Source organism: Musca domestica, unplaced genomic scaffold, assembly GCF_030504385.1.
Source record: "Musca domestica strain aabys unplaced genomic scaffold, Musca_domestica.polishedcontigs.V.1.1 36, whole genome shotgun sequence".
NCBI lineage: Eukaryota > Metazoa > Arthropoda > Insecta > Diptera > Muscidae > Musca > Musca domestica.
This window is the reverse complement of record NW_026712318.1, coordinates 5167987-5240075: the sequence shown is the minus strand read 5'-3', so window position 1 is coordinate 5240075 and position 72089 is coordinate 5167987. Positions and strand designations below refer to the sequence as shown.

The 72089-nt window shown below is 35.1% G+C and overlaps 2 protein-coding genes across 4 annotated transcripts; both read right to left on the bottom strand.

The window, feature by feature from the left end:
* Positions 1 to 8270: 8270 nt before the first annotated feature.
* LOC101899222 (transmembrane protein 209) lies at positions 8271 to 14062 on the bottom strand. Its single transcript, XM_005178740.4, has 9 exons — positions 13967 to 14062; positions 13603 to 13907; positions 13435 to 13542; positions 12951 to 13191; positions 12731 to 12879; positions 9492 to 9619; positions 9121 to 9352; positions 8925 to 9022; positions 8271 to 8834 (listed from the first exon to the last, which is right to left on the bottom strand). The coding sequence occupies exons 1-9, from the start codon at positions 13987 to 13989 to the stop codon at positions 8475 to 8477; spliced, it is 1644 nt and encodes a 547-aa protein (XP_005178797.1). The 5' UTR covers positions 13990 to 14062; the 3' UTR covers positions 8271 to 8474.
* A 6857-nt stretch (positions 14063 to 20919) lies between these two features.
* LOC101898471 (allatostatins MIP) lies at positions 20920 to 53336 on the bottom strand. Of its 3 annotated transcripts, none has more exons than XM_005178735.4 (3): positions 53249 to 53336; positions 25003 to 25532; positions 20920 to 24933 (listed from the first exon to the last, which is right to left on the bottom strand). In XM_005178735.4, exons 2-3 carry the CDS (start codon positions 25505 to 25507, stop codon positions 24785 to 24787), a joined length of 654 nt encoding a protein of 217 aa, XP_005178792.1. In that variant the 5' UTR covers positions 25508 to 25532; positions 53249 to 53336; the 3' UTR covers positions 20920 to 24784. The 3 variants fall into 3 exon arrangements, with proteins under 3 accessions (XP_005178792.1, XP_005178793.1, XP_005178794.1); XM_005178736.4 differs by having other exon boundaries at positions 20920 to 24915; XM_005178737.4 differs by having other exon boundaries at positions 20920 to 24912.
* Positions 53337 to 72089: the final 18753 nt, after the last annotated feature.

Here is a 72089-nt window from a genome sequence, read left to right as displayed (position 1 = left end):
TCTAGCTCCAGTGGGGTAACATTATATGTATGGGTCCACGTTTTCATGTAGCCCCCATATAACGGTACCTCCCGATATTCGATAATTTGATGATTGTTGCCACATTTGTCCACGGATTTGTCTGAAAATTGGTATTTGTAGGTCATAACGGGTCCCTGTTCGTGTGGCAAATCATTGTATTTATAGGTCCACGTTTTGATATAGTCCCCATATAACGGTACCTCCCAATATTCGGTATTTTGATGATTTTTTGACACATTTTTTCAAGAATTTCTCTGAAAATTGGTAGTTGTTGATCATAATGGGTCCCAGTTCGTGTGGCGAGTCATTGAAATTATAGATCCACGTTTTGGTATAGCCCCCATATAACGGTACCTCCCGATATTCGGTAATTTGATGATTTTTGCCACATTTTTTCACGGATTTGTCTGAAAAATGGTATCTGTAGGTCATAATGGGTTCTAGCCCCTTTGACGAAACATTGCACGTGTAGATCCACGATATAGCCCCTATATAACGGTACCTCCCGATATTCGGCATTCTAATGGTTTTTGCCACATTTCTTCTAATTTTTCCTTTATCCTAAGGTGGAGGGTATTAAAAGTTTGGCCCGGCCGAACTTAATGTTTTTTTACTTGTTTTATCTCACCCTGTTCATATATTCCGCACTTGTAAACATATTGCCTATGGCAACTCTTAATTTCCTAGGGAATCTTCCTGTCCACGTCATTTCTGCGATATTAGAATATAAGCCAATGCATATTTTTTTCTTTTCCTGATAAAAAAATGAATCCTTTATCCCTTGCATCGAATACTTACAACTCATATCTTTCTAGATTGTTGCTCTCCCATTTCATTGTTGCAATCCCAGTTTTGTAAACAAAAGGCATTCTTATCCCACACACCTTTTTGTGAAAGACGTGTCCATTAAGCATTGTTGTTCCACAGCACTTACACGCTTCGTGTTATTGTTGCTGGTGTCAGCTGGTGACTGTGTAGTGGTGGCATGCTCTGTTCTGCCCACAAATCACCAGCACTGACGCTTGAATACCACCAACTCCCAGCTACCGGAGCATAGGTATGTGTTACTGTGCCTTGCGTCGAGTGCTGCCTCGGCTGTAAGTAGATGGTGGATGTGGTTATTGTGTGTTGCTGAATGGCCGTAAATGCGTTTCCTAGAATTAGGAACTTAACACACCATAGCCGCCACCGCCACCACCACCACCACTATAATGCCATTAATTCCGTCCACAGTAACCGCAACAGTCAACTACCAAAAGACTAGAATTACAACAACTACACAAACAACGTTGCACATAAAAACATCCTATAAAACATAAAACAATTAATGGACACAACATGCGTCTCGGATTTACCCAGATAAATCAGCAAAATCCGTTTAATTAAAAGTTTACGTACCAACCAACCAACCAACCCTAAGAAGAAGCAAGGAGCAGCCGCAAAAAGCCAAGGCATAGATAACACCGCCAACTATTACGTCCATGTTGCGCCGAGTTGAGTAGAGTCATAAATTACCCTAGGCAAAGTAGAACTAGGGAGCTAGGTCAAACATCCACACCAATGTGCGTTTGCAGATACATGGCTAATACTTTGTCTTATTGCTGCTAAGATGACACGATTTAGTAGCACATCCGGAATATGGCAAATCCATGGCATATTTATTGACTAACTCAAGGTAATCCGATTATGTACTCAATTGATTTAAGACCAACCATGACTACTTCTTATGCAGGGTAAAATTGAAAAAGCATTACTTGTTTGTTACATTCTGCAGCAAATGGATTACAAATTAATATGGTTATGGCAATTAGCCTATACATATTATTATATATTAGCATATTATATTCGGATATTACAAATGTGAATACAAATATGTTATTCTTGCACTCAAAAATGATAGATTATTTCAGGTACTGAAAAAGAGCATAAATGTATTGGCGAAAAAATCACTCGAATTCGAGCTAAAAAAAGGAAAAAGCAGCTAAGTTCAAAACTTGAAAATTTTCAAAAATCCGTAGAAAAATACATCATACAAAGACGTGTTCCTTCAGAAGGCTGTAGTACCCATTACGAACTTCAATTATGAAATTTGAAACAATTCCGGTTAATAATGCCATTTTAAACATTAAAATACCGAATATCGGAAGAAATCTTTATATATGGGCTATATGAAGACGTTGAAATACTTAGGCGATTTTTTGTCATAGGTTGTAGTACCTATTCTGAACTTCAAATACGAAATTTGTCGCAATTCCGGCGAATGACGTCGCTAATATCATCAAAATACCGAATAAAGGGAGGTACCGTTGTATGGGGGATATACTATGATGTAGACCTGCATAGACAATTTTCCGTCATTGGTTGTAGTACCCTTTACGAACTTCAAATATGAAATTTGACGCAATTGCGGTGAATAATGTCGCGAAAATACCGAATATCACGGGGTAGCGTTATATGGGTGCTATACTAAAACGTAGACCTATGTAGACAATCCTCTTCGAGGGGGTAAAGTACTCAGAGGGATCTCCTTGTATGGATTTTACGACAGTTCCATTGAAAACTTTGGCTGAAATAATAAAAATACCGAATATTTCGGGGTAGCGTTATATGGGTGCAATACTAAAACGTAGGCCTATATAGACAACTAGCTGAACCCGGTGCGCTTCGCTACCCCTTTTGATTTTATATGCATTCAAAATTTTATTTACGAATATATGCTGGTTAAAAAAAAAATTTAAAAATTAAAAAAAAATTATTGTACTACTTTAATGCGTAAATAACCAAAACCATTAGAAAAGCAGTAACATGACATACATACACGAAGGGTTTGTCCTTCGGATTTATTTATTTCATAGCAAATACCAAGCGTGCAGTAAACCGCAATCTTTTGGAGTTGAGTGGCATTTCTATTGCAATTAGTGAATTCGAGATAGCAACATACTTCGCCGTAATAAACGTATTTCAAATCAATTGTTCTGTTGTTTTTTAGTGTTAGCCTAAGGCGTTGTGGGTCAATGGTTCTTATTAAAATCATATCCCAATCTGATCCGATTTAAATATAATTAAAAAAAAAATACTTTTACACCAAATTCCGCCACACCTTTCATATTTCATTGAAATTGGTGCGTCAAATATGTGAAGTCGGCCGATAATATATATATGGGAGCTATAACCAAATCTTAACTAATTTCCAATTAATTTGTCACATTTATTATTGTAACCAAATTCCGCCACACATTCTGAATTTCATTGGTATCGGTCATATATATAGTGTTTGGTGCATAACATGTATGAAATCGGTCGAAATATATATGTTAGCTATACCCAAACCTCAACTGATTTCAATATAATTTGGCAATTTTTTCTGGTGCCAGATTTCGTCTCTCTCGCTTTGGGTGCATCAAATATGTGAAATCGGCTGAGTATATATATGGGAGCTATAATTAAATCTCAGCTTATTTAAATATAATTTGTCGAATTTATTTTTGTACCAAATTTAGCCACTCATGCCGAATTTCATTGGAATCGGAAATACGTATCGTGTTTTGTGCATCAAATACGTGAAATCGGCGGAAAATATATATATATGGGAACTATATCCAAATCTGAACCGATTTTAATATAATTTGACTTATTTATTTTCTAATCAAAATCCCGTTACATATTCCAAACATACATATCGTGTATGGTGCATAAAATACATGAAATCGGTCGAAAATATATATGGGAGCTATATCCAAATCTGAACCGATTTCAATTTAATTTGACAAATTCATTTTGGCTTCCAATTCCGTTACTTATTTTAAATTTCATTACAATTGGAAATACATATCGTGTTTGGTCCACCAAATACATAAAATTGGCCGAAAATGTATATGGGAGCTATATCGAAATCTGAACCGATTTCAATATAATTTGGGAAATCAATTTTTTAGATAAAATCTATCACGCGTTTCAAATTTTATTGAAATTGGGGATACATAGCGTGTTTGGTGCATCAAATGCTTGAAATCGGCCGAAAATATATATGGGAGCTATATCCAAATATGAACCGATTTCAATATAATTTGACAAATTTATTTTAGGATTAAATCCCGTCACACATTCCAAATTTCATTGGAATCGAACATTCATATTGTGTTTGAGGCATCAAATGAACGAAATCGGTCGAAAATATATATGGGAGCTATATCCAAATCTGAACCGATTACAATATAAATTGGCCAACTTATTTTTGTTCCGAATTCCGTTACGTATTCCAAATTTGGAGACTGTATCTTCAACCAATCAATAGATATGTGCATATAAAATCTAAATTTTTGGTAGGTACCTTCGATTCTGCTGCTATATTTCCAGTTCCAAGTGGAAAATCAAAAATGTATACAGCCTATGTTATTTTCAGGCGATGTTGCAGTATATATGGAAATTTTCAGGAAAATCTATTCAGCGGTTTTCGAGTCCATAAATTACAAACAAACAAACATACAAACATTTTCCTCTTTTATAGATATAGATTATCTTCCAGGGGGTAAAGTAATCAGAGGGATCTCCTTGTGTGGATTTTACGACAATTCCATTGAAAACTTTGGCTGAAATCATAAAAATACCGAATATCGGGGGATACCGTTATAAGGGGGCTATACGATATCGTGGGCCCATATGGATAATTTTCTTCCAGGGGAAAAGTACTCACAGGGAACTCCATGTGTGGATTTTCAGACAATTTCGTTGATAAATGTTTCTAAAATCGTCAAATACTGAATATCGGGAGGTATCTTTATATGGGGGCTATACGATATAGTGGGCCTATATGAATAAAATACTCAAAAGGAACTACTTTTGTGGATTTTCAGACAATTCTATTAAAAAATATGGCAAATACCGAATATTTAGAGGCAGCGTTACATGGGGGCTGTAGGAAAATGTGGGCCTGCATAGGTATTTTTTGTCATCGGTTGCAGTACCCGTTAAGATCTTCAAGTTTGAAACGATTCCGGTCTATAATGTCGCTAAAATAAAATACCGAATATTGGAAGGTACCGTTATATGGACCTTCCACGTGGACCGGACCTTCATACGACATGTTTTGCCATATGATTTAAGATTTCCCAATACATCGTAACATTATTGTCAAACATAGATCGAGTTCGGAGATGGGCAATTTCGGTTCTCCTTCTGCTACCTCCCCTACAAAAGGTCGACATTTTCAAAGAAAATATTATAATGCACAGAAAGAGAAAAGATAATCCAATTTGCTCCATCTTTGCAAATCATAATATTTGCACCAGTGCTAGGTCAGGTGCGAAAATGTGCAATATCGGTCCACTCCATCAAGTACCTCCCCCACAAAGGATCACAATTTTGAATAATTGTAACTCTTATAAAATGCAATGTAAGTGTCCGATTGTCTTCAAATTACACACATCACAATATTTTTATTAACCCAAGGTTTGGTTTGAAGATGAAATATATCGGTCCACTCCTTCTGGTACCTCCCCCACAAAGGGTAAAAATGTTGAGTATTTATGAAGATCATAAAACACGCTCATAAATTAAATTAACATTCGATTCCATTCAGATTTGGTACATCTCTATATTTCTATCAACACAAGATCTGTTATAAAGATGGTAGAGATCGGACCATTCCTTCTGCTACCTTTCCTACAAAAGGACAACGTTTTGAATAACCAAAACGATAACAAAATCCGAAATAAACATCCGGATCTCTTCAAATTTCACACATCACAATATTTTGTTCTGGTGTGAAATTGGGATATATTGGTCCACTCCTTCTGGTACCTCCCACACAAAAGGTCAAAATTTTAAATATCCATGAAGCTCATAAAACGCGAAATTAATATTCAATTTCATTCAAACTCGCCACATCTCAATATTTTTATCAACGAAAGACATGTTATAAGATTTTTGTAACACCAAACGCTCAAAAAGCGAGATAAGCATCCAACTCTCTTCAAATTTCACACATGCAAATATTTTTGCTAGCACGAGATTTGTTGTGAAGACAATATATACCCGCGTACCCCTTCGATACATTAACTTACAAGGAGTCACAATTTTCAATTCTTTTATCTGTCATAGCCTACGAAACAAGTCAGCGATTCTTTACAACCTGCTGTATCTAAATATTTCTCGCAACCAGAACCCCGAGATGAATATGGAATTTATGATTTCGCATAAATGTTCGAACATCTTGAAATTTCGCCAATATCAATAATTTATCTGTTATAAATGATGTGTGAAAATGGAATACTTCGATCGACTAAATCTGGTACCTCATGCACATTTTAACATTTTCTAAAAATTATCACATATCTCATATAAAGTGCAGAAAGTAGTCTTTGTAGTCCAAACCTGACACGTCGCAATATTTATATCATATTTATTTAGGTCCGACATTATTGGCCCATTCCTTCGGAATCTACACCATAGAGAATCAAGGAAGTAGTCCATATAGTCCAAACCTGGCACGTCGCAATATTTAAATCATATTTAGTTAGGTCTGATGCGAAATGGACATTATTGACCCATTCCTTCGGAATCTACTCCATAGAGAGTTTAAAGTTTGAATAATCGTAACAGAAGTCAAAATATTTTTAAATAATAGAACATTGACTGGGGGTATTCATCTGTCGGCAAAACCGACTGATACTTTATAACTTGTTTCAAACAATAACAGTTACCTTTCCCATAGGGCCATGGACGGACCATATATTTTAGACCAGTATACAATCTCATTTTACGCGGACGTCCGTAAGTTAAATGAATGGAAACTGGCATACATCCCCTGAAGGTCGTTCCGTTTTCGAACTCCATGTTGGAAGAAACAAGTAAAAAAACATTAAGTTCGGCCGGGCCAAACTTTTAATACCCTCCACCTTAGGGTAAAAGAAACATTAGAAGAAATGCGGCAAATACCATTAAAATGCCGAATATCGGGAGGTACCGTTATATGGGGGCTACACCAAAACGTGAACCTATAATTACAATGTTTCGCCACACGAACTAAGACCCATTATGACCCACAAATACTAATTTTTAGACAAATCAGTAAAAAATATGTGGCAAAAAACCTTAAAATACCGAATATCGGGAGGTACCGTTATATGGGGGCTATATCAAATCATGGACCCATGCATGCAATGTTTCGCCACCGGAGCTGGAACCCATTGTGACCAACAAATACCAATTTTCAGACAAATCCGTGAAAAAATGTGGCAAAAATCATCAAATTTCCGAATAACGGGAGGTACCTTTATATGGGGGCTATACCACAACATGGACCTATACATGCAATGTTTTGCCACACGCTCAGGGACCCGTTATGACCTACAAATACCAATTTTCAGACAAATCCGTGAAAAATGTGGCATAAATCATCAAAATACCGAATATCGAGAGGTACCTTTATATGGGGGCTATACCACAACGTGGACCTATACATGCAATGTTTTACCACACGCTCAGGGACCCGTTATGACCTACAAATACCAATTTCCAGACAAATCCGTGAAAAAATGTGGCATAAATCATCAAAATACCGAATATCGAGAGGTACCGTTATATGGGGACTATACCAGAACGTGGACCGATATATCTCATTTTCAATACCAACCATCCTAGACACAATGCAAATTGCTCTGCTAAATTTTGGCGCTCTACGTGAAATAATGTCGGCTGTATCGTGATTTCAACAGACAGATAGACAGACAGACGGACATCGTTAAATCGACTTAGAATTTTATGCTGATTATGAATATATATACTTTATGGGGTCTAAGACGAATATTTAAGGATGTTACAAACGGAATGACAAAGTTAATATACCCTCCTTTCCAAGGTGGAGGGTATAAAAATCAGGTTATTCGGGCAGAATAGGATATCCTACATAAACGACAACTTTTACAGTATGAGAATCAGCTACTCAAAAGATTAATGTAACTGTGCAATTGCCACAATTATATATCCTCCACATGTTTTATATCACTCACAAACGCCTACTCCAAATCATTATTGTTTATAACCATAGTGGATAATATAACCCATTGTCTCTTATTGCATTGCAAAAGATATAAAACTTTCACAAATCAATAAAAAAGGCCATTACACTCAAATTGTTTATGTGTGAATTCAACAGTAAACGGTGGCTTTCTCATAAACAACAATGATAGACCTAAAACTTATTTCTTAATAAAGTTGCATTTTTTTATTGAAATTGTAATATAATGGCGTTGTTTTTATTGTGTATCTTGTTGTTGTTGATGATTTAATGAAGTAAAACATAAATACATATACAAAATATAATGGATATTGTGATGATATGACTACTACTATAAAACAGTTGTACCAAAATAAAAACGAAAACTATAACCTAAAGATGTTAGGATGATGCGAACCACCCACCCACCATGAAGCACCACCTCTCCGTCATCAAATCAGTCTTCTATGACACACATTATGTTAATGCCGCTCTTGCCAAGATTAACGCCCTCCAAACAACTCTCCTGATGCGTTCGCATATAAATCAGAAATTGGATAATAACATAGAATAGATTATTGCGGTCATAGGCACAGTTGTGTATTTGGCCATCGCTTATGAAATTGAACTTGGGCTTTAAAGGATTCGAGCAGAGTATGGCACAGCGAGCCTTATTCTGCACCAAGGCCACAGTATCTTTGGCCGAACGTTTTTCTTCGCCCGTAATAACATAGCGGCTATAAAAAGGACGGCCACCGCCTTGAGGCAAGGGCATAAGTTGAGAGTCGAGATAGACGCAAAACAAATGGAAAAGTATCTGCAAAAGAGTAAAGGCAATCAGTAGCATTAACATAAATTGAAAAGTAACAAAAAATGGCCATGGTGCAATACAAGATCATTTACATACCGCTGAATCAGTTGGCAAATGTTCATCCCACTTGAGGCCATGATATTCCGAACCCGAATTCCAACGATAGTCAGCAATACAAGAACCTCTGGCTAAATCTGCATACATTCGACGAAAACCCAAAATAAAGAGCAAGTCACAATGATACACATATTTATTTGCAAAAGTGTTCATATGCTGCCAACTCTTCACTCACCCTTAATGCGCTGCACAAGATATTCCTGATTGCTTGACATTTCCAAAAATGGCACCACCATCGGCAGGATGGGCATGTATTGTGTAACAAATTGTTGATTTTCGACTGTTTTCTTTAGCCGTTCCAAGCCAATGCTACCTATTTGCATATCATGAACGCCACGTTGTTTAAATGATGCGTCAATATGCTCCATCTCCTTCGTCAAGCGTTGCAATATGGTAAATGAAATCCACTGCACAAACAAATGTTCCAAGTTTCGGATGAAAGAATAACAAAAACAATACAGGTATTCGCATGAGAAATAATTTTATACACAGTATGACGGAAAGCCAGAAGAGAGTGACACACACACAGACACCAACAACACATACCGTTCGCATATTTCCCACATATTGAGCAAGTTTCTCCGATGAAATTCGCTTGATGACTTCAGAGTTGCTATCAATGATATTAAGGCCACCTTCCTCCTTTGATGTTTGTTTACTTTGTGTGGCAGGAGCTGAAGAGAAAATAAGAAAAACGCCAAAAAAGATGGGAATCACTATTTGTATTATCGTTGTGAATACCAAAAATACATTGGCAAAACTGTTCTGATTATATTGTCGTATTTTAATCAATACCCAACCGATATTTCCCCACAGCCCTAAAAATAAGGTAACGTAAAACTACAAAGAATGCACATTGCTATGGAATGCTTGAGAAATCTTAAATATAAAACCGCATGATACATCTGAATCGATTTGGTTCCAATATGGAAACTTTATTGTAGTCGGGTCATGATCGTATGATCTAAAATTTAACCTTATTCTACAAACAGCGTCATTTACATCAAATTTGAGGGAAATATATGGGAGTAAGATTCAATCATGAATCCATCTGGACAATGTTTGAAAATGTGTTTTTGGCTGTAGAGGGCTAAATTTCAAATCGGATGAACCACATATGAAAGCTATAGTTATATCTGAACTGATCTTCACTAATTAGACTGAATGTGGTCGGATGTGACCAAACTGATAAACCTTAAATCGAGCGATGATATATATGAGAGCTTTATCCTATTCGAACCAAATTCAACCAATTTGAATGGAGTTCATCTTAAAGCCAAAACATTTTGTTTCAAACTGTATTAAACTATTACTCCACCATAATATGGAAGGTATGTAAAATTTGTCATTCCGTTTGTAACACCTCAAAGTGTATATATTCTTGATCTGCCTAAAATGTTTAGTCCGTCTGTGGAAATCACTCTAGCTTCCGAACGAACTGAAGTAGATTGATAAAATTTTACTGAAATGTATATTTGGTCTGCAGCACTTTGGGTATTGAAAATGGAAAACTGATGTTCGTAATGGATGCTACAGCCTAAGACAGAAAATTGTCTGTGCAGGTCCACGTCTTCGTATAACCCCCATATAACGGTACCTCCCGATATTCGGTATTTTGATGATTTTAGCGACATTATTCACCGGAATTGCTTCGAATTTGGTATTTGAAGTTCGAAATGAATACTACAGCCTATGACAGAAAATTGTCTCTGCAGGTCCGCGTCTTCGTATAGCCCCCTTATAACGGTACCTCCCGATAATCGGTATTTTAATGATTTTAGCGACACTATTCACCGGATTTGTTTCAAAATTGATATTTGAAGTTCGTAATGGATACTGCAGACTAAGATAGAAAATTGTCTGTGCAGGTCCACGCCTTCGTATATCCCATATATAATGGCACCCCCAGATATTCGGCATTTTGATGATTTTAGCTACATTATTCACCTGAATTGTTTCAAATTTGGTATTTGAAGTTCGTACTACCGCCTAAGACAGAAAATGGTCTGTCTAGGTCCACGGCTTCCTATAGCCCCTATATAACGGTACCTCCAGATATTCGGTATTTTGATGATTTTAGCTCATTATCACCGATTTTTTTATGTTTCGCATTTGAATATTGCAATGGCCTGTGACAAAAGTTACCGTTGCAGGTCCATGTCGTCGTATAGACCCTAATATAACAGCTACATTCGGTATTTTTAAGATTTTAACAGAATTTTTAACGGATTTCATTGTTTTTGTGAATTGCGAACAGTCATTTTTACGCACATTGCCACGGACTCTTTCCCGCACCCCAAGTTCTGCCGACTAGCACCTTGAAGATCTTGTTCCATCTTTTCAATATATCGCAGACAGCTGTGGCTTGCGCGAACTACTTGAAAATGCTTGGAGTTTGGACTATTTTGGAGTCGGAATTAAATTTTCCTCAACCTACACATTCAACAGTGTTCTCATGTCCGCAGCCCATGTGGTGAAGAGAGTGACCGTTGACTTAGGGACGTTAGTTCGTTGTCCTCGGGTGTATGAGGAGGCAAGCTCTGCAAGACAGGTTTTCAGCCTTACATAAATGTCACCGACGCCACGATCGTGCAATCATCCGTATAAATTACGATCTCAATGCCGTCTGGAAAAAGTTTTGGAGATATCACTACCTTAGGGAAATCCCTGTTTTGTTCTTCGGGGACATCTTGTTCTGGAATTCCACGTACGTATTGATCTCCAATTTATAGAACAATATAGACCAGATTACTGGGATATGCCATGGCACGCCGCACTTTAAATACCCCCACAGTTGCATTATCGCCTTCATAGTCCATTGAAAATAATATCGTTGATTTGATAGTCTATTTTAAATGAGATAGTTAGGCCTAACACGTGTAGTGTGATTTAAAGTGTCAAATGACTTTAACGGGTCCTTCCTACTTCGTTCAATGATAGGCCCTGATCTGGTTAAGCCCCGACAAATATGTGTGGATATAACGTGCAATGCTGCTGTGGTTATATGTTGGTGATAGGTTTTCTAATGATAAGTAGAAAACCCATCAAAAGTATTTGCTACTGGCGACAAATGAAATATCGGTTTGTATGACTCAGTAACGGGGTAACCTGGACCATTTCCAACTGTTCTAAAATTACCATTAATATTCCATGCGGTCCCATAGTTTGGGTGGCGTAGCGCCTCAGTTGGCATGTGTAACATCGTCACAAATTGCTGTGGTATCTCCTAGCCATTGGTCTTATCAGCCGTTTCACATGGGTTTAAAACGAAAATAGACTGTTTAATATTCTTTTAACCACCTATTTCAGAACCCTTGACTTGGAGTATATATTAGCTGGGATCTTCTATAATTATTTCGTTCATTGAGTAGTCCTGTCTTCCAATAATATACGTATGACAGAACAGGGTACCCCGCCTCCGACTCAAAATCCACTATCTAAAATGATGCATACTTAAGAACAAATTGAGTTCTGGTGGAAAATGCTGATTTTTGTTACCGAAAGTTGGTCACAACGATATAATTTGTTTGGGGGTATAAGAACTTTAAAATTAAGACATTTTAGAATTTTCCGGCAACTGGGCCTAAACTCAATTTAAGCCCTATCTTATTCTCTCATCAATCTTAAAAAAATTATCCATTTGGCTAGAATGTATGACTTAATATCAAATCTATGCCAGACACATGTCTAGGGAAAAAGAAGCTGCGAAGTCCCTAATTTACATACAATGACATATATAAATAAAGTTATAAAATAATGACTTTGAAAATGTTGTCTTGCATTACCTGGCGAGGGCGCTAGTTGGTACAATGATGTCCTCAAAAGATTTGCAGCCGAGTTACAATAATTCCAAAAAGAATTAATGGAACCAGCATTAAATGCTGGATTTATGTCTGTGATTTCAGTTGTACTGTACTCCTTGCGAGAAACATCTCTGAAAAAGTAATAAAAAATTTTAAATTTATTAGAAATCATGCAACATATTAACCTAATGAAATAACATACTTAAGATAACGTTGTAAACTAATTTCATCGGTAATTAATTCATCGCGTTCATATTTTTGGTAGGGTGAAGAAAATGAAAGATTACTGCTGAGAGTGCTAGCATTCATAGTTGAATTGTTGTACATTGATGAATTCCATGAGGCATTGTGCATTTGCTGCTGTTGTTGTTGTTGGGGACTTAAACTCTGTCGTGGTGGCGTTGTACGGCTATAGCTCCAATTTGGTGAAGTGGGACCACGAGCTGTGAAACCAAAAGTATTACAATTATTATATTGATTGGGAAAGTCCAGTTTAAGAACAACACTCGATTGGACATAGAAGCAATAAGGTGATAAAACATAAGAAGTATATATGTTGCATATATAAATATTGGTCATTGCAATCTGTACTAAGGTTTCATGTTTAAAAAAAAAAAAAACCTTCCCATGGTTAAACTTGCCTCATACTGATTACCAAACACAAAATGTTATATCGCTGAACTTACATTCATTAAACGATGAGTGCCAGCTAAGTATTGTATTATTGGGTGCCTCAATGCGTTCCTGGTCGACTTGTTTCTTTTTGTTGGGATTGTTTGTAACAAATGAATTATCTAAAAGAGTTTTAAGTAATATAAGCCAAAAATTACACATGAATATACAAATTCTCTTACCATTATCGTCAAATTTTAGAAGATTCTTTTGTTGTTGCGTTCCTTGGACTGGTTGTGTGTGAAATACATAAAGAAAATATTTGCAAAAACATGCCAAAACACTTAGGCCCACTACTCCGGCAGCGGCATACTCAACATAATACCAATTGGATTCAGCATATGGACACTTATTTGATATGTCAAACATTAGAATGGCCAAAAGAATGACATTAATGGAGCCCCATTTCAAATAGTATTTGGCTTTTGCTGCCCGTAGCCTCAAATCCAAACCACGTTCCACTAACGAGTTCTGCTTCTGTGGCGTACTGAAATAAGTTTGCTTTTAGCGAAAATCGTTCAAGCGCAAGATGCTTATTTGACTTACCAGTAAGTTTTCATACAATTCATTGTGCTTTATTTATACGATATAAATTGAGATGCTATGCGACACCACCGGCGCCTTTTTTGCAATGTTTTGCAACAGCTGTTTTTAGGTTACTTATAGGGAACTATAATCAAAACGTTGGAATTGCCAACATTTAAAATCGTTGTGCATACCAAAGGAGTTGCCAACCTCAGAAATAACAGTTGCGGGTAATAAAAACCGTTCCACATAAATTTGTAAAGGCATGCTTCAAATATAGAAAGATATTTAAATTAAATTGACTATTCAAAAAGTAATGGTGTGGTTATATAAGCATATTAATGTTAAATTATAAGGAAAAACGACTGTCTTTATGATATGTCAGAAAATATGTCATGGAAAGACTTCAAGCTGATTATGTACCCACATCCATAACACAAATACAGAATGTTGAACAAAGCTACCTTCTAAATACAATTTATTTCTTTTGGTGTCCATATTCTGTCAAAACATATACACATTTTTTGTATGTGTGTGTATTGTTTTGAATAAAAAAATACAATAATTTAAAATTATTTAAAATTTTGGTTGCAAACTACAACTTTAGTATAAAACTGTATTGTCCTACTATTTTAGATTCATAACCCCAAAATTCAATTCTTGTTTCGCAGGTTTTCGCCAATATAAGAATTTTATTAAAAAAAAAAATGAAAATGAAAACCAACTGTTGCATATTTCAGAGTCTATTTGACACCATAAGACTCCAGCACAGAGTTGCATTTTTCTAGTTTATTTGAAGTTGAACACCTTTCTTATTGAGCCATGTCCACATCTTAAAGGGGAAAATACATAAAACGATTTTTTGACTGACTTTAGTTATAGGCTGTGTTCTCTGTAAAAGAACAAAGGGACATGGGGGAATAAGTATAACTATGGGCCGTAATTGGACTCAATCAACCTAAAACTCCTTTGTTCTCTAGCAAAGAAGCCAGCCTATGACTTAAGTCAGTCGAAAGAACGTTTTATTTATTCTCACCTTAACTCATTTTTTATGTTACCAACAAAATTCGGTAACTTTGCAACTCAAAATTTTTATATAAAAAAGAAGAAAAAATCATTGATGCTGCATTCACTTTTCGCGATTCTCTAAGTAAAATTGTTGTGCCAAAAGGGTCAAATAAAGAAATTGAATTTTTTATAAGGATGGTACAATAAGGATGTAGAACAGCATCGAAAAACTATAGAAATACAGGCCTGAGGCCATGCCCACATCTTGTAAATTTGCATGCAACAAGTTGTTTTCATTTAGTCAATATTTTTCCACAATTAAAACATACACAAAATGGGCATCAGCTGGTAGCCCTTCCTTATCTTTTTACTGTACCGTGGTTATAAGTATTTCTTTTGATTGTAATTGCAACAAACATCTTTGTCGTTGTTGACTTCTTCAGCTTTGAAATTAATACGTTGACATAATCACGTAACAATTATATAAATTTATGTATTCAATTTTGGTAGTGAAGAACGCATTAATTTTAGTACTAAAAAGTGTTGCCGCCGATGTTGCAGAGCTGTATTTTTATAATTCGCCGTTACATTTAACATCAATTTGAACATTTTAGCCCTTGTATAATAACAGAAGATTAAGTAAAGCTTCCTCCCAAATACAAGTTCTTTTGGAGCTCCTATTCTGTCAAAACTTATACACAATTTATATATATATATATATATATATATATATATATATTTATATATATATATATATATATATATATATATATATATATATATATATATATATATATATATATATATATATATATATATATAATGATTTCAACATTCATTGTCAAAACGTTAATTTATAAATCCATTATACATATATCAGAGATGGGAACCCGTTAAGTTAAATTTGACAGAAAAATTAAAGATAGGTTTTCTAATGATAAGTAGAAAACCCATCAAGAGTATTTGCTACTGGCGACAAATGGAATATGTGTTTGTATGACTCAGTAACGGGGTAACCTGGACCATTTCCAAATGTTTTAAAATTACCATTAATATTTTTTATTTTTTATTTATTTTCAATAAGTACAGAAACCTAGCCAACAGGGCCATGGACGGTTCAAAAAACTTCTATACATGACTACTCTAAAATTATTATAATATCCTTAATCCTAAAAGAATTACTTAAAATTAAACACTAAAACAAATTAACAAAAAATGAATAAAATTAACAATTGATTGATGGTTCCAAGAACTCCTATACATGACTACTCAAAACTATTCATAACATCCTTAATCTTAAAAATAACATTAAAAAAATAACAAAAAAAAAAAAAAATTAGCAGAAATCACAATTCATTGAAGATTTAGATAAATCAACTATGCAAGGAAAAAAACAAATTAACACAAGAAAACTATATATTTTAAACAATATTGAAATGAGCATATAATTTACGCCTATAACATTTTAGGGAAGAATTGAATGTCTTAAGATTAGGTGGCAGATTGTTGAAAATGCGAGCAATTCTTACATAGAAGGATTTTTCCAACAGAGGAGTCAAGCGTGGTATAACAATTTGCAGGTTCCTTACAGATCTCGAAAACTTAAAAAGGTCCAAAAGAGTAGAAGATGTCCTCAATTTAAAATGTTTGTAGAAGAACAACATTGACCTTAAATTCACAAAACACTCAAACGAACAACCAAGAAACTCTTTCACAGAAGGAGATATATGATCACGACGTTTGACACAAAAAACATATCGCATTACTCTATGAAACAATAGTTTTAACTTACGAAAAACAAAACCGTAGCTACCCCCATGCGGTCCCATAGTTTGGGTGGCGTAGCGCCTCAGTTGACATGTGTAACATCGTCACAAATTGCTGTGGTATCTCCTAGCCATTGGTCTTATCAGCCGTTTCACATGGGTTTAAAACGAAAATAGACTGTTTAATATTCTTTTAACCACCTATTTCAGAACCCTTGACTTGGAGTATATATTAGCTGGGATCTTCTATAATTATTTCGTTCATTGAGTAGTCCTGTCTTCCAATAATATACGTATGACAGAACAGGGTACCCCGCCTCCGACTACTATCTACAATGATGTATACTTAAGAACAAATTGAGTTCTGGTGGAAAATGCTGAAATTTTTACGGAAAGTTGGTTTTGTTATTCTAATCACAACGATATAATTTTTTAGGGGGTATAAGAACTTTAAAGATAAGACATTTTAGAATTTTCCCTCAACTGGGCTTAAACTCAATTTAAGCCCTATCTTATTCTCTCATTTAATCTTAAAAAAATTATCCATTTGGCTAGAATGTATGACTTAATTTCAAATCTATATCTATATATATATATATATATATATATATATATATATAATGATTTCAACATTCATTGTCAAAACGTTAATTTATAAATCCATTATACATATATCAGAGATGGGAACCCGTTAAGTTAAATTTGACAGAAAAATTAAAGATCTTATATTGGGTGTAACCAGACACAGGAAAAAATTTTCAGGAATTGTCTGGCAACTTTTTTTCTGAGAGAGTAAGGTAGTCTTTTTTATTTATTTTGCAAGAGAATTACAAATTTCAAAATAGACAATTTTTTGCCCTAGCAGCTATGTCGATGCGACTACCTGTAATCTTCTACCATGGTAGGGCAGAATGATTAAATTTGAAAAACACAACCCTGAAGATAGAGTCTGGAATCAAAAATGCAACAAGTTGTTTTTTATTTTACATTGTTCTCACAATATATTAATTTAAAAGAAAATCTCGAAAACTGAATGGAACGACGAGAATTGTTCACAATATGGTGTTCCTACTACGATTACAATTATTTTTCATCCCAAACACTAAAGGTAAGGTCACATTGAGCAAATATTTGACCCAAACATGTTTTATCATATTTTCCCAAAAAAATGTTGTTTTCATACAGAGTTGATTTTGTGTTCACATTGCTCACATTTATTTGACAAATTTTGTTTGTTCAAACACCCATCAAATAATGGCAAATAAAGCAATGACAAAACAGGTTTGACGGTCACATTTGAAAAATATATTTGAATAAAAAGCAGTTTGATCAAACTGTCAAAAAACAAAAAATTGTTTGGTCGAAATATTTAAAAGAAGTTATGCAGCAGGAAGAGGAGCTTTTTATTTTATGTTGTAGTGCAGCATCATATATTGCCGTCAAAGAGGACGAATCCATGAAAAATAGAAAGAAAAGACCATGGGTTCGAGAATGGTTGCGTCAAAGAAAAGAGGAAGGATGTTGCGTAAAATTGCTGACTCAACTGCGGGCTGAAACACCATCGCTCTATAAAAGTTTCTAGAGGATGAACGCGGCAGATTTTGACAATTTGGTTCCTTCACTAGAGCAATGAGTTTAAAAATATCTTCCTCTGCCCACTCCTTTGCAACCTTTGGCTTTCCCCTAGATTTCTTCTGCGGCACTTCATATTCGATTTCCCTTTTATTTATTAGTTTTTTTGGAATTACTTCTCACTTCAACTTTCTATTATTCCTTTTTGTCTTTTTGTAGGTAAACGTTTATCTGCACAGCTGTTTTACATGTCAATGTTGTCAATGTCGTATATGAAATAAAAACGCTTTTAACTTTTCAGTTGTAAATCGAGTAATTTTGGTTTTAATTGGTAACATTTCATTTGTAGTTCGAGAAATACATTTGTAATACAAATTATTGCGTTTATAATTTGAATATGTCTAGTTGAATTAAATTTCAATCCAGTTGTAAATTGAGAATTCTATTTTTAATTCGAATAATTCCATTTGCAGTTCGAATAAAACTAAATAGAATTGCAATTGGAATTCTCAATTTAAAAAAGTAAATTATTTTAATTATAAACATATTTCTCAAATTACATATAAAATGTTACGAATTAAAACTAAAATAATTCCTTTACAACTGAAAAGGAACAAAAAGATATTTGTATGTTGTTGTTATCTGCAATGCATTTGCGGTATTAATATAATAATATAATGTGTAAATATCAAATTGCTTGAGAAAAGTGATTTTTAAATATAAAAAGCAGACAACAGTGATGCAACAGCTGTTATTTCTCACTGTTTTCTCATACAAAACCATTGTAAGGTCAAATAAATGTTTACTCTAAATAGAGGAAAATATTTGATTACATGTGTTCACATTGTGGCCACATTGATCAAAATTTTCTTTGCAGACAAATAACTTTGTTTTCTCGAAATCAGCTGTTTTTGTGTTTGCCCTACAAAAATATTTTGTGGTCAGATTGTGGCAAAGAAATATTTGAACTTTTCGTCAAATATTTGCTCAATGTGACCTTACCTTAAGGGTGAGAATACATAAGCTTAATTCATCGGCTTTTTCATAGAGGAACAAAGGAGTTTAGGTTGACTTAGTTCGATTTTGGCCCTACACCTCATTGTTCTTTTCCGAAGAAGCCAGCCGATGACTTAAGGTAAGGTCACATTGGGCAAATATTTTACGAAAAATGTGAAATATTTCTTTGTCACAATCTGACCACCAAATATTATTTGACGGTAAATACAAAAACAGCTGATTTTGGGAAAACAAAATTATTTGCTGGAAAACAAAAATTTGACCAATGTGTCCATAATGTGAACATATATGATCAATTATTTTCCTATTTTTTGGTCAAACATTTATTCGACGGTGCAAATGTTTTGTAAGGTCAAACAAGGGAAAATATCAGTTTAAAACATTGGGCAGCATTTTGCTTTAAGAACAGGAGCATTTGTAGCATGATGTTTAATGAATAGAAAAACAAACGAATACAATAAGTGGCTTTGTTTATTTGATATTTTTGAATTAACTGAATTTGATTGTTTAGTAAAAAATGTTTATATTTGGTCTGTTCCAGAACTGGGAGAATGTAAGTGTTTTTACTACGATAACCGATTTTCCCTCTATTATATCGAAGAAAATTGCGAAACTAGTAGATTCTTGCAGGTTCTGGAACAGGATATAGGTAGATGCATCAACGCTTGAAACAATTATATGTCAAAAATTTTGAAATGTTTTGACAAAAATAAGTAGATTTTTCTATGTTTTCCTATACGGCGAAAAATCGGAGGTTGCGAAGATATATATTTTTCAACAATTTTTACAAATTTCAATAATATTTCATTCATTATTTTCAATTCTTTGTTTTATTTTCAAAAATTGTTTTGACAGTTCATTGTCCCAGCAGCTATGTTGATGTGACTACCTGTATTCTTCTACCATGGTACAAACAAAAATGCAAAAAAATTGTTATGACAAGGAATTTATTTCACAACAGTTGGTCTTTTGCTTCCCTTCTCCAAATAAATTATACCCGAAACTACATTTTCTTCATGTCTCTCTTTCAATCTCTCTGTCTATTTCTCTCGGCCAAATAAACTTATGTTTCCTCACAGTTTGATCAAACAATTTAATGGGAAAATATATTTTACGAATGTGAACATGTGTCAAACATGTTTTCCCATAGCACTGTTTGACGCTGTTTGGTGACTGCTTGAACAAACAAAATCTGTCAAATATTTGACTGTAATGTGAACATCGAATCAACTCTGTATGAATTTCACATTTGTTCAGTCAAATATGGGAAAACAAATTTCGATCAAATATTTGTCCAGTGTGACCGTACCTTTAAACCAGTCAAAAAAGCGTTTTATGTATTCTCAATTTTAGAGTATAGTCTTTCCAAAAGCTGTAAATATGAATTTAAATTTCAACAGAATTTGAAAATTTTCAAAATTATTTTGTTTATTTTTCAAAAACATTTTCATTCATTCAAAAACGGTACACATGTTGCCACACCTTGTCGCCATTGTATCATGAATCAATTATCACGGAAAGGGCTCCAATGCAGTAAAAACAAAAACATATTTCTACAGAGAAAATAATAACGATAACTCTTAACCCGCAGAGTTCAAATAAAACCATCAATTTGCATGAAATTTATGAGCAAAAAAATCTGCAATATAATTTATTTGTAATAATCATCACGTACACATACATTATTATTTGTGTTGATGCTGTTTGTTCAAGTGGATGTGTAAACGAAATGCAATCATTCAAATACAATATTTAAGGACAAAGCATAATGTTACTTATGATGGGAATATTTATACAAGCTGTCTATTTTGAATGTTGTGTTTCTATAACAACGGAATGTGAGACAATTAATTATTATCATTTATTATTTCTTAACAACGAATAGTACAGACATGTATGACATCTATTATTACATACATATATTTTATGTGTGTGTGTATGTATATGATAAATATACATTTATATTCATATAATAGTGGGTGTTTTTTTATCATTGCCATGTAATATTTTACAATGTATGTGTATAAATAGTAACTGTGTGTAAATCATAAAAAACGTTCTCATCAGAAGTTTCCCCTATAATACATAAAATTACTTTAAAAAATTAGATTATTTAAAAAAAAAATTATGAGTCGGTGCTAAAATTATACTGTGCTTGGTTATATTTATATTGTATATTTAATACAAATACCTATACGACTTGTAACATAAAAAGTGCAGACACAGAATCGGCAAATGTGACACTGACGCCACATTATTTGTTACCATAAATAGTGTCAATCATGCCATGCTACTTAACTGTTTCCATCTCAAGGGCAGCCGTTTTTATTATTTTGAGTAAATTTGAATGTAATCTGATAGTCCAAGGAAAGCTTCAAGGTTTGCATAACGCATTTAAGGTTTGACTAAACTTCCGAATAAAATTTGGTGATATTTCGAATGTACATGCTATGGATTTTCACCTATATCTTCTGATATCAAATTTAGGTGCGAATACATAAAAGGATTTTTCTCTGTCATAAGTCATTAGTTCGCTTTTACGTAAAAGAATAAAAGATTTTATGGGCTGAAATTGAACCAAGTCAACATAACTCCGTTGTTCTTTTACGAAAAGCCGACCGGAAAATCCTCCTATATATTCTCACATTTAAGGCAGAAACAGATCAAAGCTTGAATCGCAGCGCAAGCAAACTCTGTTGCTATTTTTGGCTGCACAAAATGTAATGTGGCAACAGTGATGTATTTTAACACTGGCACATAAATAATGATTATTTGACGTGTACGCTATGGAATTGACATTTGAGTCCACTCGGTGATTTCGTAAATGTAAACCTACCGATATAACGATGTTTAAATTCAGTGTATTTCAGATTTGGCGTACACTGGATTTCATATATTTAAATAAGTTTTAAGATAGGTTAAAGTATTAAAGTACGTTTATACGTACTAAATCGAGTTGATTTCAATTATCAATTCCATTGCTATACATCAACTAAAATCGACCCTTAAAACCAGTTGATTTTATTGGCTTATACGCAATTACAATTGAAATTCACTGGGAATTGACAGTTAACACCAACGGATTTTTTTTGTGTACGGCTTTTAATCGTTATGCTTTAAAACAATTTACGGATCATTTGAAACGCAAAAAAATGTTAAGCATTTATGCAAAGCCCGGTTAACTGGGATCAATACAGAGAACTCTGTTTACACATCAGAGTTATATTTATCTACCATCCAACGTTTTATTACAATATATTTCATTTTTGAAGCATTACATGTCAAATAAAAAGAAATGCTTCATTAAGTTCTTACTTCAGATTTTCTTTCATACATTTTTGCTGAAATCCGTTCCAGAACTCTAAAATTTTGGCCGAATAAACCATTTTAGCACTTTGAAGGAGCTGAGATTTGTACTTGTTTTTCGTTCCAATACTTTCTGGGTAAAGTTTTTCACGTACAGATTTCGCTCTTTTGCTAGTTTTAATAATTATAGTTAGGTTACATTTACATTGAAGCCCTTTATCCGTATAAGTGAACAAAATCACAATAAATATGATGTATGTTTTCTATAGACAAATTGGTGAACGTGGTTAAATGTACGTATTGTCGTATAAGAAAACATATAAAAATCTAAAATTTTTGACATATCAGTGTTTCCAAGCGTTGATGCATCTACCCGTATTCTCTTACCACGGTTAAAAATTAAATGAATTAGGAGAATTAAAATATGACGACTTATATAAGTTTTGTCATTGTCGCTTTGAAATAGGGATACGTAAGTCGACTTTGAATTAACATTTTATTCGATTTTTGGTGATAGGTTAAACAAAAGTCGGCTTACGTGTCCCTATTATAAAGCGGCAATGACAGTATCGACATTATTTAACAAAAATTCAATTGTATATCTCAATAATTTGCATTGTAAATCCATTTCAAATAAGTATATCCATCCCTGCATTTTCCGTAATTTATGTTGTAGAATTTCGCTGCATATAAATTAGGTATCCATCTCTGGTTTGTGTATATGCAATTGTAAATATAAATCTTGACAATGAAATGTTGCCAATTGAAAATTTTTTAAAAATAAGTGGTAAACATATGACATATGACTTTACTTTCTTAATTCTACAAAGATATTTTTTTTTGAAATATCAAAAATCTTTAGTATTTTTAAATTCTATACAGTAAGGTGAACAATCGGACCAATATAAATGTCGGTAGAAAAATGCAACTCTGATTCTAGGCAATTTGTCTTGTGTAAACGGTTGGTTAGAATAGACTATGATCATGAACTGTCAAACCAATTTGATAATTGAAAATGTTGAATGAAAAATTATTTAAATTTGTAAAAATTGTTGAAAAGCACGAATTATAATTACCTCCGAATGACGTCATATAATAAAACATATAAAAATCTACTTATATTTGAAAAAATATTTAATTTTTTTTGACATATCAATGCTCCCAAGCGTTTATGCATCTATCTGTATTCTTCTGCCATGACTATGATCTTTTTTTATAATTTGATAGTTTATATCATTTGTGAAATTTTTGAAAGTGCTTATTTGGCTGGCTTTAGTCATCGGCTGGCTTCTTCGTAGAGGAACAAAGGAGTTTGAGGTTGACTTAATTCGATTTTGACCCTAGTCTCCTTGGTTAATTTTCGAAGAAGCCAGCCAAAGAAGCACTTTCAGTATTTCCACCTTATCGTTAATTCCAGTTTGCCCGTAAAAGGTGAACAATGATGCAAAATTTCGTTTTTTGGAAATGCAATACCACAACGACCAATTCGAAACGTTGATTCTGTTCTACCCATTAAGGGTAAACAATGATAAAATTTCTTCCTATTTCAAAGATAATATGGAGCAACTATATCACGATTCCAAAGAAATCCACAGGTTACATAGAAATGAAGCCAATTGCAGAGTGTGTTTTAGCCTTAAAAACTTTTTTACGTATGCCAGAGAATCTCGACTATGAAGCTTCCATTATGTTTCTGTCCTAAAAAGGTCACGTTGAGCAGATTGATTTTCATACGTATTTTATTGAGTGTGTAGCACTGTGTATTTTTTCTTGTTAAAAAATAAAATTTAGTTTTTTAATTTTTTAAGGCTTTCATGCAGTTTTTTTCTTTGTAATTTCAAAAACAATATTTTTTCTTTTTTTAAATATTTTTATATATGTATATATTATATATTTGTTGTTATGTGTTTGTTTTTTTTTAATTATATTACATTACTACATATATACTCGTACTTATTTCTTAACTTATTTAAAATACATATGTATGCCAATTGAAATAATACACTGCTCGTTTAGTTAGTTATTTAGTTTGTTTGTATGTTGTTATATAGAATTATTAATTGATCATTTCGAAATCGGTCGTCAACTTTTGTTTAGAGTAATTAATTGTGATGTGATCGGTTGGTTAGTTAGTTAGTTGTGTAGGTGTATGTGTAGCCATGCTATAGACTTAATTCACATCGGAGTATTGCTGAGATGAACGTTTGCCCCAACCGCCATGGAGTTTCTGCCAGGTGGCACGTTTACCCCACATACCCTTCAAGTTGTTCCAATTGGGTTCACGTTTGCCCCAAGCACCTGCTTGTGAAGAAAACATATCTACAGTAAAATAATTGTCTTAATCTTCTTCTCTCGTAACGCTTTTGCTTCTTTTGTTCTTGAACTTACCTCTGAATTTGTTCCAGGTAGGACCATTACGTCTCTTGCCCCAGGCAACATTCATGCTCTTCCAGGCACGCTTCTCATTCAGGATATTCTCGTCCATGTCATAAGCTTCGCCGGAGTTGCCAATTAGTTCTGGGGTATTTGCCAAATGTTCCAAGGTAGCGGCATTGGTGAGATATGCCAATTGTAGTTTGGATCTTGGTTCCATGCCGGCTATAAGTACGGGTAGTAAGTTTTCGTTATCGTTCATATCATTGTCGCTGGGTGAGGCTCGCTTTCCCCATGTCCCTTGCAGAGATCGCCAATTGCTACGTTTCTCATCATAGCCACCATCCATTGGCATCAGATCACCCAATTCGTTTTCATTATCACTAACTGTGGGTATTTCGGGGGTCACCGCATTGGCCAGGACAGTGGTGATTATTGCCAAGCCTATAAACATTTGTAGCGCCACAAATGGTTGGGCAATCACACTCGACACCGATGTATTCTTGGTACACCTAAACATATTGCTGATGTGTGCTTTTTTAAATCTGGAAATAAAAAAAGAAGATTAAAGTTGAGAAATGTTATTCACATGGGGCTATTGAGTAGATGAGAACATTCACAACAAACTTGTTGGTATGCACCGATATTGCTAATTAATTCGGCAAAAATTGCAAGAAATTTTCTCAAAAGTATAAACATGTGGTGTGTGCATTTTTAAGTTTAGCCGATATTCTAATTTTAATATTGTCCGTAAAAATGCCAGTCGTTTTCACACTTTGGTGTAAAAATCTTAGGGTCAAAAAAACACTTCATTCATGGACAATATCTGAAAACATCTTGCATATGAAAATAATAATATCAGTACGAAACAACTATCACAGTAAACAACTCCTATGTAAACGTAGCCTTGTTCAACACTATATTTACATATTTAGTGACGCCGTCGTATACGTTATGTGACGCCCTCGAAATTATAATTTATTTTAGGGGGTTTGTTTGTTATAGTATGTTTACATTAAGATAGAATTAAGAAGGTAACTTTATGTAATCGTATGTTGACAATTTTTTTAAATAAAAACTTTAACAACATGGCATTGTCAAAATGTACAATCATTAATTTTTTGCATATAAACAAGTCAGGGATGGGAATCTGAGTCCAATGAAGTTACATTTGGCAAATGCGGACTTTGCTATTATTATTTGAAATGAGTTTACAGTGATTTAATAGTTCCATGGTTTAAACTTGTCCGGATTTAATAAACATAGTGGATTTAAATACGTCAAGTAAATAAACATATTTGGAAAATAACTCTATAAAAGTTTCCGATTCTGATATCGAATTCGGAACGAACCAAATGGTATGAGATTGGCCATGATACTAAAATTTTATTCGAAAAAGAAAAAATCTGGATGAACATTAATTTCGTGGTGAATTCAATTATAATTCGCAAAAGAAAAAAGTAAACTTCGGAACATTTGTATATGTTTGATACGAAATTCGCCGTTCGTTTTATCGAAAATCAGAGAAATGTAGGATGTTTATCCAAAATTCGGAAAAAATTTTATTTTTTCGATGGCTTTATCCGAAAACAGGAAAAAAATGTGATATTGTTTTTCGAAATTCTAATATTTTTGGAAGATTTATACGAAAATAATAATCAATATCAAAAATTTTATACACACTTTTAAGGGGCATTATTTACACGTACTCTGTTGAGATGTTGAAGAAAAACTGTGCAGAGTACTTTAAAACTTTTCAGATTGAACTGTAAAAAAATCTTTTCAAAAAAGAGTTAACTCTTTGCGGACGTTTTTGTTTTGCAAACAAAAGAGACGAGTGTGTGCAAATTACTCGCAAACTGGATAAATGGTAGAAAATCTCGGCAAAAAAAAAGCGGACATCAGAGCCCTCGGAAAAAATTTTAGCTGGGTCACCAAAAATTCAGATATGGAGTCAATTGATGCTGAAAAAATAAGCGATTATTCAATACTTAAGTTAAATAAAACAGGTAGTCGCAACGATACAGATGTTTGAACAATGAGCTGTCAAACCAATATTGAAATTAAAAATTTTGAATGAAAAATTATTCAATTTGTAAAAACGCTTTTGATTAAATTATATTTTTCCGAAGAAAATAGGGTTCGCTGTGATCGAAAAAGTACATTGACACACTGAAAATTTGACACTACCTATGTAAAACCCATGGTAAAAATATGAGGGTACGTTAATTTCAAATACGCCTACCTCTGCATTTTTGTAATTTACCTTGTCAAATTTTACTGCATTTAAAACAAGTTCCCATCATGTAAGTACAATGGATTTATAAAAATATATTTTGACAATGAGATGTTGTAAAATGAATATTATTGAAAAAATTAACATATTATGACGTTGCCTTCTTAATTATACCTTGGTAAAAACCTTATTGTCTGATAACAGCTTAAGGAAAGGAAATACAATTGAATTTTTTTTGTTATTGCTCGAATGCAAAATGTAAACAACGCCTTTACGGAAACATTTGCAACTTTGAAGTGTGCCGCAATACCAATGTAAAATTCCATGATGCTTTCTGTAGGTATATAGATTCCGATTTAAAATAAATCCGATGGGAGAAGATCTATTTTTGTATGGTAAATCTGGTTGAATATACCCGGATTAAGCAATAAATCTTCATAACAAGCAATCAGAACATTTGTTTATTATTAACGACATGAGTACTAAATGCCCAATATTTTCTCTGTGTCTATCAACAAACCTCAGATATTAGTGTCAAAATACATATTTAAATTTTAATTTGAAGATGAGTGAGTAAATGTCATTTGACCTTTGGCTACATACTCATACGTATATATCCCCTCAGATTATGTCTAATTCAATAGGATATTTTACCATATCCTCCTTTTGAATCAATGTCACAAATATGAAATTGTGTCACAGGAATTTGTAGACAGCCCATAATCATTGTCAAGTTTAAAAAATTAACAATGTGTGTGGGACTAATTAATATTATTAGTTAAAGGATTGTCAGGAAGACAACATTTATTCATTCACTTAGTTTTGATTAGTAAATTGGACAATGTACAAGTTGTCGTAATATTTCAATATAGAATATCTATATTAGATTCATATTTTGGATGTTAGTACAAGAAATTAATGAAAATTGATTCATTATATCTTTTAATGATATTGATTAGTGCATAGGCTAGGCAAACTAATTTTATTATATTTGTTGTAGACAATGTGTAATTAGACTAGTTAAAACTAGAATTCGAGTGTCGTGCATGTAATATGGACAAATGGTTAAGGAAGTTCAAACAATTATGGCGTTCAGTTTTAATACTTCTACTAGACAAATTCGGCCAAGTTAAAGTAGTAGCATGATTTTTCAAATTCTGATTGGCAGACGTGTTGATTTTGAAAGAAGCAAATTCTGGAATTTTTAAATCCTCCACCTTAAACATAACATAACATTCCTAATATTCGTCATAGACCCAATAAAATATTTGTATTCATAATCGGCATAAAATTGTAAGTCGATTTAAAGATGTCCGTCTGTCTGTTGAAATCACGATACAGCCCACATTATTTGACGTGGAGCTTCAAAACTTGGCACAACAATTCGAGTTGTATCTAGGATGGTTGGAATTGAAAATGAGACATGTCGGCCCACGTTTTGGTATAGCCGCCATATATCGGTATCATATATTCGGCCGCCATATATTCGGTATTTTGATGATTTGTCTAAAAAATTGGTATTTGTTGGTCATAATGGGTGGCGAAACATTGTATGTATAAGTCCACGTTACGGTACCTCCCGATATTCGGTATTTTGATGATTTTTGTTACATTTTTCCACCGATTTTTCTAAAAAATGGTATTTGTCGTTCATAATGGATTCTTACTCCAGTGGCCAAACATTATATGTATAGGTCCACGTTTTTTGTATAGCCCCCAAATATCGGTACCTCCCGATATTCGGTATTTTGATGACTTTTGCCACATTTTTCCACGGATTTGTCTAAAAATTGGTATTTGTGGGTCATAATGGGTTTTGGCTCCGGTGGCGAAACATTGTGTGTATAGTTCCATGTGTTTGTACAGCTCCCATATAATGATAACTTCCGATATTCGGTATTTGTATGATTTTAGCGACATCATTCACCGGAATTGTTTCAAAATTGGTATTTGAAGTTTTTAATTGATACTATAGCCTATGACAGATCTCTGCAGGTCCAAGTCTTCGTATGGCCCCCATATAACGGAACCTCCCGTTATTTGGTATTTTAATGATTTCAGCTACATTATACACCGATTTGTTTTTTCAAGATTCGCATTTGAATATTGTAATGGCTTATGACAAAAGTTGCCTATGCAGGTCCACGTCATCGTATAGACCCTAATATAACGGCTACATTCGGTATTTTTAAGTTTTTTTTTTTTAACGGATTTTATTTTTTTGAAAATTGCCAAATTCGTGGAGGGTATTTAAATTATGGAGGGAATTTAACAGGCTTCTTCCTTGTTAAAATTAAATCTCTAAAGCCTTATTCTTTTAAGTGATGTTGATAATTCATTAATTTATTAAAATCTCATTCATAACTTTTGCCCATGGCACTTAAAAATTTGAAAGACTTAATGGCCGAACACGCCACAGGCATAGACTTTCCGCTAACCACTACATGCGTGCAAAGTATGTTGGCTGTTGATTAAATCTTTTATTTTCTCACCTTTCTCGGATGGATGTTGTGGCTCTAGGGCGGCAGACCCCACAACCTAATGAATGCACTGACAGGCTGACAAGTCAAATGTTTCGCAGTGCGGTGAAAGATGTTTGAGCAGTCAATTAAAACTTTTAAAAGGTTACTCTCGTGGGACATATTTAAAATATGTAATAATACTCAACACTTGACACACACATGTATACAACACATTCTATCCAACGGGATACCTAGTCTGAGCGCACATGACATCCGTTATAATAATAGACAATATAACGGTTCGACAAGCCACAACAAAGATGACTAACGGAACTCGAAGAAAATTGAAACATGTAATTGAATGCCAAGGAAGGAAATAACAACACACATGTTGAGCCAGATTCGTAGGTGGAAATTTATGCACACATACTTACATTCATACACATTTGTGTGGTAAATAAGACTCGGTCGTACACAGGTGACAATTGAATTAAATGATTTTATTAGTGTATGTATGTATGCATGCATGTATGTATGAATGAGATCTACCATTCAACCACACTTCCTATTGCCTTCATTCTGACTTGTAGTTTTTGTCACTTATACATACATACATATTTTTGTAGTTATTTTCCTGATTTTCGACATGTTTGGGCATGATGATAAGAGACCTTGAACTATGTATGTATGACTGTGCAGTGCATGCTTGTGTGTCTGTCTCTCATCCTCCGGTTTGATATATTTTTTCTCTTTTAGCCCACTTGTTGCGATGAAAACTCGACCACAATCAGTTACATAAATTCGATAATAAAGAAAACGATTATTGCGGTCTGCCAATATTTTGTTGATGTTTGTGTGTACGTTTTTTTTGTAACTTGGCTTTTTCCCCGTTTAATATTCTTGAAATATATGTTGTTGTTTGCCTCACAGATAAAATCTTTTTGGTAAAGGACAGTGTGACGCAAAGACAGCCGATTCTATTAAAAACAAGTAAAAAACATTAAGTTCGGCAGGGCAGAATTTTTTAGACCTTCCCCCGTGGATAAAAAAATTTAAAGGTTTCTGAATTCAAAGGTGTTCCACTTTAAACTACAAATAAAACTTTTCAAAAAAAAAAAAAAAAAACATAAAGTGGGTGGGCCCATTATATGGGGGCCATGCCAAAGCGGGAACCTCTATAGATAATTTAATACTTTAAGGATGGTCATCTTGTAAATCTTCTTAAATACCAAATTCGGACTAGTTTCGTTGGTAAATGTAACTAGAATTGTCAAAATACCGAATATCGGTGGGCATCGTTATATGAGCGCTATAGGAAAACGTGGAACTAAATATTCCATGTTCAGTCACCGGAGCTATTACCCATTATGACCTACAAATACCAATTTTTAGACTAATCCATGGAAAAATCATCAAAATATCGAATATCGGCAGGTACCGTTATATAGGGGATATACGAAAACGCGAACATAGATATACAATGTTTCGTCACCGGAGCTAAAATCCATTGCGAAATAAAAAAATACCAATTTTGTGAAAAAAAAAATATGGCAAAAATTATCAAAATACCGAATTTTGGGGGGTACCGTTAGATGAGAGCTATGCAAAAACCTGGACCTATATATAAAATGTTTCGCTGGAACCCATTATGACCTACAAATACTAATTTTTAGACAAGTTCGTGGAAAAATGTGCCAAAAATCCTCAAAACACCGAATATCGGGAGATACCAATACCAAAACGTGGACCCATATTACTATGGTGCTCCACATGAGCTAAAGACCAATACGAACTACAAATACCAATTTAAAAAAAAAAAACCGTGGAAAATGTGGCAAAAATCATCAAAATACCGAATATTGTTAGGTACCGTTATATGGGGGCTATACAAAAACGTGGACTTATACACACAATGTTTCGCCACCGTAGCTATAGTCTATTATTACCAACAAATACCAATTTTTGGACAAATACGTGGAAAATGTGGTAAAATCTTCAAAATACTGAATATTGGGAGGCACCTTTGTATGGCGGCTGTACCAAAACGAGAACCGATATATCTCATTTTCAATACCAATCATCGTAGACACAATGAAAATTGTTCTGCCAAATTTTGGAGCTCTACGCCAAATAATGAGGGCTGTTTCGTAATTTCAACAGACAGGCAGACATCGTTAAATCGACCTAGAATTTTATGCTGATTATAAATACATACACAGGGTGAGATAAAAAACTGCAACAAGATCAAAGGTCATAATATTTACATTTTATTTTTTAATTTAATTGAATGAATGCCAAAAATGTCGGAGATAGCACCAAATTTTAGATTTGTTCGATTTGGTCACCTTTTGCACGAATTATGTCCTTCAAACGTTCAATGAAACCGTCCCACGCTGCCCGAATGTTGCTCTGCGGTATTTAGGCCCATTCCCGACGAAGCGCTTGCTTGAGCCGATCGACACTTTGGTATTTTTTAGTGCCAACCATGCTTTCCAAAATACTCCAGACACAATAGTACAACGGATTGGTATTCGAAGACTTTGGTGGCCACTGTGCGCTGGAAATGAAGCGAGGAACCTCATTTTGTTATGATTCTTGGGTGGCGCGTGCTGAGTGTGATGGTGCTGAGTCCTGTTAGAATGTCCAAGGACTGCTGCCAAAATGTTTGCGTGCCCAAGGCTCTAATACACCCTCCAGAATATTTTCGCGATAATATGCGGCATTTATTCTGATGCCACGGTCGAAGAATCTCTTTAGCTCTTTTGAGTCTATTTTCTTTCTATTGCGGTGTCAGTTCTTGCACTTTTGGTATTTCAATGGCTTTACACCGAGCTCATTTTTCAATATTTGCCGAATGGAATATTGCGATATGTTCAATATTCCACGAGCCATTTTTCTGCAACTGCGACGCGGGTCAAGTCGATCAAGTCGCTTCTTTACTTTTCGAACCATTTCTGCTGATGTTGCTATTTTCTTCCGTCCAATTCCTTGGCGCCGGGCTACGCTACCTGTGTCACGGTAACGAGCGATGGTACGAGACACAAAAGATTTATTCACATTTAAATGCTGGTGTTCTCTAACGATAGCCACTTGTGGGTTTCCAGCCAAATATAAAACCAAATCACACTATCAAGCTTGAATTCTATCACGAATAATTTTTTTCTGGATAATTCTCACCAAAATGCTGTTGTACGCTTGTAAGCAATATAATGAGCTGTCACTGAAACAATTTTAACAGCTGTCGGACGAGTGACTTTGAAATTACAGCAGTCTGAAGTTGGTTGCAGTTTTTTCATCTCGCCCTGTATATACTTTATAGGGTCTACGACGAACATTTAGAGGTGTTACAAACGGAATGACAAATTTAATATACCCTCCTTAGCAAGATGGAGGGTATACAAATCAGAGATGGAAACCTGTTTTCTAGGCCGTGAAATTTGACAAGGTAAATAACAGAAAATCCAGAGATGGAAACGCTTATTTCAAATGACTTAACCTTCTTAATTTTACAATGGTCTTAACCCAAACTTTTCCTTCCCCCACTTCATACATCCTCACGTTTTTTCGCCACACTGTGCCGCCTCATTATGTAAGTGTTAATGATGGTGCCGAAATTGAGCATTTTGTATTTGGCCCCCCAACTGGGTTTTCTATTAAAGAGCCAAGGCTGGAAATGATTTAATGATTTCACATCCCATTGAAGTACTTCATTACTGGAGGGCTGGCTGGAATGTTTTTGTTTCAATGCTGCCATCGACCACTTTAATGTTTGACGTTGTAACAGACATTTGCATAAAACATTTCCCTTCGATGAATAGCGTATCACCCACCCACCCATCCCCCCAATCCGCATTTAACCTCACTTTAAGAAGACTATCTAGGACAATTGATGATTCCATTGATCAATGATTTGAATATCGTTGCGGTTGATTGTTGAATTGTTGTCAATTATGTTTATAAGGATAATAGATTATCATCGTTGTGAAAAGAGAAGCGTTTGGCAACAAAGAAAAAAGGAAGAACAAACAAAAGATGGAGAAAAAAAGGAGGAAATAAAAGCAATAATGTGAATGTCTTTTGTGGGGGACTTGTGGAGCGTCAGTTCCCATTCAACAAATGACTTTATAGCTTGCCACAATTTTGAATTACTTCATTGAGCTGACATTGAATGGAATATTAAGAGGATTGCTTTTTTGATGAGGATGAGTGCCTTTTTCCATTTTAGAATGAAGATATTGGAAATAAACGTTTTCATTTTTTTGTTTTGTCGCTAAAGTGTATTAAGAAGGAATTTATCTTTGGCCAGTGATCGACCCCTATTGAAATGAATAGTAATCGGTTCCATCGATTCGATAATAAGTCAAACAAGTTAAAAAGCAGTAAGTGCGGCTGGGCCGAACTTTGAATACCCTCCACCGTTTGGAACGAATTTGAGAATAAAATCCTTAAAAAATTCTGTTAAAATTTTAAAAATACCGGATATAGCCGTTATATTGGTGCCTATACGACGAGGACCAACACAGGCATTGTTTGTCATAAGTCATTACCAAATTCAAATTCGGAACTTGAAATAAACGGTGAATGATGTAGCTAAAATTTTCAAAATATCGTATATAGGGAGGTACCGTTATATCGGAGCTGTACGAAGACCTGGACCAGCATAGACAATTTTCTGTCACAGGCTTTAGCATCCATTACGAACTTCAAATACGACATTTCAAACAATTTCGGTGAGTATTGTACCCAAAACTCGTCGAAATACCGAATATAGGGCGGTACTGGTATATGGGGCCTATACGAAGACGTGGACCTGCATAGACAATTTTCTGTCACAGACTGTAGTTTCCATTGCGAACCCTAAATGCGTAATTTGAAAAGATTCTGGTGAATAAAGACGCTAAAATCACCAAAGTACCGAATATCGGGTGGTACCGTAATATGGGGCCTATACGAAGACGTGGACCTGCACAGACAATTTTCTGTCTAAGGCTGTAGTATCCATTGTGAACTTTAAATACCAAATTTTAAGCAATTCCGGTTAATAATGTCGCTGAAATCATCAAAATACCGAAAATCGGGAGGTACCGTTATATGGGGGCTATATGTAAACGCGGACCTACATGGCCCATTTACGAACTTAACCTGCCTAATGAAAAAATAAACATGTTTGCAAAATCTCAATTCGTTCGAAAGATAGTGTGATTACAACAGACAGACAGACGGACATCGCTAAATCGACTTAGAATTTTACGCTGATCAAGAATATATATACTTTGTTGGGTCTGACATGAGTATTTCGAGGAGTTACAAACGGAATGACAAAGTTAATATACCATCCATAGTTCGGCCGGCGCGGAATTTTTAATATCCTCCACATTTGGGTAAAGAAAACATTTTTATATAAAAAAGATCTGAACTTTTGAAGTTAAACTTTTCAAAAAACCATAGAGTGAGTGAGGCTATTATATGGGGGCCATACTAAAACGGGAACCTCCATAGACAATTTTATACTTCACGGATTGTCATCTACCAAATTTTCTAAAATACCAAAATTGAAACAATTCCGAGGGTAAATGTGACTAGGATTATCAAAATACCGAGTATTGGTTGGTATAATGTGGACCTAAATTGTCAATGTTTTACCACCGGAGCTAGAAGCCATTCGGACCAAAAAATACCATTTTTTAGACAAATACCAAAAATTATTCCAAAAATATGGCAAAAATCATCAAAATACCGAATATTGGGAGGTACCGTTATATGGCGACTATACCAAAAGTGGACCGATGTATCTCATTTTCAATACCCACCATCCTAGACACAATACAAATTGTGCTGCCAAATTTTGAAGTTCTACGTCAAATAATGTGGGCTGTATCTTGATTTCAACGGACAGACAGACAGAGGGACATCCTTCGACATCGACTTTGAATTTTATGCTGATTATGAATATATATATAACCGCTGACAACAACGGAGACCCAATAACAAAATTCGGGATTTCAGCCTTATTCCTTGACCAAACACCAAATTTAGTGTAATTTACTAGTTTTTATACAAAAATAGGACGCATTTACAAAACAAGGTCTATATTCAACCACAGACATCAATAGAGACCTAAATTACAAATTTCGGGATTCGGTATTCCAGCCTTATTCCTTCACCAAACACTAAATTTAGTATAAATGAATAGTTTTTATACAAATATAGGACGCATTTCCAAAACAAGGACTATATCCTAACCGCCGACACCAATAGAGACTTAGATAAAAAATTTCGGGGTTCCAGCCTTATTCCTTCATCCAATATGGGGTCTACGACGAATATTTAGGGATGCTACAAACTGAATGACAGAGTTAACATACCCTCTTTTTTCAAGGCGGAGGATATAAAAATCACGTACCGCTCGGGTGCCCCAACAGTGGTGCTCAATTTAAGGTATTCAGAAATTTCAACAAATAAAAAAGTAGTAAGTTCGGCCTGGCCGAACTTTGAACACCCTTCACCATTTGGAAAGAATTTGAAAATTTTCAAAAACAATAAAATCCGTTAAAAATTCTGTTAAAATCGTAAAAAGTACCGAATGTAGCTGTTATATTAGGGTCTATATGACGACACGGACCTGCCTAGGTAACATTTGTCATAAGCCATTACAATATTCAAATGCGAATCTTAAAAAAATCGGTAATAGTGTAGCTAAAATCATCAAAATACCGGGAGGTACCCTTATATGGTAGCTATATGAAGACGTGAACCTGCACAGACAATTTTCTGTCTTAGGCTGTAGTATCCATTACTAACTTCAAAGACCAAATTTGAAACAATTCCGGTGATTAATGTCCCTAAAATCGTCAAAATATTGAATATCGGGGAGTAACGTTGTATGTGGGCTATGCGATATCGTGGACCTATATAGACATTTCTCTTCCAAGGAGTAAAGAGCTTGGACATAAGTTCTAGTATGGATTTTTAGACAATTTCATTGAAAATTATAGCTAAAATCATCAAAGTACCGAATATAGGGAGGTACCATTATATGGGGGATATACGATATACGTGGACCTATATAGCCAATACTCTTCCAGGGGGTAAAGTACTCAGAAGTAAATCTTTTTCTGGATTTTTAGATAATTTCATTGCAAAATTTGGCTACAATCATCAAAATGCCGAATATATGGGGGCTTAACGATATCGTGGATCCATATAAACAATTCTCCTCCAGGGGGTGAAGTACTCAGATAAAACTCCTTGCGTGGATTTTCAGACAATTCCATTGGAAAATCTGGGTAAAATCATCAAAATACCGAATATCGGGTGGTACCAGTGTATGGGGACTATACGATATCGTGGACCGATATAGCCTATCTTCGAAATTGACCTGTCTGCAGACAAAAGACAGACCTGTGCAAAATTTTAGCTTCGTATCTTAATTCGTTTTGACTGTAGGGTGATTACAACAGACAAGCGGACGGACAGGGCTAAATCGGCTTTGTTATGTCTAAAATGATTATTTCGATGAGTTACAAACGGAATGACGAACTTAATATACCCGCCATACTATGTATGGTGGAGGGTGAAAAAACTCGCTGCCTTGTTAAGTTTATAAACGTTTTGATTCACCCAAATTTATGTCCCATTTTATTGCCGACTGTGATGCTTTCAAATTTTATTTTTATGCCAAAAATTGTCCACCACCGCCCACACTTTTTTTTGCCAAATTTCTGCACACAATCTCTTCTCAATCTCAAAAATGCTAAAAATGTCTCCTGGGCGGGTGTTAGAAATTCCGTGAGGATTTTATTAAAATAAATAACAGCCGGCATTCGGTGACTGCATAAATCCGAAGAATTCTTTAAAAATCATGCTACGTGATGGATCTGTTTACATTTGTATTTATTTTTATTGGTGGCCTATCTAAATAGTATTGGAAATAAACATATTAAAATATGGACATGCATACATATACAAACAAATATATACAATGTCTTGCGGGGGGAAATTGCTGGGATATGGAAAGAAGAAGAAAACGAAAACGATGTGGCATTACAGTGGTAAATTTAAAAAAGTTACAAATTCCCTTTTAAAATCGTATTCTTCTTTTGGAATGAAATGCTGGAATAAAATATGGGTCACGGCAGAGGCGGGGTATGGAATGCACTTTTCAATTGAAAATCAAAGGGCACAAAAATTATCAAAACTGCCCCATGATATTTAGACAACGGGCAATGGGAAAAACTTTTCAAATAAGCTTTTCCAACTCTGCATTTTTGACCCTCCACCATACAAAGTATGGAAGGTATATTATATTCGCTATTCCGTTTGTAATTCATCGAAATTTTAGACCTAACGAAGTATACAGGGTGAGATGGAAAAACTACAACCAATTTCAGACTGCTGTCATTTCTAAGCCACCCATCCGACAGCTGTTAAAATTATTCTAGCGACAGCTCATTATATCGTTTCGAAGCGTACAAAAGCATTTTGGTGAGAATTTTCCAGAAAAAAGTTATTCGTGGTGGAATTCAAGCGTGACAGTGTGATTTCTTTATATTTGGCTGGAAAACCACAAGTGGCAACCGTTGGAGCACTCCATCATTTAAATGTGAACAAATCTTTTGTGTCTCGTACCATCGCTCGTTACCGTGATACTGGTAGCGTAGCCCGACGTCAAGGAAATGGACGGTAGAAAACAGCAACATCAGCAGAAATGGTTCGAAAATAAAGAAGCTACTCCCCATTGAAGCCCGCGTCGTGGTGGCCGAAAAATGGCTCGAGAGCTGCACATATCGCAATATTCCATTCGGCAAATATTGAAAAATGAGCCATTGAAATTCCAAAAGTGCAAGAACTTACACCGCAGCAGAAAGAAAATAGACTCAAAGGAGCTAAAGATTTGCTTCGCTTGGCCGAAAGTGGTGAACTGCCGAATTTGGTTTTCTCCGTCTCGGATGAGAAAACATTCGTTGTCCAGCAGTTTGTAAACAAACAAAATGATCGTGTTTACTTGCCAAAGAGGTCAGCTGAAAATGTGGCCGCCAGAACAGCCGATTGTCGCTCTCCGCTCGTATTAATCGACCGTGGCATCAGAATAAATGCAGAAAATATTCTGGAGGGTGTATTAAAGCCTTGGGCACGCAAACATTTTGGTCGCAGACCTTGGACATTCCAACAGGACTCAGCACCATCGCACTCAGAACGCGCCACCCAAGAATGGTTACAAAATGAGGCTCTCGCTTCATTTTCAGCGTACAATGGCCACCAAAATCTCCGGATACCAATCCGTTGGACTATTGTGTCTGGAGTATTTTGGAAAGCAAGGTTGGCACTAAAAATACCAAACTGTCGATAGCCTCAAGCAGCGCTTCGGCGGGAATGGGCCAAAATACCGTAGAGCAACAATCGGACAGTTTGTGACGGTAATTCGTGCCAAAGGTGACCAATTCGAACAAATCTAAATTTATTCTAAAATTTGATGCTATTTCCGACAATTTTTGCTTTCATTCAATAAAATTTAAAAAAATGAAAAAAATATGGCGTTTGACTTTGTTGCAGTTTTTTTATCTCACCCTGTTAGGTCCACGATATCGTATAGCTCACATACAACAGTGCCTCCCGATATTTGATATTTTGAAGATTTTAGGGACATTATTCACCGGAGTGGTTTCAATTTTAAATTTTGAATTTCTTAAAAGATACTACAGCGTATGACTGGAAATACTACAGCGTATGACTGGAAAAAATATTTCCTTTATAAAATTTTTCATTTGACTTTTTTTCACATTTTCACAGAACAAGAATTGAGGCCCAGGTCTTTGTATAGCCCCTTAAAATCGGTACCTACCGATATTCGGTATTTTGATGATTTTAGCGACTTTGGTCACGAGAATTGTTTCAAATTTCGTATTTAAAGTTCGTAATTAGAGCTACAGCCTTTGACAGAAAATTGTCCAACCGGACCTTCATATAGCCCCTTAAAATCGGTACCTCCCTATATTCGATATTTTGATGATTTTAGCTACATTATTCACCGGAATTGCTAAAATTCCGTATCTACACTTCGTATTTCTTGTCCCATTCCACTGTAAGGCAAAGAACAAATGCCTCCAATCACTTAAGTTCTAGACGGAATTAAAAATCTGATGGGGCACAAATAGCATTCTGAGCACGATTCTAAAAATGTTGGGTTTATTTGTCTATTCAAATTTAGAATTTATCAACGGCATTTCATATTTTACAAAACGGAACTATGATGGAGACATAATAATGATGGCTTGACGCCAAGAGCAAGAAAAGGTTATGTGGGAATCACGACACGCACACACACACAAAACACTCACTCGCCAGCATAACAAGTGTAAAATAAAATTGGATGTAATGGAGGGAGTGGGGGAATAAAAAGAAACAATCTGTTTCCTTGTCGTTGAGGTTAAGTGTCGGCGGGGCAAGGAGGTAATGACACATTGGGTAAATATTGATACATCTGTTGGTTAACCACTCTTCACGCAATCTATGTGTGTGTGTACGTGAGTGCGGACGGGCGTGCGTGTGAGTATTGTAATGTTAAAAAAAAAAAAACAGACCACTCAACAATGAATAGCAAACTTATGCAGCCACCATTCCCGCTTTGTTGCCACCCACCACCTATCTATGCAAAAAACGAACGAATTTCAATTTTCCAGTTTTTTCATTCACTCATCTATTTTCGGAAGGCTCCAAATTGAATTCAAACTCACACGTTATTTCAACGTAAACTTTTAAAGCTTCCAAATTCCATCGTACAACCCAAAGCAGATCAACAGCTTCCATTTGTGGCAATTCAAGTGTTTGCGTTCACACTTCAGTTCGTATCAGAAGGACACACATAATTTCCTTGGCAAATTTATTTGGTTTAGTTTAATTTAAATTCCTTTTGTCGAAAGTATTTGCCAGTGTTGATTTATGGCCCTGCCACCACCAGCCACCAGTTTTGGCTGGGAGTGGGAAATGTCTTGGCCAAGGCTAATGAAATCATTTACATTCACAGAATGTGAATGTCTAAATTTAAAGGAGACATTTCGAAGGCAAATGAACTTGAATGGTTAGTTTTGGGGGTTTTCGGACATGTTTGTGTCTCTGAGTGTGTTTGTGTGTGTGAGAGAGGGAGAGAGTGACTGACAAGGAATGTTAATTAATTTAGTAAAGATTGCGTCACTTTGCTTAAAATTTTGCAGGATGGCCTTGTTACTTGGAATGTGGGAACATGGTTTTAGACAGCATCACTTCTTTAAAATTGAATTGGTAATGTTAATAATAATATGTCATAGAGAAGATTTTTAACCAGTTATGCTACGAATCGGTTCGAAAAATGGAGGAGAAAGAGTCTTTCCTATGCCAGGCGTTGTTTATCAGATTTTAAATCGGAATTTACGGCGCGTTTATACTACTGCAGATAAACCCACTGGGTTTTATCTCCAATGGTTTAATCTTCTTTGGTTAGATACGCTCCGACAGGGTTGCAGAATACGGGTCAAATTTTTATACCCTCAGAGAGAGAGAGAGAGAGGGTATATATCATTTGATACGCCCAAAACGTGCCTCTTCAAATTAACGGTTATAGATCACAGGTCTTTTTGGGCCAAATCCGATTCAGGACATTTAGAGTCGATTTAGCGATGTCCTTCCGTCAGTTCGTGTGTCTGTCTGATTGGCTGCTGCGCATGATAATTCTCGATTTGGTCCAAACTTGGTACATCGTAGTATTTTTGTCAAACTTAGATCGAGTTCGGAGATGGGCAATATCGGTCCACTCCTTCAGGTACCTCCCCCACAAAAGGTCGACATTTACAAAAAATATATTTTTTCTGCACAGAATGAGAAGCGATAATCCGAATTTGCTCCAACTTTGCAAATCCTAATATTTGCGTCAGTGCTAGGTCTGGTGCGGAAATGGACAATATCGGTCCACTCTATCAAGTACCTCCCCCACAATGGCTCAACATTTTGAATAATTACGGCTCTCATAAAATTTGATGTAAGAGTCCGATTGTCTTCAAATTTCACACATCTCAATAATTTAATAGCCCAAGGTCTGGGGTTGAGATGGATGACGAGGCGAAGTTACTGGCGCCCCCAAACTATCCAGTCAACAAACTTGGCCACAACGCAACGGACTGCCTAACATTGGGCTGTTAATTAAAACGTGCCCAACAGTGTTCCAAGGTTTGCAGTCAGGGTACCGACTGTATTCTAACGGTTGCCTCGTCGATACCTGGGCGCCTCGACGAGTAATAGGCTTAGGTGTCAAGTCCTCACCATGATATGGAGGCTATGTCATGGCGGACCTCGTCACCTCCAATGTCCAAATTAGTATGGAGAAAAATGTAACAAACAAACACCGACAACACCTCAAGCGCCTCTTCGGAGGCACAGACACAAAACACCGCCACGGACAAAATTTTAATTGCGGGTGGGGAGGAGACTCTACAGACATACCGACACGAAGTATGTGAAAGCGTACAAAGACAGAGTGAACAGCTGTCCGCCCTTCTCGAGAAGACCAAAACCCTAAGGATTTTCAAGGAGAGTGTACCATCTGGTTTTGAGAATGATTCACCTCTCTCTCTGATGAGGAGTTCGACGTCACCATATCATACCCTCATCTATGTGAGATGAATCAGTCCAGAAAGCTGAAGAGGATGCTCAAACTGGCGCTCAGATGAGGCCAAACCTCGATTAAGGAGTTTCATCGGAGCATACCAATGCTACCAACCTTCGGGTCAAGGAAGGCGTCATGGACGGTGACACTAATTACCCCTTCAACCGCGACGACTCCGGATCGAAGAGGGGCTACAAATGATCGGTGAGGTACTGCAAAAGCTTCATCGGCCGGCATCCCCTACAGATTACGGAGAGTGAAAAGACCCTAATCAAGACGAGCCTAAAGGCAGTGCGGAAATTCGAAAAGAATCATCCGCAACTGCCAAAATGCTCTCTTGAGAAGGAACTTGTTTCTCTTCTTACATACCTCGTAAAGAAGTTGAGCCTACCAACGAGGCTGAGGTGGAATGCAGCAACATTTCTGATGATGAAGGAACTTTTTGGGCTGTTGCACCATCGACGGAAGTATGCACAGTTCCCACCGTATCAGACGCAGGAAAGCGGAAGAAAAGGAAGAAGAAGAACCCGGACGGAAACAATGCCGCGGTGGTCCTAAAGGAGACCAAACCCTCCTCTCGTTTAACAATGAAGAGAGGACGGTCAACTGAGGAACCGCATCCCGAGGCAAAGAAACCGTCAACGGGTAAACTTTCTCCTCCGCCACCGGCGTCATCTACACCCGTAGTTTGCAAGAAGATAGTTGCTAGACCGGTTCAGGCAGCCTCTGTAGACCCTAGGTCTGCTAAGGACAAATCTGCTACCACCAACCCTCAACCTTCGAGCCAATGAAATAGGAAAAGGCAACATTCCCAAAACACCTACCCGGACAATCTCTGTGTAACGGCCATCGACCGAGCTGAGTCGGAAGGCAAAATCTCATTGAGGACTGTCTGAGGGAGTTGGTTTTTATTAGTGGGAAAATCCAATAAGGCTCTATAAAGGAGTGAAAGTCATCTGCTGCGAAAACTAGGAGTCCAAAAACGTCCTTGTAACCGCAGTAGCTGGCTTTCAAGGGCTCTGGGATGGAAGTACACTTGCCTCTGTTCGATTTCCTTAAAATTTTTACATACCAATATTTTTATATGTATTAGATGTATATGAAAATGGAATACTTCGTTCCGCTATATCTGTTTCCTCCCGCATAATTCCACATTTTCCAAAAAATTGCATATATATCATATAAGGTATAGGGAGGATATAGCTCAAATATGGCACGTTGTAATATTTATATCAGACTTAGAACAGATACGAATTGGTCAATATTGGCCAACTGCTTCGGAACCTCCCAACAACACTTTGAAAAATCATAACTCAAGCATGGGGGATAACATCTGTCGGCAAAACCGACTGATACTATTTTACTTGTTATTTAAATCAATTAGATTAATAATCATCGTTTCAAATAAGTTATCGATCTGTCCTTCGCAATTTTGACATCGTTTACAACGAAAAATAAAAGGTTCCCCAGAAAATTCCGATTGAAATCTCAATACACCCAGTTGTAAGAAACGAAATAAATGTTTCCGTTATTGCAGCCATTTTTGTTCGATCCAAATCAAGCAACAGTTAATTGTGGTATTTCTCTTGACTCTCAACAACAACAAACAACAATTCAGTGGAAGATTTCTCCCACGAATCCATTATAAATGACACTCAGAGTGAGAGGGGAAATTTCCACGCCATACTATCACACACACACTCGTACGCACACAAAAATGCAACAAACGCCTACAGCAGTTATGCAGCCCCCGCCAGGAAGAATGTTACAAATGCCACCACAATTATTTTCAGTTACGTCCCGTTGCGATCTGTCAGGACATATTCGCTCTGCACGCCTTTCATGCATCTGGCGTTGAAGGTTATCAGAGGCTTTTAATCAAATTGATTTTAACTGTGGTCATATATCATTTCTGCTTCGTCTTCTTCTTAACAGCTATTTTGTTTTGCTTTGTTTTTGTACAATTTCTTGAGCTGGGCAGAGAGAACAATCAACGCCATCAACCACACCATCAAAAGGCATTTGCATGCCAAATGGATATGAATAATGGCATAACCACCATCTATGGGTGCACATGTGTGTGTGTGTGTGTATGGTGAGACATGAATGGTCTATGTGGTCTATCTTATCGGTAATTGTGGCCATTCCTTAATTGTAAAGGCCAACGTTTAAGAGGTGTAAGGGTAAAAGGGGGCCCATTGGCGTATTTTTCTCTGAACTTGCTTTTTTTATGACTTGACGACACTGCAACACATCATCCGATGATTGTTATGACAGGCCATCAAGTAGATTATTTTCATATTGGTAGTGACAGCGGCGTATTTATGGTTTCGTTTTTATTGACATGTCAAAATGTCCTCTTCTAATTGATACGAAATCAAGAAGGTAAGTGCACATTAGGGTGGTTCGACACTTTCAGATAGTTGTGGACCATAGGAAAAAAAATAATTTTCTTGCAAAAAAAAAAAAAAAACTTAGAATAATTAAAGTCAATCTTGGAATAAGCTTGACTTTAGAGGAATTTTAAAATGAAGCTCAAGATAGACATTTCGAGACATGTACTAGAAATATAAGACGAGTAGCGGGAGTATAATTTCCATCAAAATATCTTGCAAATGTTAACTTGAGTTTTGTATAAAATACTTTGTACATACTTTTGAGTGCGGTTGAGGAGCTGGGAAAATCTAGCAATTAAAGATAAATAATCTAAAAATAAAAAAAAATCCCAGCTGCCATAAAATATCAGAGGTGTAAAATTCGGTGATCTTGCGCGCTAACGCGTACGATAATGTGTGAGATAATAACGGTTGTGACCCACTTGAATAAAATGACAAGCAGCCATGCAATGTTCTCCATTCAATATTAGAATAGATAAGAATAATTGTGTGGCTGCGATTATGATTGGTTTTAGTAGTACTTAAGGAACACATTCATAAAATTCAAGGTACGAATATAAACACTTTGTCTATTATAATAATTCTAGTGTCTAATCGAAGTAGCTGCAATGCTACTTGACCTTCTCATTTAATTACAATTACTCTCTATTCACTCTAAATCCACGATTTTTAAATGAAAGTCCTTAAAATTTTGTCTTACAAAATCCACCATTTTTTTGGGTATAAAAATCATTCACAAAAATTGAAACAAAGTCCATCATTTATTTTCCACAAAGTTTTTGAAAGCCATTTTTTTATAAAGTCGAAAATTTCTTAAAAAATTTTTGAAATTTCAGAGAAGCCTTGAAAATTATTTATAGAAAGTTTAACAAAACAAATTGAAATTCGGAAAAATAGGGCCACGTTCGCAGAAAATAACCAAAATTAAATAAAAACCAGTAAGGAAAGGTCAAAAGTCGGGCGGTGCCGACTATATGATACCCTACACCACTATGCGGATTTAGTAGAGCTTCCGTAACAAAAATGTTTATGTGAAGTAGATCATACCACCTATGAACCTTATTTGAATGGGTATCATGGCTTTAGAGTAGTCAAGTCAAGATGGGGATTTTATCCAACTCTGAATCGATTTTCAACAAATTTGACGGAGGCTTTTGTACCTCTAGCACCATATAACATTGCTGTATAGTGCATGGTATGACTTCGATAAGAATTATATTAAATATCTCAGGTGTCTGGTTGAGAAATATTTAGATATAGCAAGTTGTAAAGAATCGCCGACTTGTTTTGCGAGTTATGACAAATATAACTGTTGGAAATTGTTGATATCATCTTCACAACATATCTTGCGTTAGGAAAAATATTTGGATGTGTGAAATATGAAGAGAGTTGGATGCTTATTTCGCTTTCTTTGAGCTGTTCGGTTATTCAAAACATCGACCCTTTGTGGGGGAGATACCAGAAGGATTTTGTGTCTATGGAAATATTGAGATGTGCCAAGTCTGAACAAAATCGGATTATCCTTTCTCTTTCTGTGCGGTTAATTATTTTCTTTGAAAATATTGTCATTTTGTGGGTGTGGTACAAGAATAAGTTGACCGATATAATCCATCTCCGAACTCGATCTAAGTTTGACCAAGTTTAGACTAAATTGGATACTCCCTTCGAGAGTTATCGTGCGCTCCAGCCAGACAGACAGACGGACGTACGGACATCGCTGGATCGACTCCAAATGTCCTAAAATGGATTTGGTAGACACCCACGGTCTAAAATTGTTATTTCGATGAGGCACGTTTTGGCCGTATCAAATGATATATACCCTCTATAGCCACAACCAAAGTACATGCTTGTTCTTCCCCTCTCGTTTTCACAACTTTTGTTAGTATAAAGGGAACGACGTTTAGACCTATTGAACTGGTATAACCCCTTTGTCTTTTGTAATTATTCTAGTGTCTAGTAGAAGTAGCTGCAATGCTCCATTTAGGGTTCATGGTAGGGAAAGCTTCTTTCTGACAAAGTCTCCATTTAATTACAGTCACTTCCTATTCCCTTTATATCTACCAAGTTTTGGAATGTAATCATTGACAAAATAGTCACAATTTTCATAAATCCGGAATTTTCTCAAAAACTTTAGCTTGAATCAAAGAAAACATTAATGAATAAAAGCGACTAGATTTAATATTCGAATAAATTCCATTTTAAATTCAAATACCAGTGAAAACGTTATATGGGCGCAATACCAAAACTAGAATTAAATAGACAATTTCCAACTACAGGTAAAGATTTATAATACTAGCCATAAATTCAAAATATCGGATATCGGGAAGCACCGTTTTATAGGGGCTATAGGAAAACGTGTCCCTATATAGGCTATGTTCGGCAATCGAAGCTTGAACACATTACGAACTACAAATGGCGAATTTTCGACATATCTGTTAGTGTAGGCGACTCAAATCGGCAAAATGCCGAATATCGGGAAGTTCCGTCATATGGGACCCATAGGATAGAGACAATGAAAACTTTTTACCAAATTTCAAGGTACTAAGTCAAATAATGTGGGCGGACGATCAGAGAGACGGACATGGATAAATCGACTTAGAATCCGAATTCCAAATCCTGTACGGGTTTTTACGTTTATTTTTGTTTTGATGTTGCTGATGCTCTAACTGATATATGAATTACCACTTCTAAATATTTTCCGAGTTATGGCTATTTACAATGCATTTTTCTATTTAAATATTAAAATATTTTTATTATTATTATTGGTTTGTTTGCTGTTTTTTTTTTATAGACCGCCTCTAATACACATACCAATAAAACGATAAGACAACTAACATTTACATTGACATTTGATATGCACTTTTGCATATTGATGGCCGCATAAAATTATAATATCCCCTAAGATACGTTTATGTCCAGCTCTTGCTCTTTTGAAGACAGTAAAAAATAAGGAAGTAACTTTCGTATTATTGACATTTTGCAATCATGTCAAAATTATAAGTATTTTTTAATGTGCATTTATGAAAATGCTCCTTTTATAAATTACAAATAAATATTTTTAAGTGAAAATATAATATGGAGATATTGGTAATGGTATTTGACGTTTCGTGCTCAATACTACTCTTTCGCTAAGATTCATCCAGAAACAGATTCTGAAGATTTACAATACTTTCGGGAAGTTTTTGTTTGTTATGAACCTTTGTCGGATGTAACTCATCGCCATCCCTTTTTGAGGAATATTTAAAGAATATATTTTTCAGAAATTTATTTAAAGGGCCATTATGAGTTACGATTGTGAGCAGTAATCGTTGGTCTAAAGGGAATATTATTCAAAGAACTATCCTAATTTTGTTAAGAATTTATTTAAATATATTATGACTTTTGTTATGACTGCACCAACCACTTCATTCGCTTTATATGAGATATGTGATAATTTTTAGAAAATCTTAAAATATGCATGAGTTACCAGATCTCTACCATATTTATAACAGATCTTGTGTTGATGGAAATATTAAGATGTACATACTCTAAATGGAATCGGATGTATATTTCGCGTCTTATGACCTTCATGGATATTTAAAATTTTTACCCCTTGTGGGGGAGGCACCAGAAGGAGTTGACCAACATATCCCATCTTCACAGCAGATCTTGTTTTAGTAGAAATAATGGAATGTGTGAAATATGAAGAAAATCGGATGTTTATTTCGGATTTCATAATCGTTTTGGTTATTCAAAACTTTGACCCCATGTATGGGAGGTACCAAAAGGAATGTTCCGATCTTTATATTCTTTATAACAGCTCTTGTGTTGATAGAAGTATTGAGATGTGCCAAGTGTGAATCATATGTTAATTTTGGGTTTAAAGAGCTCTAAGGATATTAAAACTGTTGACCCTTTGTGGGGGAGATACCAGAAGGTGTGGACCAATATATTCCATATTCACACTAGACCTTGGGATAACAAAAATGTGATGTGTGTAATTTGGAGGAGTTATAAAATTCAGGAGTGAACTGATATTGTCCATATTGTACCAAGTTTGGACCAAATAGGATACTCCCTTGGAGAGTTATCGTGCCCACCACCCAGCCAGTCAGACGGACGGACGAACATCGCTAGATCGACTCCAAATGCCCTGAAACGGATTTGGTACAAAGATATCTAGTGTCGAAAACCGTTATTTTTTATACCCTCTCCATTAATATTACTGTGGGTATAAAAAATATATTTTTATCCAATATATTATATGATCTAAGCTAAAATATATATTATATCATCCAAGCTACTTCAAGGTACTACAAGAATCATGGGTGTTTATTTCCTCAAATATATATTTAAATGACGATTAAAGTCAGAGTCCTCGTCTTGAGAGAAACATTTTTAAGATATGACGATTAGAGATATGACGTGATCTTATAGGGAATATTTTTAATTCGATTTCTAGGAATATGAGCTTCAGACGGGAAATCTTTGTAATTATTTTTCTAGTACTACGTGCCAGTACTAACAAGCTCCTTTCCAAGTTTTCGTAAGAATTTTTTAAAGGACTATTTGGGGATTTAAATAAATAGTTGCAGTAGGTCGTTTGAGCTATAAACTATAGATTGCTTTCCTAGAACAAATTTTTGTGTAAAATTATTTTACTCATAAAAACTCGTGGGTTTCTAAAAATGTGTAATATTTGAAAAGAACTATATAAGCTCCAAGTTTTGAATTAAATGAATATTTTTTACAGAAAGATTGAAGATATAATCGTGGTCTCATTGGGAATATTTTCAGAGTTCTATATGAAGTTATATCGTGGATTATTTGAAATTCGTTGTCGGAAAACGTGGGATTTGATATTATTTTTCTAGGGCTCCATCCATCATTACAATCCTTCATAAACTCCACGATCCCAGAAAGAATAAAGAAAGAAAAATCCCACGATTAGAGAAGATTAATCGTGGATTTAAAAAATGCTTTTAAAAATAAAATCGCGGTCTCATATCGAGCTTTGTAAACATCAATAGATTAGTTTTCAAGGACTACATGACCATTCGTTATTCTCAATTCGTTTTTTTAAAGTTCAATATATTTATGGATTTTAAAGAAGTATTTGTAAATGTTAGACTTAAGTAAAATAAAGTTTCAAAATACAGGAATTTTTGAGGTTACCATAATGGTGGACTTCATACTCGATAACTTTAAAAACAATTTTTAAATGACTGTAATTTTGGACTCTTAAAAATTATTCTTTCTGGGATCGTGGAGTTTTTGAAGGATTGTAATAATGGACTTCTTAATATAAGTCACTAATGCACCATGTGCGTGTTTCGGTAGGAAAACCTTGCAAAGCTTTAGACATTTATGAAGCAAAAAAGTGTAAAAACTAAAAATCTAACCGATTTTCAGATGCTATAAACTGAGCATATTTAAAATGTAATATTTAAAAAATTAACAATATCTGAAAAGTGCCGAAAAAAAACTATTATAGTATATTTTTGGAATGAATTTAAAATCAAACTTGCATCAAAACTTAAATATCGACTTTTAAGAAGATATGAATATATATGATATCTATTCGATTTATTTGAAATAACAATCCAATTAACGCGTTTAATTGAAACTTGTGCATTATAAATAGAGCTTGAGAGGTTCATTCTGAAAGTGGCGAATTAAAATGAAAGATACATTGGAAGACCAGTATCTCGCGGTTTATTTATGTTACTTCGAATCGTTTTAATCAAACCTGCATATTTGCAGCTAAATTGCGATTTTTAACATATTGTTCATTTGGTAATATTTATATTTCATTGAGAAGGAAATGATATCATATTTCAAACAATTTTAAAATTTTTTAAATCGGGTGGGTTGAAATATGAAAAAATACCATAAAATAAAAAAATCGTTCTTTCGGGCTTTACACTACTTAGAAGGTCATTTGGAAAATGCCTAGATCTAAGGAAATCAGCAAAACTTTATATAAGAAAGACCGTGTTTTTTTGTGGTTTTAAAATTTTGTATTGGAAATTAAAAGACATAAGAACCACTATACCGAATTTATTATTTAACAAGTAAAAAAGCTGTAAGTTCGGCCGGTCCGAACTTTGAATACCCTCCACCTTTTGGAACGAATTTGGCAATTTTCAAAAACAAAAAAATCCGTTAAAAATTCTGTTAAAATCTTAAAAATACCGAATGTAGCTATTATATTAGGGTCTATACGACGACATGAACCTGCGTAGGTAACATTTGTCATAAGCCATTACAATATTCAAATGCAAAACTTAAAAAAAATCGGTTATAATGTCGATAAAGTCAAAATACCGAATATCGGTAGGTACCGTTATATGGGGGCTATACGAAGACGTGGACCTGTACAGACAATTTTCTGTCGTATGCTGTAGTATCCATTAATATCAAATTTGAAACAATTCTGGTGAAAAATGTCCCTACAATCATTTAAATACCGAATATCGGCAGGTACCGTTTTATGGGGGCTATATGAAGACGTGGATCTGTACAGACAATTTTCTGTCGTAGGCTGTAGTATCCATTACGAACTTCAAATATCAAACTTGAAACAATTCTGGTGAACAATGTCCCTAAAATCATCAAAATACCGAATATCGGGAGGTACAGTTATATAGGGGCTCTACGAAGACGTGGACCTGCACAGACAATTTTCTGTCATAGGCTGTAGTATCCATTGCGAACTTCATATAACAAATTTGAAACTATTCCAGTGAAAAAATCATCAAAATAGCGAATATCAGGAGGTACCGTTATATGGTGGCCATACCAAAACGTGTACATACACGACCCATTTTCAATACCAAAAGTCCTGCAGACATAACATACATTTGAGCAAAATTTTATCAATCTACTTCAATTTGTTCGGAAGCTAGAGTGATTTCCACAGACGGACGGACATCGCTAAATCGACATAGAATTCAAGAATATACTTTGTGGAGTCTAGAATGTGTATTTCTAGGTGTTACAAACGGAAAAATAACTCAAATATCCTCCATACTATGGCGGAGGTTATAAAAAATGGGGATTTTTAAAAGTTATTTTTTTCAATTGCTAAACAAATGGCATTGGTTGAAATTTAAACAACAATAGGCATAAAAAAACTAAAAAGTATAATTTTCCATGAACGTGGATTTTCTAGAGATTACAAAAGTGAACGTGGTTTTTTTAATGATTTTTTCCAAGGGGCAATAAACGGTACCGGTAGTTTTTACTATTTAACAGAAATTTAGATAAACTTTTGAAAATTGCTTTAACAAATGAAATCAGTCAACAAATAAATTAGTTACGCCATATTTATTTATTTTTTTTTTTAATATTGGAACGGAGGGACGAATGATTTACATATACATAATCTAAGAGTTGATTAATCATTCGCACACCTGTACTAATGTCGCAAAAAAATTAATTGTGATTTTTTAAAGACTTTTTTCAAAGTATTATTATATAGTCTATATATTGGATTGTTTTAGAACTTTGCAGTTCCATGCCAATATTTCCACAATAAAAACAATTCAATATTCTGCCTTGAAATGTTATCAAAGTTTCACTTATTTTCTTTTTCCCACAACATTAGTGAACAAAAAAAAAAAGGGAATTAATGATTCTTATCAACTTTACATATTAATTTAATCAATACAAAAGTGTCCGATTTATTAATAGCACATGACCATTGGTGCGGAAATAATCGAAAAAACGAAAGGAAGAAAGAACAATTAATGTAATAGACGAAATAATAATTTCACAAAACACAAACACGATTCAGACACACACTCGCTTGGAACTGCCCTTTAATAATTGTCCATAATTTATGCCTACACATGTGTTTCTGTTGTTGTTGGGTAACACCTTGTTTACACAAAACTGACTTCTTTATTTATGACTTCTTCTGTGTATGACGAATTGTTTAATTGCTTCTTTAGTGTTTTTGATTTGTTTCATCTTTTCGATGAATGAAATGGAAAACTTTTTCCATTTCAAGGCAAATGTTGGGGACGTCATGAATTCTTACCCAGCGGCTTTGATTAATGAATGGGCAGATGGCAGACAAAACAAAACAAAACGACACAGGTGGTCCGTATAAGTAATTAAACAATTGTTGCACTATTCTGACACTGACAATTCAATTTCAAACTTTTAGTTATGATTGACATTCATTGAGCAAAAAAATTGCAAAAAAAAAAAAAAACACCAAACACACAATTGCCCGTAAAAATAACCTGCAATGCAAATAAAATTGAATTTAAGGTTTGTTGCTCTCCGAACGAGAAGTTGCAACACTGACCGCATACGTATGGCTGATAGAAGGTACAACAACATATCTGATAATTAAATTTCGCACTGAAATCAAATCCAATTAACGCGCAGGTTTAAATTGCTTCGCTAGACACACACAGTGTTCGCACAAGCCAATTGCATTGGAGGACTTGTTGCACTGCTCACTGACACGGTTTTTGTTTACAAACTAAATCACACACACATACACAGACACGAACACTAACACACTTGTTGTGACACTTACACTTATTTTGTTTGTGTGGTAAACTCTTGTGCTGTGCTCCACTTGGTGAAGAAGGAACGATGTGAATTAACCTGTTGATTGACTGTAAATGATTTCCATGAGTTTCGGCATCATTTATTTATACTGTTACTGCTCCACGATGATGGTGCCACACGCACAGACACACACACACACAGAGAGCAACAACTCGTACACACATTAGACTCCTTCGCCACTTAAACGAAGTGTTATAAAGCGTATACCCGATATGGCATACGATTTGTAAACTTGGGCACACACACACAGGCACTCAACTACAGCTGTGGGTGTTCAAGAAGACGAGGAAGCCAATGAAACGAACCAGTTAAACGATTGTTAAACGAACAATTTTACGATATTGGCAAGGCGGTAAACGGAAGGAGCCCTCTCGCACACACTCACACACACACACACTCACCCACTTACGCACAGAGTAGTCATGCAAATGTTGCTGCTGCTCTTCACACACACACACATGTGCGCAGGAAGTTAACATTGAAGTTAAACAATGTTGCCTACCTAACATATTGAGTTTTAGCTGTATTACAATTTGTTTTTGTTGCCGTTTTCTTGTTGTGTGATGGTGTATTTGTGTGTATGCGTGTGGCTCGTGCATCAACATAATAGGAAGAACTAAACACATCTTGACATCTTTCAATTTCTTATTATAATCTTTGTGTGAGTATGTGTGCATATGCATGTATGTGCGTGCATTTGTGCGCTTTGCAAAATAGCCAGTTTAGTTGTATTAGTGTTAGATTGTAAAAGAAATGAGGGGGAATACTAACATATTCTGCCTTTTGTTCAAAATGACATTTTCATTGTTATAACTGAACATTGAACATATTTATTAATTTGTTGTGGTATTCGCAACGAAAAAGGGGGAAAGAAAAACTTACAAAATACAATAAAACCCGTTGACTTCGTTTTTTTTTTCTCAAATTACATTCAATCCTCTCCGAGCGGTTAGTAAATAAAACCATATGGAACGATATAATTTTTTTTTTTAATTTTTATTTCTAAGGGATAACATTGAAATGTAAACTTTAACTAGAGTAAAATTAAATTTAAACAATTTTTAAGGCTTGAAGTTTCTAAAAATATTGACTTATTTAGAAAATCAACTTTTTACATTTGCAGGATGGTGAAAATAATTAGGAAAACTTAAAACTATAATACAATATTTAAAGTCAATAGGATATTAATCATATATATCGGGTACATAATTTTTGGTATGGTAAAAGTTTTGAGAAATAATTTTTAAAAGAAAATAAAAAAACAAGTAAAAACACATTAATTTCGGCCTGGCCGAACTTTTAATACCCTCCACCTTAGGGTAAAGAAAACATTAGAACCCATTATGACCCAAAATACCGAATATCGGGAAATACCGTTATAAGGGGGCTATACCAAAACGTAAGCCTAAACATATAATGCTTCTCCACATGGACTAGGGCCCATTATGACAAACACATACCAATTTTCAGACAAATTTGTGAAAAAGTGTGGCAAAAATCATCAAAATATCGAATATCGGGAGGTACCGTTATATGGGGACTATACCAAAGCGTGAACCTATATATAATGTTTCGCCACACGAACTAGGACCTATTATGACCTACAAATACCAATTCGCATAAAAATTCGTGAAAAAAATGTGGCAAAAATTATCAAAATAACGAATATCTGGAGGTACCGCTATATGGGGGCTATACCAAAACGTGGACATATACATGCAATGTTTCGCCACCGGAGATAGAACCCATTATGACCAACAAATACAAATTTTAGAAAAATCAATGAAAAATGTGACAAAAACCATCAAAATACCGAATATTGGGAGATACCGTTATATGGGGCTATACCAAAGCGTGAACCTATACATACAATGTTTCGCCAAACGAACTAGGACCCATTATGACCTACAAATGCCAATTCTCGGACAAAAATATAAAAACTAATTTTCAGATAAATCCGTGAGATAAATCAATACCAACCATCATTCTAGACACAATACAAATTATTCTGCTAAATTTTGACGCTCTACGTCAAATAATGTGGCCTGTATCGTGATTTCCACAGACAGACAGAAGGACATCGTTAAATCGACTTAGAATTTTATGCTGATTATGAATATATATACTTTATGGGGTCTAAGACAAATATTTAGGGATGTTACAAACGGAATGACAAAGTTAATATACCCTCCTTTCCAAGGTGGAGGGTATAACAAGTAAGCAAAGGCTATAGCCGTGCCGGGCCGACCATGTGACACCCTACAACATTACAATATGTTAGAAGCCCCTTTATGTCCAAATCCATTTTGGAAGATTTCGCTTTTGAAATTATGTTACGGATCACTGCCCAGATATTACGCTTAGCATTTTGACCAGGGACTTTTTCCCAATATTTATGCACTTCGTCGTGCTGTTAGTTTTTGTGGTCCATTTTACGGCTAAATATAATCCAATGCTAGTATTCTTCCCTGTCCTTAACTCTCTTTACAGGCCTGTCGATTTGCTTCAACTGTGTGATCGGACAAACATTTCTGTTTTTGGTAAATTTGAACCCCTAAATATTTTGCAATCATCTCCAAAAGCAAGAAGCCTCTCTGTATCTCCAAAGTTAGACTCATCTATATGATTTGCTTGTCTACGATATTTGGATAAATTCGTCAACGAAATCAACATAAAAAAGCCAGAAGTTCGCCTTTTGTGTATTTCGGATATCGCCTGTAAGTAATGCTGGTATTTTTTTCACACAAAGTTAGTGGTACATTGTACCCGCTGTCCTAATCTCTAACTTTATGCGAGATTTCGTGTCCTTTGGTTTCTGTTTGGTACCTTTATAACGGCTGCAAAATCAGGAACATTTTTAGCGGTTGGTCCATTTTAACCCCCTAATATATTGCGGACCTATAAATATTGCGGAATAGACCTAGCCCTTCTGAGCCCAACCCTACCCTGTGGGAAATTTTCGTGAGGATCGGACGATAATTGCAATCTGTATATAATATCCCCAACCTGTGTTGTAAGGTGAAAAAATATTACAAAATATTTAAAAAAATCGCATGCGATAAAATATATAAAAAAATAAACAAATTTCACAAAATACTACAAAATCTATATTAACATCATTATTGGCATATTTTTCTACGATTTTTTTTTTTAGATTTTATACTTTTATGTCAAGAGGGCATTCTGAATTGACAAAATTTGTCAAAATCGTCCCAGCCATTCCTTTGTATATATACATTGTATATATTTCGCTGTACATAACCGATAATTTACTATCGGCATCTACGTAACGGTCGGAATTGACCTGTTCGTCTATTTGTGATTTCGCAGGGATTAAAAATATTCGCGGTTTAATGGAAAATTCGACTTTTATTTTACACAAATGTTGTGGCCTATTTCACCCACTAAATATTACCCGATGACCATCAAAATTGGCTTCTGCCCAGCCCTAAGCTCTTGCCCCATGATAACTTCTTTGATTGGTCTATAATTGCGACCTGTAGAACAACTGCAAATATAAATATTTTGCGATCATCATCTACAAAGCAAGAGGCTTCTATTCTGGCCCTAGCCCCATCTACATTCTAAATTTCGTGAAGATCGGGTCATAATTGCGACCTGTAGAGTGATTACAAATTAACATGGACAGAGGGACAGACGCACGGATGGACATACATAGCTAGATCGAGTCAGCTCGACGAGATAGGATGATCCATATATACTTTCCTAAGTGGGAAATCAATATTTCGTGGTGTTACATAATTTTTGGCCCAATCAAACGTCTAATACCCCAATCACATAGTGTTGTTGGGTATAAACATCCTAAATTTAGTTCATGTACACGAAGAGTTTGTCCTTCGTATTTATTAATTGTCATCTGAAATGCCAAATATACAGAAACTGCAATCTTTTAAAGTTGAAACGCATTTTTTGCTATTAGTGGGATTCGAGGTAGCAAAACATATGAACCTGCACACCTATCCACAATAATCGTAGTCTCAATTATATGTTTGTGTTATTTTTTACTGTTTGAACTTCAGTACATTTCAAATTTTATTGAAATTGGAAATACATAGCATGTTTGATGCATCAAATTCCTAAAATCGGATAAAAATTTGTATAGGAGCTATGCCCAAATCTGAACCGATTTCAATATAATTTTGCAATTTTCGGAAATTGGAGATATATAGCGTGTTTGGCGAATCAAACACATGAAATCGGCAGAAAAAAATTATGGGAGCTATATCCAAGTCCTAACCGATTTCAATTTAATTTTGCAAATTAATTTTCTGATCAAATCCCGTCACTCATTCCAAATTTCATCCAAATTTGAACCGATTTCAATATAATCTGCAAACTTATTTTGTACCAAATTTCGTCACTCATTCCAAATTTCATTGGAATCGGACAAAAATATAGTGTTTGGTGCAACAAATATATGAGATTGGCCGAAAATATATAAGAGATCTATATCAATATCAGAACCGATTTCAATATTATTTGGAAAATTTATTTTGTACCAAATTCCGTCACACATTTGGAATTTCATTGGAATCGGACGAAAATACAGTGTTTGGCGCATCAAATATATGAGATTGGCCGAAAATATATATGGGAGCTATATTAAAATCTGAACCGATTTCAATATAATTTGGCAAACTCGTTTTGTACCAAATTTCGTCACTCATTTCAAATTTCATTGGAATCGGACAAAAATACAGTGTTTGCGGCATCAAATATGTGAGATTTGCCGAAAAAATATATGGGAGCTTTATTAAAATCTGAACCGGTTTCATTATAATTTGGCCAATTTGTTTTTGTACCGATTTCCGTAATATATTCTAAATTTGGAGACTGTATCTATAACCGATCAATATATATGTGCATTCAAAAACAAAACTTTTTGGAGGTACCTCCGATTCTGGTGCTATATCTCCAGTTCCAAGCAGCATTTTAAAAATGTATATAGCCTATGTTACTTTCAGGCGATGCTGTATTATGTCTGGAATTTTTCAGGAAAATCTGTTTAGCAGTTATTGAGTCTATAAATTACATACAAACAAACGTACAAACATTTTCCTCTTTTATAGATATAGATACTCGATATTAATTTCAATGTAGGTCCATAAATGGAATGCTCTTGATTTCTTTAATTTCGAGGCTCTTGACCAAATCTCCCAAATTTTGCAAATATTTTGTTTGAGTGTAGATGGTATTTAATATTAGCCCAACCGATTTAGTTGCACAAATTTTCAAATGGAGTTTTTGGTATTGGGTCAGTAAAGCAAAATTCGTGTTAAAGGTTTAATATGTGTTTCATCCGATTTGGTGTTTAATTGCCTCACATTAGTAACATGTATTCAACGGCAATGATATTTTGTTCCAGATATCGAATACAGTTCAGAAAACCCTCGTCCAAATTTTATCACGATCGGTTCAGATATAGCTCCGGTATTTTATATTCAGATATAGCTCCGGTATATATTTTTACCCGATTTCAGGTTTGTTGTGCCCCAAATGCCTAATATCATCCCAAATGGAGTAAATTTTTACACTTCCGACCGAATTCAGCTAAGAAGCAAGTACTTCAAATTTAATTTTCAGATATAGCTATAGCTCCCATATATGTTTCATCGGATTTGGTGTTTTAGTCCCTCACTTCAGTCTCAGACATCCACTGACAAATTTTATCGAATTTGGATATAGCTTCCATATATATCTTAATCCAATATTGAGTGGATTTTTCCGCATTTCAACGAATTTTTCCATTTGGAGAATCTCTGCTCCGATATATATGTTTTTACGTATTCCTTCTCGAAGCGACAGCTTGAATGCTATAGCTATACAAATATATAGCTATATACATACAAATATGGTGGAAATCGGTTCAGAGTTTGATATCCATCCCATATATAAGTGGTATGATTTACTTTATATAAATTCCCAATATATATTTTTTTGTTACGAAAGCTCTACTAAATATTCAGCCATTCCACTTTGAGGCTTGTCTATTGTGTTTATCCTGAACCCTGAAAAATTTTTGGGTAAGATATAGCGTGAGAGTATATGCGTATTTTCTGAACAGAACTATTAATTCCCGGTGAAAAATTAAAAGGTCCTCTTTCCACTTTCCTCCTCTTATTAGACAGCTTAGGATATCTTTATAACTTTATATATGTTATATCTTCTTCATCCTATCATTGTCTACAGTGGTCTAGGTCCACACCATCCAATTTATAAGTAGAGGTAAAAAAAAACAAACTAAAGATGATTTTTGTCGTGATGTCACTGGTCGGAATCGGACTCTTATTTCGAATTTTAGGAGAGACACAATTATTCAACATTTTCACCCGTTGTGGAGCAGGTACCAGAATCAGTGGGCCGATGTTAGCCATCTCCGAAATTTATCTTTGTTTAATAATAATTTTAAGATTTACCAAATTTGGACAGTATCAGATACTCCCTTTTGAAACAGATTTGGTCAAAAGAGACCTAGGGTGTGAACCTTTATTTCGATGAAGGTACATTTTGGCGGTATCAAATTATATATACCCTCTGTAGCCATATGGCTAAGGGTATAATAATATTATTTCATTAATACAATACCTCGTGCCTTTTGGAATTTGTTTAGCCTCCGAATTTCCGAAAATCTCGTTATATGGAACACCATTCCGCCAAAAGCTACCTTTTTGGAAAATTTTCAAAATTCCACGTTGAACTGTTTCGTATGAAAAGCATTTTCCACAAAAAAATTGACGAAAAACTTTATTAAACTGAACTGTTCGGTGGTATATATGGTCAACAGCCCAGAGAAAGTACAACTTATCTTCCCGTTTTGATTACCCATAAAACAGTATAAGTATATGAAGATACTCATAGAAATTCTTCTCTAGGCCTAAGAAAACAAAACATACTCCACACATAAAACATCATTTAAAGTGTTTCCCAAAATAACCTTAAAACATTCCCCTGAAGTGAAAGTGGGCTATCACAATTATGGCGCATTCTATTCATAACGCATTACCCCAACCTACCGCTGACTGTCTTGTTATCTAAATAATAATGATAATAATAGTACGGAGGTGTTGTATTTAATAACAAATGTTTTACAAATTCAATTTGCATTCAATCGAATGGTCGACAACATGTTCCGTACTGATTGATTGATAATTATATCCATCATAAATTAACATACCTTTGTGGAGCTAGAGATAAGCAGGCCACTTATGAAGAATGTAATGTAACTACTGATGTCTGGGCAGATAACACCCACCCCCATCAATTGTCTGACTGACTGACAATTGCACAAAAGAATTTTGGGCTACATATCAGGTAAACACATTCAAATACACAGTAAGTATAAATAATTTAAATAAACAACAAAGAACAAAAAATGCAAATGACTTATTTGCCGGCATGGTTGCAAATACTTGTAAATTTATGTAGGTATGCACGTGGTTTTTACAAACAATTGCCTATGTCAAAAACATAAAATTAATGCCTTTTGGCGATTTATCACTAGGAAATTTGTCATGCTTTCATTGCGTTTGTATGAAAACTCTGCGTATGAGTGATATGAAATATGAGAAATTTATGAAATCACTTATACTTTGGGCATCTGGTGTACTGCCCCAAAAAACCCTAGTCTTTCGAATTTTCAAAAATTATTCTTCAAAAATCGACTATTTTAAGACTAACCAGTAATTGTTTTTTCTAATTCGGACTTGTATTGCCCATTTGGTGCAAAATTCATTTGAAATCAGATAAAGATATATATGGGAGCTATATCCAAATCTGAACCGATCTCGATAAAATTTGGCAAAGATATTTCTGAGCTGTATTTCATATATTTCCCTTAATATCGTTGTTACGGAGTGCATATTACGGCTGTGGGAAACAAATATAACAAATCTGATGAACAATTTATATGGGAGCTATAGCTATATCTGAACCAAATTTGACATACTAGCTTCTAAACTCAATTCGGTCGCATGTGCCAAATTTCATCCCATTTGAACAAATATTAGACCTTTGGTGCACAATAAAAGGTAAATCGGACGAAGTTATATATGAGAGCTATATCCAAATCTGAACCGATCTCGATAAAATTAAGCATATGTATTTCTGAGCTATATTTGATATATTTCCTTGAATATTGTTGTTACAGAGTGCATATGAAGGCTGCGGAGGACTAAAATAACAAATCGGATGAACAATATATATGGGAATTATAGCTATTTCTGAACCAATTTCAATCACATTTGGCATACTTACCTTCAGGCCTAATTTGTTGTGTGTGCAAAATTCCATGCTATTCGGGCTGATATTACACGTTTGGTGCACAATAAAAAGCAAATCGGACGAAGATATATATGGGTGCTATATCTAATATTTACCTATTATCTCCAATTTCAATAGAGTTCGTCCTTAGGCCAAACAAATGATTTGTGCAAAATTTCATCTGGATCGGGATGCGAACTGTACTTTGTTCACAACAATACATGGACAGACGGACGGACTGACATGCATAAATCAACTCAGAAAGTGATTCTATGCAGATCATCAAAAGGAACTATCTATCTAACTATCTGGGGTCTATCCCGTTTCCTTTTGCCTGTTACAAACAAATGCACAAAGACATAAAACCCTGACCACCTTGTGGTGTAGGGTATAAAAAGCAGTAAGTTTAGCCGGGCTGATCTTTGAATACCCTACCATTTGGAACAAATTTGGCAATTTTCAAAAAAATAAAATCCGTTAAAAATTCTTTTAAAATCTTAAAAATACCGATTGTAGCTGTTATATTAGGGTCTATACGACGACGACGTGGACCTGCATAGGCAACTTTTATCATAAACCATTACAATATTCAAATGCGAAACTTGAATTAAACAAATTCAGTGAATAATGTAGCTAAAATAATCAAAATTCCGAATATAGGGAGGTATCGTTATATTGGGGCTATACGAAGACGTGGACCTGCACAGACAATTTTCTGTCATAGGGTGTACTATCCATTACGAACTTCAAATACGACATGTCAAACAATTGCGGTAAATATTATACCTAAATCGTCAAAATACCGAATATCGGGAGGTACTGAAATACAGGGCCTATATGAAGACGTGGACCTGCACATACAAATTTCTGTCACAGACTGTAGTTCCAATTGCGAACTTTCAATACGTAATTTGAAACTACTGGTGTAGTGAATAATGTCGCTAAAATCATGAAAGTACCAAATATTGGGGGGTACCATTATATGGGGGCTATACGCAGACGTGGATCTGCACAGACAATTTTCTGTCATAGGGTGTATTATCCATTACGAACTTCAAATACCAAATTTGAAAGAATTACGGTGAAAAATGTCGCTAAAATCATCAAAGTACCGAATATCGGGAGGTACCAATATATGGGGGCTGTATGAAGACGTGGACTGGTACAGACAATTTTCTGTCATAGGCTGTAGTAACCATTACGAACTTCAAATACCAATTTTGGAACATATCAGTTGAATAATGTCGCTTAAATCACCAAAATACCGAAAAAGGGAGGTATCATTAGATTACATGACCCATTTTCATTTCGTTCGGAAGCTAGAGTTATATCCACAGACGGATAGACGGACAGACGGATAGATAGAGAGACGGACGGACATCGCTAAATCGATATAGAATTTTATGCTGATCAAAAATATATATATTTTGTGGAGTCTTAAATAAATATTTCGAAGTTTTACAAATAGAATGACAAACTTTATATACCCTCCATACTATGGTGGATGGTATACAAATCCAGAGTTTATTGTCAAATTGTTGTCCAAAGTAATCTTCTTGGCAGACCTGATATAGGCCTTGATAAAACCAATATTTCGTATTTTGTTATACGTCAACTTAAGCTATTGCATATGACAACCGTAATATATATTCCGCATACATTCCTGACACCTGGAAACAATCGTTTCGAATCTCATATTTTATCAAGAATTAAAATGAGTTTTAAGAGATCAACAGTTGTTTTTGTTTGTAGCGCAACAACAACGAAATTGTTGCAGTCAAAACGTGGAAATATTCACGTGGATTTCAGTCTTTACAAGATGGTGATGACTCCATGTGAAAACATATGTCTCGTCTGGTCGGAAAAATCGCTGTGAATTAAAAAAAAAAAAACTTTTTTTTTGATATTTCAAAATGGACACCAAGTAAATCGGAAGATGTCTTCACCTTAATGTGCTAAAATGATACGAAAATAACTAACAATTGAATAATTTGTATTGAAGAAACGGAATGAGCTAAAATTCTGAAATTTGAAATGAGAATCAATGATGGAGTGCAGGATAGATCTTCCGAAGAGTTTTTGGAAATTTGAGCTTTTAGGTTACGAAAATTTCGTAATATGTACCACAACTTCTAAAATGGTACCATTTGGTATTATGTGAAGGAATAGACCTAAAACTTGAAACTTGGCATGAGAAGCAAGTTTAGAAAGTTAGTATGTTAAATAGGAAGGTGGTTTTGGAAAAGTGTACTAAGTATGCCAACTGTACTAAGTAGTACTAAATTTGGAACAGTTTGGTTTGGGGAAAACCGATAAAGCTGAAATTTTAAAATTTCGCACTGGAGTTCTTATTGGTGGTAGGTTTGAGATAAAGATTTTTAAAATGTGTACTACAAGTGCACGAAAAGTAATAAATAGTACTGCATTTGATACAATTTATTATTGGGTGAGTAGATAGTGTTGGAAATCTTAAAGTTGGTATTAGGGACGCTGTTCATGTGTAGCCTGGAAACATGGAGGTGGTTGCGGAAATGTGTACCATAATTGTACGAAAAGTACTAAATGGTATTAGATTTGGTATTGGGTAAAGAAATATGGCTGGAATCCTCAAATTTAATACTATTTGTTGGTATTTGGAAATGAAGTATGGAGGTGGTTTCTGAAATGTGTATAATATAGTATTGTACAATAAGTACTAAATAGTACTAAATTTGGTATTGGGTTTGATGAATGGGGCGGAAATCCTGAAATTTGATACAGATTTTACTATAGAAGTCTGTGGTTAAGATAAGGAGGTTGTTCTATACTAAATTCGGTCGAATGTGCCAAATTCCATCCCATTTGGGCAAATATTAGACGTTTGGTGCACAATAAAAGGTAAATCGGACGAAGTTATATATGGGATACATATCCAAATCTGAACCGATTTCGATATAATTTAGCAAAGGTATTTCTGAGCTACATTTGATATATTTCCCCAAATGTTGTTGTTAAAGAGTGCATATTACGGCTGCGGAGGACAAAAATAACAAATCGGATGAACAATATATATGGGAGCTATAGCTATATCTGAACCGATTTCGATCAATATTTGGGATACTTATTTTCAGGCCTAATTTGTTTGTATGTGCAAAATTTCATACTATTCGGGCTGACATTACACGTTTGGTGCACAATAAAAGGCAAATCGGACGAAGATATATATGGGAGCTATATCTAATTTTTTACCGATTATCTCCAATTTCAATAGGGCCAAACAAATGTTGTTTGCAAAGTTTTATCTCAATCGGATAATAAATGCGACCTGCATTTTGTTCACAAGAATACATGGACAGACGGACGGACAGACGGACTGACATGCATAATTCAACTCAGAAAGTGATTCTATGCAGATCATCAAAAGGAACTATGGGTCTATCTCGTGGAGGGTATAAAAAGGACTAACATGAACACGAATATTAAGGTGGACTTTTCGCTGAGGAAGTAACGGGCACTTGCAAGTAGAATATATTAATCGCCAGGTCTCATATATGTATACCTTACAGAAGGTGTTTTGTGTGTTTAGTACATTCGCCCGGAGGTGTTAAATAATCGATTGTTGAGAACTAAACTTTTAGGCCACTAGTAGCCGGAAAAGCATTTTTAGTACCGCTTAAAAGGTAACGCTCAAATGGCGCCACAACAGGAAATCGTAAGATATTTATACCCTACAGCAGGGGTTGTGTTTGTTTACTGTGTTAGCCTTGAGACGTTAAATAGTCGATGGTTGAGAACTAGACTCCTTAAGAGTCTCATGCTCTACCAACTGTACTACCCAGGCTATCCAATCTATTGCAGTCAAAAGATGGAGTCGTAGCATGTCCACAATGTATTCGTAAGACCCTATTCTTCAATTTTGAATTCAATTTTTCTTGATGTTTTCCAAATCACCAGATTATATTAAAATTAGTTTGCATTTTTACAAGTATAATCATAAGCATATTTATGTCATTTTCGATGTTCGTAGTTATTCTGCATCACAGCCCTCTATAACGACCATATTTAGTATAAAAAATTTGATACAACTTAGAGATTTTCATGAAAAATACTCGGCAGTCGCTTACGACCCTTGTCCTTTTCTTTAATGTGTATATATGAGTTCATATTCAACTGCAGACACATTTCCATGTGCTCTGCCCTCCATCTACTGACAAAGGAAACAACCATTTTTCCGTTCAGAAATTAAAAGACAATTCATGCATACAACCAAATTACACATTGTCAGAGCGGTTGTCGTGCAATATGAATGGATTACAGTTTGTTTGCCAACTGACATTAAAGATTATTGAATGTGAAAGTCGCAAAAAAAGAAGGAAACACATACTCCCGCGCTCACGCATAAACAGGAAGCAATGTAATGGCTAGTTACATGCATTTATGCAGAGTTGGGAAATAACTTCTGGCTGAGATGGTGGGGCCTACAATGGATTTTTAAAATATAAGAAGAAGACTCATAAGTACAGTTAGGTATTGAACCTAAATTTTGATGTTCAATAATTTAGAATATGCAAATATACAAAGTGTTTAATACGTACAGGTCTTATATGTGAGACAAAAGATCTTAAATTATTTTATGAAGAGTAGAATTCCTTCAATCTACTGTAAAAGCCTCAAAAATCAAAGCCTCGTCTCCAAAATCAAATATATTTGAATTATTTAATGTATATATATACAGGGTGAGATAACTACAAAAAAGTCAAACGCCATAATTTTTACATTTTTTTCTGAATGAAAGCAAAAATGTTGGAAATAGTATCAAATTTTAGAATAAGTTTGGATTTGTTCGAATTGATTACCTTTGGCACGAATTATAGCCTTCAAACGGCCAATGAAACTGTCACACGCTGTCCATATGTTGCTCTGCGGTGTTTTGGCCCGGCGAAGCGTTTGCTTGAGGTGATCGACATTTTGGTATTTTGTAGTTCTTTCCAAAATACTCCAGACACAATAGTCCAACGGATTGGTATCCGGAGATTTTGGTGGTCATTGGATATGAAGCGAGGAACCTCATTTTGTAACCATTCTTGGGGCGTGCCGCGTACTGAGTCCTGTTGGAATGTCCAAGGTCTGCGGCCAAAATTTTTGCATACCCAAGGCATTAATACACCCTCCAGAATATATTCGAGATAACATTCGGCTTTATTCTGATGCCACGGTCGATAAATACGAGCGGAGAACGACTATCGGCTGTTATGGCGGCCCACACCATTACCATGGCCGGCACTTGAGTTCTGGTGGACAACCGAAGGTGCACATTTTCAGCTGATCTCTTTGGCAAGTAAACACGATCATTTTGTTTGTTTACAAACTGCAGGACAACGATTGTGTTCTCATCGGAGACGGTGAAAACCAAATTCGGCAGTTCACCACTTTCGGCCAAGCGAAGCAACTCTTTAGCTCTTTTGAGTCTATTTTCTTTCTGTTGCGGTGTGAGTTCTTGCACTTTTTGGAATCTCAAAGGCTTAACACCGAGCTCATTTTTCAATATTTGCCGAATGGAATATTGCGATATGTTCAGCTCACGAGCCATTTTTCGGCAACTGCGACGCGGGTTTCGATCAAGTCTTTTCTTTACTTTTCAAACCATTTCTGCAGATGTTGCTGTTTTCTTTCGTCCACTTCCTTGACGTCGGGTTACCCTACCAGTTGCACGGTAACGAGTGATGGTACGAGACACAAAAGAATTATTCACATTTGAATGCTGGAGTGTTCTAACGATAGCCACTTGTGGTTTTCAGCCAAATATAAAGAAATCATACTATCACGCTTGAATTCTATCACGAATAAGGGTGCAAGTACATAAAAAACTTGAAGTCAAGGCTAGGCATATTAATGTCAAGTTTTAATGGACAACGACGGCAGGATTTTATTGCGACTCTGTACTCCCTTTGTGAAATGTCACAAAATATGCCTAGCCATGACTTCAAGCTTCTTATGTACTTGCAGTTTAACTTTTTTCTGGAAAAGTCTCACCAAAATGCTTTTGTACGCTTGTAAACAATATAATGAGCTGTCACTGGAATAATTTTAACAGCTGTCGGACTAGTGGCTTAGAAATGACAGAAGTTGGTTGCAGTTTTTTCAACTCCCCCTGTACACTGGTCTTGTCGACATATATTGATAATCTCAACTTACTTCATAATGCAAAATCGTTCGTTTTTGGCCTACCGTCACTAAGGCCCCTTGAATAACATAATTTAGCCCCCCTACTTGCCCTTGCATGCGTAGTTGACCACGAAAAAAAAAACTCCACAAAACGGAAATATGAAACATATTGCCAAGTTCTTTCGATTAACGTATGTTGTGTTGTGACCTCACAACAGTGACGTGGCGTTGTCTTTCAATTGTTACTAAAAGGCTTTGCCAATAAAAAAACCTACAACAGCAACAACAAAAACATGCATTCATACCAGTTAAGACACCAAGTAATGTGTCAACACTTTCAATCTATCTGCACAGATAGTCCCATGAAAATGCCAATGAATCGGTCTAATGGATATGTCCGGATGTTGGGATGAGTGGGATAGATGGTTGTATTAGTTCCCACAATCAATTATTTTCACAACACATCCGGATCTGTGTAGGATTCTTTAATCTTTGGCAGAAACGTCAGTGACTGAGTGGTGGTGTCATTAACTGAAGTGATCAATGAATTAAATCACATGGTCACACAAACACACACACACACACTTAAAGTAATGTATAAATAGATATTTGGGTGATATTTGGTCTTTGATAATTATAATGTGCACACCAATTATAATGGCACCAAGGTAGGTCATAGATAAAATGGATACCAATAATAAGGGTTAATCCGGACAAAAATGTGTATGTAAACACGAATCGTTATCCGGAATAGAGTATGTTTACACGAACAAAACCTTTATCCGAGTTAACCCTGATATTTGAAAAATCATAATCAAAACATATGAAAACATATGTAATTTTTTTTACAAGTAAAGAAAGTCCTAAAGTCGGGCGGGGCCGATTTTATGATACCCTACACCACTTTGCTAATTTAGCTGAGCTCCACATAACAAGTAAAAGTTTTTATGGGAGAATTCAATCATACACCCTATGATTATAATTATAATTTAAAATTTAAAGGACTAAATACGCCGAAGCATTTGTATCTTTTAAATTCGGACTTGTATTGCCCATTTGGTGCAAAATTAATTCTAAATCAGATAAAGATATATATGGGAGCTAAATCCAAATCTGAACCGATCTCCATAAAATTTGGCAAAGATATTTCTGAGCTGTATTTGATATATTTCTCTGAATACCGTTGTTACGGAGTGCATATTACGGCTGTGGGTAACAAATACAACAAATCGGATGAACAATATATATGGGAGCTATAGCTATATCTGAACCGATCTTCACCAAATTTTGCATACTTCCTTCTAGACTAAATTCGGTCGTATGTGCCAAATTTCATCCGATTTGGGCTAATATTAGACGTTTGGTGCACAATCAAAGTAAATCGGACGAAGTTATATCCAAATCTGAGCCGATCTAGATAAAATTTAGCAAAGGTATTTCTGAGCTGCATTTGATATATTTCCCCAAATATTGTTGTTACAGAGTGCATATTACGGCTGTGGGTAACAAATACAACAAATCGGATGAACAATATATATGGGAGCTGTAGCTATATCTGAACCGATTTCCATCAAATTTGGCATGCTTATTTTTAGGCCTTATTTGGTTGCATGTGCAAAATTCCATACTATTCGGGCTGATATTACACGTTTGGTGCACAAGAAAAGGTAAATCGAACGAAGATATATATGGGATCTATATCTAAATTTTTACCGATTATCTCCAATTTCAATAGGGTTCGTCCTTGGGCCAAACAAATGTTGTTTGGAAAATTTCATCTCAATCGGATAATAAATGCGACCTGCATTTTGTTCACAAAAATACATGGACAGACGGACTGACATGCATAAATCAACTCAGAAAGTGATTCTATGCAAATCATCAAAAGGAACTATGGGTCTATCTCGTTTCCTTTTGCCTGTTACAAACAAATGCACAAAGACATAATACCCTGACCTTGTGGTGTAGGGTATAATGATTGGTCAATTATCACGATTAACCAGTGCAGGAATTTTTATACCCTACACCACATAGTGCTATGGGTATTATGTCTTTGTGCATTTGTTTGTAACATGGAGAAGGAATCGAGCTAGACCCATAGTTAATTTTGAGGATCTCCATAGATTCACTTTCTGAGTCAGTCCGTCCGTCTGTCCATGTATTCTTGTGAACAAAATGCAGGTCGCATTTATTATCCGATTGAGATGAAATTTTCCAAACAACATTTGTTTGGCCCAACGACGAACCCTTTTGAAATCGAAGATAATCGGTCAAAATTTAGATATAGCTCCCATATATATCTTCGTCCGATTTGCCTTTTATTGTGCACCAAATTTGCTCATACAACCAAATTAGGCCTGAAAATAAGTATGCCAAATTTGATCGAAATCGGTTCAGATATAGCTATGGCTCCCATATATATTTTTCATCCGAATTGTTATTTTTGTCCTCCGCAGCCATAATATGCACTCTGTAACAACAATATTTGGGGAAATATATCAAATGCAGCTCAGAAATACCTTTGTTAAATTTTATCGAGATCGGTTCAGATTTGGATATAGCTCCCATATATAACATCGTCCGATTTACTTTGATTGTGCACCAAACGTCTAATATTAGCCCAAATCGGATGAAATTTGGCACATACAACTAGAAGGTAGTATGCAAAATTTGGTAAAGATCGGTTCAGATATAGCTATAGCTCCCATATATATTGTTCATCTGATTTGTTGTATTTGTTACCCACAGCCGTAATATGCACTCGGTAACAACGATATTCAGGGAAATATATCAAATACAGCTCAGAAATATCTTTGCCAAATTTTATCGAGATCGGTTCAGATTTGGACTTAGCTCCCATATATATATCTTTATCTGATTTCAAATTAATTTTGCACCAAATGGGCAATACAAGCCCGAATTTAAAAAATACAAATGCTTTGGCATATTTAGTCCTTTGAATTTTAAATTATAATTATAATCAAAGCGTGTATGATTGGATTCTCCCATAAAAACTTTTAATTATTAAGTGGAGCTTAACTAAATTAGCAAAGTGGTGTAGGGTATCATAAAATCGGCCCCGCCCGACTGTAGGACTTTCTTTACTGGTTTATTAAACGTGGTATTAAATTTAACAACGAAAAAAGATAAACAAGATAAAATGTCGGTTTTGCAGATGTATACCCTTAGCCATTGTACGATTATTAAAAAATATTTTAACTTTGGTTATTATTCAAATGTTTAACCCCTTGAGTGAGGAATGTGCCAATATTGGCCATTTCGTATCGGACCTAAATAAAAATTATATAAATATTGCCACGTGCCAGGTTTGGACTATATTGGTATCTTCCTTAACTTTACATGACATATATGATACTTTTTAGAAAATGTAAACATGTGCGTGAGGTACCAGATATAGACGACCGAAGTATTCCATTTTCATGCTTCACCTAATACATATAAAAACATTGATATGAGCAATATTACACAAAAATCGAACATTTATATCCAATTTATGGAAAATCCATCAATTTCATATTCATCATATTCATATTCATAGATATAGCAAGTTGCGAATAATCGCTGGACCGATATATTCCACCATAACACTAGATCTTGGATTTGTAAAAATATTGGGATGTGTGAAATTTTAAGACAATCGGGCAATCTTACATCACATTTTTTAAGAATTATAATATTTCAAAATTTTTACCCTTTGTAGCGGAGGGACATGATGGAGTGGATCGATATCGTCCATTTTTGCACCTGACCTAGAACTGACGCAGATATTAGGCTTTGCAAAGACTTTGGGTTAATAAAAGACTTTGGGTTAATAAAATTATTGGGATGTGTGAAATTTGAAGACAATCAGACTCTTACATCACATTTTATAAGAGTTATAATTATTCAAAATGTTGACCCCTTGTGGGGGAGGTACCAGAAGGAGTGGACCGATATTGTCCATTTTTGCACCTGGCCTAGCACTGATAAAAATATTAGGATTCGCAAAGTTGGAGAAAATCGGATTATACTTTCTCTTTCTGTGCAAAAAATATTTTTAAAAATTTCGACCTTTTGTGGGGGAGGTACCACAAGGAGTGGACCGATATATTCCATCTTAACACCAGTTAATACAATTATTGTGATGTGTGTAATTTGAAAATAATCTGATGCTTATTTCGAGTTTTATGATCGTTTTGGTTATTTAAAACTTTGAACCTAGGTGGGGGAGGTACCAGAAGGAGTGGACCGATATTGCCCATCTCCGAACTCGATCTAAGTTTGACAATAATATTATGATGTACCAACTTGGGATCAAATCGGATATTCCCTTCGAGAGTTATCGTGTGCACCAGCCAGCCTGACAGACAGACGCACGGACA

Coding starts and splice junctions, on each gene's coding strand:
- LOC101899222 (XM_005178740.4), bottom strand. CDS start 13,989: ATGAATTGTATGAAAACTTACTG. Junction 9,620..12,730: donor CCAACTAGCGCCCTCGCCAG/GTAATGCAAGAC, acceptor TTTTCTCTTCAG/CTCCTGCCACACAAAGTAAA. Junction 8,835..8,924: donor ATTTGCCAACTGATTCAGCG/GTATGTAAATGA, acceptor ACTCTTTTGCAG/ATACTTTTCCATTTGTTTTG.
- LOC101898471 (XM_005178735.4), bottom strand. CDS start 25,507: ATGTTTAGGTGTACCAAGAATACATCGGTGTCGAGTGTGATTGCCCAA. Junction 24,934..25,002: donor TACCTGGAACAAATTCAGAG/GTAAGTTCAAGA, acceptor ATTTTACTGTAG/ATATGTTTTCTTCACAAGCA.